The sequence below is a fragment of the Manis pentadactyla genome, chromosome 11 (assembly GCF_030020395.1).
Source record: "Manis pentadactyla isolate mManPen7 chromosome 11, mManPen7.hap1, whole genome shotgun sequence".
Taxonomy (NCBI): Eukaryota; Metazoa; Chordata; class Mammalia; order Pholidota; family Manidae; genus Manis; species Manis pentadactyla.
Genome location: NC_080029.1, coordinates 121,838,081 through 121,891,722, shown reverse-complemented (window position 1 = coordinate 121,891,722; position 53,642 = coordinate 121,838,081). Strand labels below are relative to the sequence as shown.

General features: G+C 53.7%; 2 protein-coding genes and 1 long non-coding RNA gene across 4 annotated transcripts; 1 reads left to right on the top strand and 2 right to left on the bottom strand.

Moving 5' to 3' along the window:
- Nucleotides 1-5,142: 5,142 nt before the first annotated feature.
- Nucleotides 5,143-23,218, bottom strand: CSK (C-terminal Src kinase). Its single transcript, XM_036907702.2, has 13 exons — nt 22,570-23,218; nt 10,114-10,193; nt 9,661-9,774; nt 9,428-9,540; nt 8,864-9,083; nt 7,877-7,970; nt 7,624-7,689; nt 7,441-7,540; nt 7,275-7,365; nt 6,745-6,818; nt 6,460-6,655; nt 6,266-6,352; nt 5,143-6,003 (listed from the first exon to the last, which is right to left on the bottom strand). Exons 2-13 carry the CDS (start codon nt 10,126-10,128, stop codon nt 5,821-5,823), a joined length of 1,353 nt encoding a protein of 450 aa, XP_036763597.1. The 5' UTR covers nt 10,129-10,193; nt 22,570-23,218; the 3' UTR covers nt 5,143-5,820.
- Nucleotides 23,219-33,569: 10,351 nt separating this feature from the next.
- Nucleotides 33,570-36,098, top strand: LOC118923667 (uncharacterized). The gene is made up of 3 exons (XR_005029277.2): nt 33,570-33,599; nt 33,802-33,856; nt 35,735-36,098. It is a non-coding gene; the product is annotated as an uncharacterized LOC118923667 (long non-coding RNA).
- Nucleotides 36,099-44,150: 8,052 nt separating this feature from the next.
- Nucleotides 44,151-49,595, bottom strand: LOC118923651 (cytochrome P450 1A2). Of its 2 annotated transcripts, none has more exons than XM_036907693.2 (7): nt 49,460-49,561; nt 47,775-48,614; nt 47,091-47,208; nt 46,544-46,633; nt 46,142-46,265; nt 45,267-45,353; nt 44,151-44,552 (listed from the first exon to the last, which is right to left on the bottom strand). In XM_036907693.2, the coding sequence occupies exons 2-7, from the start codon at nt 48,603-48,605 to the stop codon at nt 44,258-44,260; spliced, it is 1,545 nt and encodes a 514-aa protein (XP_036763588.1). In that variant the 5' UTR covers nt 48,606-48,614; nt 49,460-49,561; the 3' UTR covers nt 44,151-44,257. The 2 variants fall into 2 exon arrangements, with proteins under 2 accessions (XP_036763588.1, XP_036763587.1); XM_036907692.2 differs by having other exon boundaries at nt 44,152-44,552; nt 47,775-48,640; nt 49,460-49,595.
- Between the last annotated feature and the right edge of the window lie 4,047 nt (nt 49,596-53,642).

Sequence of the window (53,642 nt, the reverse complement as noted above, 5' to 3'; positions counted from 1 at the left end):
AATGTACTAACTTTGTGGATGAATAAACATAATGTCTGGATTTGCTTTCAATATCCCAGGGGGAATAGTATTGGCCTTGAGCCGATAAATGTTAACATTGGATGGTTGAAGACATGGGATTCATTATATTCTTCTCTCTACTTTTACGTGTTCAATAATATCCACAATAAAAACATTTTTTAAAAGTAAGAAATCCTATAGTTCAAATACTTTCATCCAACTAAGTGTGGATTTTCTGGAGCAGCTCATTTGCTAAGAATTCTGGAAAACTGAAGTGTCATTGTACTTTGTAAATTCCCAGGATTAAATTACTGAAGCTCTATAAATTAATTAAAATCAAGGCTGTAAATGGAAAATTTTAGGGCATGCTAAAAGAAAACTTCATTTCTCAGATGTGGTACATATACACAATGGAATATTGCGCAGCCATAAGAAAAAAAACAGATCCTACCATTTGCAACAACATGGATGGAGCTGGAGGCCATTATCACTCAGTGAAATAAGCCAGGCGGAGAAAGACAAGTACCAAATGATTTCAGTCACATGTGGAGTATAAGAACAAAGGAAAACTGAAGGAACAAAACAGCAGCAGACTCACAGAACCCAAGAATGGACTAACAGTTACGAAAGGGAAAGGGACTGGGGAGGGTGGGTGGGAAGGGAGGGATAAGGGCGGGGAAATAGAAAGGGGGCCTTACGATTAGCATGTATAGTGTTGGGGGGGGCACGGGGAGGGCTGTGCAACACAGAGAAGACAAGTAGTGATTCCACAACATCTTACTACGCAGATGGACAGTGACTGTGAAGGTGTATGTGGGGGGGACTTGGGGAAGGGGGGAGCCTAGTAAACATAATGTCCTTCATGTAATTGTAGATTAATGATACCAAAATAAAATAAAATAAAATAAAAAAAGAAAACTTCATTTCTCAGCACCAAGCCTTCAGCCACGTCCATCCGCTCTCCCCTCCCCCTCCCCTTCACTGCCAGGCTGTGGAGGGGTGAGCCCCACTGCAGCCCTGCTCACCTGACACTCCATCCGTCTGGTTCTGGTCCCCACAGCCCTGTGAGGTGCTCCAGCACAGCCTGACCGTGACCTCTGTTCTCTGCTCCCCCGTGGACACTTCTCAACCTTGTCTCTGCAACACGAGATGCTGGGGACATCCACCCCCTCATCTCCTCCCCCTGTCCAGGTCCTGAGACCCCGCCCCACGGCACGCCTGCCTCTCCCCTGCCCTGGCTGCCCCGTTAGTGCCACTGCTCCCCCTCCCTGGCCCTTTCGCTGGGGCTCCTGCTCAAGTCTCTTCTCACTCTCCATGCTCTCTGGCCAATCTCACCCAGGCCCACGGCTTCTGTGCCCACACTATGCCCATGATCTCTGCTTCTCTGGAAGCTGCAGGTCCACATGAATGTCAAAGTCTGAAGGGGACATTTCTGCTTGGATGTCACAAAAGCCCCCAGACAACACATGCAAACTGATCTCTTTTTCACCCCCCAGCCCATCCTCCTCCAGGGCTGGGGTTTCACGGATGGTGCCACCTACCTCATCCAGACACAGACTGGGGTGCCCCCAGATCCCTTCTTCTGCCTCATCCCCCCACCCGCCAACAGAAAGCTCTTCAATTTGCTCTTGCCACTCATACTGCCTTACTGATTCTTTGATCTCTCTGAGCCTCAGTCTCCTTGTCTGTAAAATGGGAGCAGTAAGAAGTCCACCTCCAGGGGCTGTCTGGACGGTCACGTGAGAGAACACGTCAGGTCCCGGCAGACAGTGAGCAATCAACTTTGTGAGCTGTCAGCTGTGTTCACCTTCCTCTCCACCGCCACCAGCTTCCCCAGCCCAGGCTGTGACCCGGCAGGGAGTAGGTTGCCAGTACCAGCCTCTGCCCAGGATGAGGCCAAGCCTGGGACAGGCAGTGCCAAGGACCCTGGGACCCCTCGCAGGCTTGTCTCCTGCTCCATCCACCACAACAACCCAACCCCTATCCACCAGCCTCAGTCACCAACTTCCTGGCCAACTTCAGCCTCTCCACCATATCCCTGTCTCCACCCTGGGCTCACTCCCACCCGTGGCCAGAGTGTAGCCAGAATGATATAAACTGCAGATCTGACCGTGTCACTCCTCTGTCCTAAACTCTTCAATTGCTCCTGGTCATCTTTGCATAAAGTCAAGCTCCTCCTGGGGCCTGCAAAGCCAGGTGGGGTCTGGGCCCCACTTCCTCTCCAGCCTTACTTGCTCCCACACCACCCGCCTTGGCACCCTAGCCCCGGCCGCACATGAGCACCTCACCAGGCGTTCGCACTCACCACCTCTGCCCAGGCAGTGCCTCTCTGTTGCCAGGAACACCCTCACTCTTGGTCCCTGCCTGTCCTCTAAGTGTCTGAGCAGCCGCCTGGCGCCTCCTGCCTCCTCCACCTCACTGGCTTGGTGCTGGCAGTGGGCGACACCCACCAGATTTCTGGGTGCCCAGCTGAGTCCTGAATGGGACCCCCATCGGTCCATGAGCTTCTTGAGGGGGAGAGCTAGGGCCTGCTCACCTGTGATATGCCAGTGGCCAGTGAGTAGAAGAGGGGGAAAGCAAAATGCTATGAACCAGGTGAGAGGGGAGGGAATAAGGGAGTGGGGGGCTTGCATGCCACCAGACGGAAAGAATTGCAACATGTGGTTACCTGGCCTGCATTCCCGCAGGTCCCCACCAGCTGTACCCTGCCCCTTCACTCCCGCTTGGCACGCCTGGCCCACCTCTCAGGTGCGTTGCCTGCCTGGCCTCTCTTGCAGCCCCACGGTCATGGCACCACTGCCAGTTCCTGAGCCCTAGCCGAGTCACAATCCCCCACCACTGCCTTCAGCGAGGTCGGGTCGGTAGTGTGAAATAGACTGTGCAGAAGAAGTACACCATCCACGTCGGCCAACTAAGTCAGAGCGCCCCCTGCCCCGCCTGGGACCTCACCGTTACCCATGGAGCCGCGCACCCCCCCTCTGCCCTCCACCAGGCCGGTCCGCTTCCCTGGCGGCCCGTCGCCCGCACGCCCTGGAGTCCAGCTGCCCCTGCTGGCTCCGAGGAGGCCCCACCACGGATCCCTGCCACCTCGTCCCTTCCGTACTCCCCCTCCCTCTCAGTACTGGGCATGGTCCGAAGCTAAATGTCCTTCCCTTCGGCAGGCAGACTTGCTCGAGCTTCTGCTGCCTTGAAATTCCTCCTCCAACTCTCCTCCTCTTTCCTCTTCATCACAGCTAAATTTCTCAAGATTATCAACTTTCCTGCACTGCTCACCCCCTCTTCCAGCCACTGTGTTGTGGAGCCTGCCCCCACCAAATCCAAGTCCTGCTGAAGTCCCCAGGGTCCTTGCGGCCGACTCGGTTTCCCTCTCCCGAGTCTTCCGGGAAGCAGGGACCTGCTGGCTCCCCTCTGGGGGTCTCGTCCCTCCGCCTGTGTGACGGGCCACGGTCCTGTCTCCTCCTCTGCACCTAGCCTTCTTCCTGAGCTCAGTGTTCAGAGGTCCCCCAAGCGCGGTCTCGGGCCCTCTTCTCTCCTGCTCGTCCTACCGGTGACCCCTCCTCGCCACGACTTCAGGGCCAAGCCACACGCCGACTCCGACCTCCCCCTGCAGCCTCTGGTTAGTTCACACCTCTGGGCAGTTTCAGAGGGGCACCCTTTCCCTCGGCATGCCCTTCACAGAATTCATGCTGTTCCGCCTGAGTGTCCTGGGGCTCCTGCTCAGAGGGCGGCCCCTGCCCCGGTCCCCATCCTGCTAAGGCTCTGTCCAGTTTCACCGCTTACATCCCCACCATGTTCACACGGATTAGTTCTCACTACACTCCTGAGACCTTCTCCCCCAGCAGCCAGGGTGTTCTTCAGTGCATGTCTCACACACCACCTGCCTGCTCCCCGAGGCTCTCAGCGTGACGGCAGCCCAGTCCTCGCCCCGGCCTCACCTCTCCAGCTCACACCTCAGCTTCAGGCTGCCAGGGCATCTTCACAGGTCTCCTGAGATCCTGGAACAAGTTGCCCTCCCTCCAGGCCCAGCAGTGCTTCTTGGATTGCTGCTACTCCCCCACCCTCACCTGCTATTCATCCTTCTGATCTCAAGAGTACATGCTGCCTCTTCCAGGAAACCCTCCCTGATACACAGGTAAGATCTGATACCGTTATGCGTGTTTCACAGCACACCTGTTTCTAATTGCCTGATTGTCTTCCCGACTGTGGACTCCACAGGGTCTGTTTTGCTCACTGCTGAATCCTAGCCCTACACACAGCAGGTATTCACATGTTTGTTGTTGGATGGCTTCATTTTTAGAAAAATGAGTTTGGCAGTGTAGACAGGATGGCTTGTGGGGAGTGTGGAGGCGGCTGCTCTGGCCAGGGGGGGAGAATGGCGGCCGGACCACACTGGGCTGAGAAGCCGACACAGTTGCTGTGACAGGAAGGGCCAGAGGCACCGCCAGACGCGCGGACTCCCCAGCCGCCCGTGTGAGTGAGTGCCGCCCCCCACTCCACCCCACCCCAGAGGTCACGCACTGACCACTGCCCCTAAGGAGCCTGAGGAAGGAAAACCCACGGCTGGTCCTCATCCTCCGTTTGTGCCACCGAAGAGCAGGGGGCGAAGGTCCCTCACCTCTGCATCCCCGGGTACAGGGCGGGCTCATGCTGGCGCGGGGCTGCACGGCGCTGCCACCCCTTAGGTGAGCTGGGAGCCGCCAGCAGCTCGGGGCCTCCCTGCCCCTCGCCCGCCAGGGCATCTTCTCTGAAGTAGGTGTTTATCTCATCTGCCAGGGGAACCCCGCCTCCAGGTGGCCGGGCCTGGCTTCCTCCCCGTACTAAGTCCTGGCCCTTCTTGTGCTGCTGGCTTGAACAGGCAGGAGAGGCAGCCGGGACCCCCAGGCGTTACCCCGTGGATGGGACGGCCCCAGAGCCACGCCTAGGCCACAGCTGGACGCTGGGTGGAGGCAGACACAGGACACTCGCTCGTGCAGCTGACACAAAGCGGCGGCTACATCTCCCGGCCGTGCTCCCCACCCCACCCCATTCACAGGGCAAGCACAGCCCCACTCACAGAGACAGGGGGATGGACAAGATGGCATAGGGATGGGGGCCGGGTGGGACAGGCAGGCCTGGTGAGGGAAACGCCGAGGCTAGGCAGCGTTGTCCTCATGGAGTGGTTTATTACGATTCCATCCCACAAGGCAGGTGGGCGGGCGGCAGCGGCACATGAACTCCAAGCCCCTGACAGACGTCTGCCTCGGGCGCATGCAAACAGTGCAACATGGTCAAGCACAAACACAGGGCGACCGAGGCGACACGGGACACGGAACATGGAATAAGGAACAGGGCCGGGACGACGAGTCCCTAGACAGGGTCCTGGTCTCCCCAACCCTTGTGGGCAGCACAGGAGAGGAAAAATAAGATTCGTACTTCTTGTAAAATGCCCATTTGCTGGGTACTTTCTTTCTCCTTATTTTGAAAAATAATAAAAAATAAACACACGGAAAAAATCTCAAAAAGGGAAAGGAATAAAACTCTAAGAAGGGGAGCGATGGGAGGCCAGAGGAAGCCTGGCCATGATAGGGGGCGAATGCCTCCCCCTCGCCAGCCTCCTTCCTGCTTGGCCCTTCGTGGGGCCCCCAAAGCCCACAGACGGGTCCACGAGAGAAGAGACAAGGCCTAGGTGGGATCTCTGGGGGGCCAGAGGGGCGCAGGCTGGGACAGAGGAAAGAGGCCCACGGGGCTCAGTTCAGGTTGGGCCCAGCAAGCGGGGGCACCAGGTCCACAATCCATCCAGGGTGAGTCCCCACAGGCCCGGGGCCTGGTGAAGGCCAGCGGTCACAGGTGCAGCTCATGGGCTTTGATGTGCTCGAGCTGCTCCCGGAGCTGCAGGAAGGAGGGCCGCATGGCGGTGTCCAGGTGCCAGCAGTTCTTCATGACCTCATAGACCGCGGGTGGGCAGCCGTCGGGGGCGTCCATCTTGTAGCCCTTCTCCACCCGAGGGACGACGTCCTTCAGGGGCTGTGGGCAGGGGGGTGGTATGAATCGGTGCGGGGCCTGACCCCCAGGGGACTCCCACTCAGCATCCCTCCTCAGGGCTCCCCTGCAGCTCTTCTTCAGACCTGGGGCTGGGAAGAGGCCTGGAAGGTCCCCAGCGCAGGTGTGCAGCTTCCTGGCCTCCAACCGGGGAGGCAGAGCCCAGTGAGGCCCCTACCTTGCCGACCCGCCCTTGCTTCAAGCCCCACCCTCAGCCTCAGGCCCTGGTTCCAACACACACACTCACAATTCTTGGATAAGGCACTCGCCCAAAGGAGTAGATTTCCCAGAGAAGGATCCCAAAACTCCACACGTCAGACTTGGTGGAGAATTTCTGCCATGTGGATGGGAGAAGCAGTGTCAGATTCTGGGAATTTGGGGGTGGGAGTGACCTGCGACCCCTATCCACCTTTGCTCAGGCCCTGGAGAAGCCCACCCCACCTTCTCTCTCAGGGCCTCAGGGGCTGTCCACTTGACTGGCAGCTTGCCCGTGTCCTGGGTGCAGGAGGCCTCCTTGGTGAGGCCGAAGTCGCTGACCTTGGCCACATTGTCCTCAGACACCAGCACATTGCGGGCAGCCAGGTCCCGGTGCACAAAGTTGTTGCTTTCCAGGTACTCCATGGCTTCACAGACGTCTCTGGGGGGCGAGGCAGCCACATGTCCCCTCAGACAGGGCCCCCACAGCAGGTACCCCCCACCCCCATCACCAGGGAACGCTTCACTCACAGTGAGAACTTGAGGAGACAGTCTCCACCCAGCACTGATCGACCCCGTGACCGCAGATAGTCCACCAGGCTCCCCTGGGGCAGGACAGACAGACCAACCGGCCCCACGGGTCAGACTTGCCCTCCAGCCCTTGGGAACAGTAGACCTGGGGCCGGGTAAAGGGGACACTCAAGGGAGGCGTGAGAAGGAAGGCACGGAGCACCACTTCTGAATGAGCATTATATCCTACGTGCTGGACTACACACAGCAATTTTCAAGCATTATCTCTTAATTCTCATAAATCTCGGGGTAAGCTTTGTTATTATCTCTGCTTCACAGATGAGGAAACTGAGGCCTGGAGAGGGGACACAACTAAGAGCACAGTGAGTGACTGGTGAGCCGGGACGGATGCTGAGCCTGGACCTCAGAGCTCAGCCGGAGAGAGCAGGCCGAGGGGGCGGGCGCCCGAGGCCCAGGGGCCCGAGCAGCCGCACAGCCTAAGGCCTGAGGTGGGCTCCAGGCTGGGGGCTGCTCTCAGGGCTGCCACACACCTTGGCCATGTACTCGGTGACGATGTACAGCCCGCCTTTCTCCTCCAAGATCACGCCCAGAAGCTGCACCAGGTTGCTATGCCGAAGTTGCCTAGGGCAGGAGAGGGTGGTCAGAGCCTGCCGAGCCTTCCCATCACCTCCAGGTGCCCGAGGTGCCCTGACTCACGTCATGACTGAGGCTTCAGCCAGGAAGGCCTGGGCAGTGGCATCATTCTTAATGCACTTGACAGCGACTTTGTTCCCTCGGTAATCGCCCAGCATCACATCTGGGGGAAGAGAGCTGGGGTCGTTCCCAGGACTCCCCACGGTCCCTCAGGCCCTCCCAGGGTTCCCAGCGCCCCCCGCTCACCTCCGAACTCCCCCTTCCCAATGGTCTGCAGCAGCTTCAGGTCCTTCATGTTCAGGGCCCAGCCACCTAGGGCGGGGGGTGGTTAGTGGGGAGCACTGCCGCCAGAGCAGGGAGCACAGCAGAGACGGAGAGGGCCACACAGCGTGTGCAGGTCCCTGGGGGTCCCCGGATTCTCTGGGATGGGGGCAGTGCCGGGAAGTCAGGGTGGGAGGCGGACAGGCAAGCGAGGACTGGGGGTGGAGGCGCCACTCACTGCGGAAGAACTCATCCTGGGCTGCCACCGTGCCCTCCATGACCTTGGGCTTGATCAGGCGCGTGCAGAGCCCGTCTGCATCCGACGTGTAGTGCTGTGGAGGGCGGGGCAGGTGCTCAGGGCGAGCCAGCCCCCTACCCCCGCCCCCCGCGCCCGATGGCTGCCCACATGCACTGCCTACATCTGACCACAAGAGGGTGGCAGAGGCCGGTCCCACCCAGCCAGGAGTGGCTCTGGGTTGGGAGGGCCCCCCATTTCCTGCAGGGGTAGGGCTAGGGAGGCCCCAGACTCAGACATGTGGCGCATTTCCCATGCTACCCCACAGCCAGGTGCTGGAGATACTGCGGTTTTGCTGCGACTCTGGGCCTCACCAGTATCCTGAGGGAGGAGTGCAAGCCCTGGCTCAGTCCAAACACCAGCCTCTCTAGCCAGGACCCTCCGCAGCTGCAGGCCAGGCCAGGCCATCAGGGGGAAGGAGCAGAGAGTGCAGGAGGCCCTGGGAGGCTGCTGGGGACTCCCGGATGCCAGGCTCGGCCTGGCCAGGGCTGGCAGAGCTGGCTCCCGGAGCCGCAGGGACATGTGTCTGGGCACATCCACACAGGTGCAAGAGCCTGGGGAACTGGCCATCAAGGTGTAGCTCGTGAGGATATGCTTGTGCACACACGCTCCTGTGCATGCAGCTCTGTGAGCGGCTGGAGGAAGCGAGTTCTGGATCAGAAAGACTCAGATTCTAGTCCTGGCACCTCCAATTTATAGCTGTGTGACCTGAGGCACCTAGGTCCCCTAACTGCGCTGAACCTTCCTTTCCTGGTCTATGAAATGGGGATAATGCCGCCTTCCCTGTGATGGCATCATGGGATCAGAGATCAGCCCTGGCATGTAGCAGATGCTCTATCGAGGCGTGAGAAAACACGGGCCTGCAGAGGCTACACGCCACGCCAGGGGTCCCCCAGCCAGACTCCAGGCCTGCCGGGTGCTCCGGCTCACCTCCACCAGCTGCATGAGGTTCTCGAAGTACACCTCCTCATCAATGCTGAGTTTACTGGCATGGTACATGATGCGGTAGTGCTCCACCTTGCCGTCGCAGCTCACGCACAGCGTGTAGTCCCCGGGGTAGTTGGTGCTCTCCCGGACCAGGAACAGGCCCGTCTCTGGAGGGCACAGAAGCCGTTCCGCCTGCTCCCGCGTGATCTTGCCATGGAACCAGCTAGTGGGAGGCCAGGCCAGAGGTCACGAGGGCCCAAGGGTACTGACCCCAGAGCCCCCGCCAGCCTCCTCGTCCATCTGCCAGGCTCCACTTCCTGCAGGCCCTCCTTCTGGTCGGGACCCTCCACAGTTCCCACCGGCTCAGGCAGGCACTGGGACCTCATCTCCTGCTCCCCGCCGAGGTCCAGCACCTGTGCTCTTCCCCCATCTCTGGAAGCCCTCACGGACGTTCTAGCTCCTTACTCACACCATCCTGTTTTCCTCCAACCCTCTTCTCAGGAAACTGGGGATCCTCATCCTCCCCACCAGACTGGGAGATCCCGACCCTTCCTCAGTGGTACTCACGGCATGAGGCTGAGTTTCGTGCCTGCTTTCACACCCTCTCGCTTCTGGACATAGTTGGCTGGGATGATGCCCTCACGGCCCACCTTGTTCTTGGCTTTGTACCAGTTGGGGTCCTGAGGAGAGGGCATCCCAGACACAGTCTCAGGTCCACCCTGCTCTGCAGGGGAACCAGGACCCAGAGGGAATGCCCAGAGGTGGGAGAGGGTGAGGGCGCACGCGAGGTCCCCGGTTACCTTGGTGACGGCCACAATGGTGAGCACGTCTCCTTTGCAGAAGGGGAGGTCCTGCTCGGCAGTGCCGTGGAAGTTGTACTTGGCAATGCATTCTGTACCGGATGGCCAGGCGGCCTGCAGGGCAGGTGACAAGTGGGTGGGTGCGGCCTGGGGCTTCTCTCCACACATCTGCCCACACGCCCTCGGTCACAGCCTCTTGGCTGGCCTCAGTGATGTACTTCTCCCCTGAGGATCTGCATCCTTCCAGCTGAGATTCTCCCATTGCCCCCAGACCTGTGCCCCTGTCTTGAGGGCCCTGTACCTGACAGTATACCCTAGAGTTATACCTTGTTGAAAGCCGGGGCTGGGAGAAAGGGGAACAGATCAATCTGAGCCCTCATTGTCTCCCTTCTTTTACCACCTGGAAGTGGTGGGACACCCAACTACTGAGGACCCCTGCCCCCACTGCAGTACCTGTACTGCTGACATCTTCTCAGAAGATCTGGCGTTCCCGGGTCACAGGAAAGCCCACTTATCACCTGGTACCATGAGAGCTACAGGGAGAAGGGGCACATGGAGGAGGGGTGTGAGATGGCTTCCCACTGAGCTCCCACTCCTTCCCCACAGCAATGTGAACAGGTGCCAAAGGCTGCCAGAGCTGGTACTTGGGGCGAAGGCCATCATCTCCAGTCTCGTCACGCTGAGGGCACTGGATGGGAAGGAGGCGGGAGTGTGAGCGCCGCAGAACCCCCAGGGACACAGGGGTCCACCAACCCTAAGCCCATAAGGGCCTTACAGCCTAACAGAACGGCCAACAGAGGCAAAGGAGGCTTGGAGGCTGAGTAGCACCAGTGCCGCCCACCATGCCAGCCCCAAGACCAAGTGTTAGCTACATCGTCTGTGGGGAAAGCGAGCCCAGCTGTTGGCACTGTCCACCTGGGGAAGGTGGTATGTGACTTGGGAAAGTCACTTGTCCTCCAAGGGCCTCTTGGCACCTTTACCTATAAACACTAGCCCAGGTAATTATCTCTAAAGCCAAATGTACACCAACCTAATGGCCCAGTCATCCCAATTCCAGGCACACACCCAAGAGGAAACCAGGCAGGTGCCCACCGAGACAGGCATGAGCGCACGCTGTAGAGCCCAGATGCCCGCCCAGAGGAGGGCGGATGAGCTGCGGTCTGCGCAAGGAATGGAATACATGCACACAGCGAACACGAATGAACTACGGCTATGAAAGAACAATGATGGGTTCTAAACACGTCAACCAAGAAGCCAGACAGAAGAGCATGTGCCATGTGATTCCACATCTAAACTTCAAACTCTGGCCAAACCCATGATGGGCCGCGGTGACGGCCCTTGGAGGGGGCAGTGAGCAGAATGGCCTCGAGGGGGGCCTCCAGGCGCTGGTCACATGGCCTGTCCAAGCCCAGGCGGTGGGAAGGTTCACCCTGGCAATTCACTGAGCTGTATCCACACGATTGCCGTACATTAGGGGCATGTTTACTTCAATAAAGTTGGCCCCTCACGAAAAGGTACTCCAGGCAACCCGACGCCCTAAGAGCGAGTCACCCTGTCCTGTGCACACGTACTCTGTGGCCCCAGCTCAGAACTCCCTGCCACCATCATCCTCCCAAACACACCCCAGAGCCTCTGGGTACCTGTTTTCGGGAGGCAGGGGGTGGGGGCTACGTTTGTTTGTTTGTTTGTTTGTTCTTAACAGATTAGGAAATTGAGACAATCAAGGCTTAGGCAGGGCCAGTGACTTCTCCACGGTCACAGTACATTAGAAGAAAACCTCCAGGCATCTTGTTCCCAGGCTCATCTGACAGGATGGACAAGGTCTGGAAGCTGGGCTGAGTTCACAAACATACTACCTACCCCAGCTAGGCAGGAGGAGGAGACATCTCAGTGCGAGTGCCCGGGGGCGTAAGGAGAGCAAGAGCTGCAGAGCTCAGGTGGGCTTCCTGGAGGAGGGGCGTTGGTGCCGAGCCTTGAATACTGGAGGGCTCAGAAAGGCAGAGGGCAGGCTAGAGGCAGCAGCCCAGGTTGGTGCGACAGTCTGAGCAAAGGCGTCGGGCTGAGACCTACAGCCGTGAGAACCAGGCCTGGCTAGACGCCTGCGGCGAGGGAGGGTAGGAAACAGACCCCGGCTATCTGAGCACCCCGTCCGTCTGCTCCAGGGGACGGTTTGCAGGGAGGCCGCCCAGCATGAACCCTGTTGGGTGGCAGGGGCTTCAAAAGCTAATGTGAGAAACCAAGGTTCGCTTCTGGACATGGAGGCCTTGGCAAGGTAGCCGTGGCCTTGGAGAGCAGAGGAACCTGGGAGACCAGAGCCAGAAAGCAGCACCATTTTCCAGACCTTACGCTGGTTCGAGTCAGGCAGACCCAGCTCTTCTGAGCGTAGGACTTGGGGAATGGGGCTCAACCCTTCTGAGGCTTAGAATTCTCAGCCTAAAAAGCAGGGACAGGACTCCCCTGCAGCAGGCTGTGGAGGGAGTAAAATGAGACCCTGGACTTGGCAGTTTCTGGCACAGGGCCTTGGCATGCCCTCCTCCTCTCCTTGGACTACAGGGCCTCCCCTCCTCCCAGAACACACAGTGTTTCCTGTCTGCAGAGGGCAGCTCGTCAACCTCTGCCATCTAGGCAGGGAGACTGGGCCCAAGGAGGAGGAGCCAGGACTCCCCCAACCCCTGGCAGATTCACTCAACTAAGCCAAGTACAGGAACTGCCCCCCCTCCCCGCCCCGGGCCCCCGTGGGCCACGTGCTGTGTACAGAGCTCTTCCTACCCTCATTTTTTACAAGCAGAAACTGAGGCTCATGAGGCTCAATGACTTGTGCGAAGTCACACATCTAGTTAAGAACTTGAATTAGGGTCCCACTGAGGCTGGCTAGACCCCCAACTTCAGGCCCTTCTCAACAGGGGCTCTGCTGGCTCTCCACATGCCCAAGCTCCCCCCTCCCTCCCAGACCTCGCAGCCACTGCGGGCGGGTGTGGAGGCCGCGGCACCATTAGTCACCCTCCCCACTGTCAGTCTGCAAACGCTCCCTTCCTGGCTGCAGCTGCTGCGGCCGCCTCTCCAACGGACTTGATGATAATAATAAAAATAATAACAGGCCCTGTTTTCTGAGCACTTATTCTGTGTCAGGCCCTGTACTGGGCACACACGGCTCATCAAGCCCTTCCACTGAGAGGCTGTAATTATCCCTGTTTTACAGATGAGGACCCTGAGTGAGGCCAAGAGGCAAGGTGGCCTTGTCTAAGGTTTACACGTCAGTGAGCATCCTGCCTGGCTCAGGTGTCACACGCCCGAGCACCCATGGCCTTACATGCCTGCACTGTGCCCCAGGAGCTGCCGGTGGGCTGGGACCACACTTGCATGCAAGGGAGTAGAGAGTAAGTGCTCGGACAAAGGGGCAAGGAAGGCAGGAGGGCTCTGGGTGGGCCTCAAGGGGCTGGGCTGGCTGTGACCACCAAAGGCAGCGAATCTGCAAACAGGAGGGAGGAGCTAACCTCTCCTTTTTCTACTGGCAGACTTTGGGGACCGGTTTCCCACCCGTACAATGGGTTGGTGATAACCCCACAGCTCCCAGAGCTGCTCTGGGGACTGGAGTTGCATGTCCCTCCATTCCTGTTCCTTTCTCTACCCAAGGAACTCCCACTCAGTCTTTGGGGTGCAGCTAAGCAATCATTCTGTTGCATACATGCCTAAAAACATGCAGTGGGACAGTCTCTTTATAGTAGCAAGACACTATAGAGGCATAAAACCTTCATCCTAAAAAGTGGGGACAGGGCTCCCCTGCAAGCAGGCTGTGGAGAGAGTAGAATGAGACCCTGGACTTGGAAGTTTCTGGCATGGGGCCTGGCATGTTCCCCCTTCTCTTCCTGGACTAAAGGGCTTCCCCTCCTCCCAGAACACACAAGTGTTTTCTGTCCACAGATGGCATCTTGTCAACGTTCATGTCCATCAATAAGGGACAAAGTAAATTAATGGCCAGATAGCCCTAAAAGGGTACAACACAGCTCCAGATAAAAGACCTCTGCACCAATATGGAGCAACCCTCCACCTCCCCATGATAGAGAATGAATAAATGGCAAAAAGCCAGCTCAAGTTGCTGAAGGAAAAGCTGCTGGGGGAATGAGACAGTGACACGGCTTCCAAGTATTCCCATAGCTTCATCAGAGAGAAGAAAAAGCACCTCCACAATACAGAGACCTGGCAGAAGCGCCATTAACCAAGTGATCGAATCAAGCATCACCAATAGTGAGAGAAGTGGCATGGAGGGTCTCCTGCTATGATGCTGAGGACGGCACAGCACCCTCCGGGCAGTATTCCTGCAGGACTGTTTGACCTGACTCCAGTCAGAAAGCTGCCATCAGATAGGCCCAAACAACCGGCCTGGACCCTGCAGGTCAATCGTAAGAGACAAAACCAACAAACACAAGGCCGGGGAATGTTCTAGGTTAAACAGGATAGTAAAGTAACACGACACAGCAACAAAATGGTCAAGACGTGAGGTGGAGGATGTGCTAACTAACCTTATTGTGGTAATCATTTTGCAATACACATGTACCCCATAATCATGTTGTACATCTTAAACTCACAGGTTATTTGTCAATTATAAAGCTGCAGGGAGCAGGGGAAGGGGGTGAGAAACACGACAAGATTTAATGAGAGAACAGGATTCTGGATCTGAGGGGAAAAACAGTGGCTATGAAAATCATTTGGGGACAACTGGGCAAACAGAAATGTTAGATAGTATCATGGAATTAATGTTCATACATGTGATCATGTTACTGTGATCATGTAAGAAATCTGTGAAGTATTAGGGGTGAAAGATTTGAGGCCTGCAACTACCACACCAATGACTACACGCACATATTTATGTCTGTATATATAAAAGAAGATGTAAAGCAAATGTGGCAAAATGCTAAGAACTGGTAAATCTGGGTAAAAGATATGAGTGTTCGTTACTATTATTTCAGCTTTTTGGTAGGGTTGAAATACTCAAAGTGAAAGGCTAGGAAAACAAACAGGGCAGGGGGCATCATCTATGGTCTATTACAAGTTGTGTGTTTTCAGAGGACAGACAATTCATCACCTCTTCAGATATACACATCATCTTTGAAAGACAGAGGAAACTGGTAACAGAGGTTGCCTCTGGGATGGGAAGTGAGTACTAGATTCACGGGAAATTTAGTTCTCACTGTTTATTTGCTGTTTTATTTATTTATTTTTTAAAGCCACATGCATCTATTTATTACCTTCCCTCTAAAAATAAGATTGAAAAATAACTTTCTGAAAATCACCTCTGCCAGGAGCCCTCCTTGGCTGCTCAGCTGCCGTGGCTGCCCCTGGCCTCTCCATCACCCCTGAGCTCCAGGGAGGGCCCACTGACCCTGGCCTGGGAGCTCTGCAGGGGACCTGGGGGCTGACTCATGTCCCCAGCACTGGCTTGGGCCCAGAGTGGTGCTCAGTAAATGAGTGCTGAATGAATGAATGAAGCCACAAAGGAAAGGGGAAGCCAGGCTGGCTGTACAACACCAAGGTCCCACAACCGATGGGACTGTATTTAACCCCAAAGGGACAGCAGCTGTCACCACACCACTGGGGCAAGGGGACAGGAGAACTTTGTGAAGTCAGTGCCTCACTTTGACTTCTTGCTCCCAGCAGTCCTTGTGCTGGGGTCCCAGGAACAAGCCCGGCATTGTGCCCAAGTACTGAGGTCAGCGGCGGCAGCCTCAGGGAGGCCTTTCTTGGTAGCCCAGGCTGGCAGAGAGGCGGGAGGGAGAACTGGGAGCCCAGACACTCGGGGCTCTTTTCCCTGCCCTGGGGGCAGCTGTAGACCCCCAAAGCTGAGCACATGCTGAGAGTCAGAGTAGGTCAAGGGGCTCCCACCCTGCCCCCTCACTAAAACTCCACTGCCTAATGGGGCATGGGAGCCTTCAGTAACTGTTTATACCCAGCTAAAAATACCCACTGAAGAGGGAAGTGCACAAGAGACCTGGGGGAACTCAGAGCCGTGGCCCCCAGGGACTCAGGCCCTGCTACAGGACCCAGCCAGAGCCTCAGGGGCAGGGGCAGCCACCAGGGACAATAGGAAGGCCCACCTTACTTCTCATTCTTGGAGCCAGTGTTTCAGTAGCCTCCCTGTGTGCCCAGCCCCATGCATGGGCAGCCGGGATGGACACGAGGAAAGAGCCCACAAGGTCCTGCCCTTGGGGCCCTAAGAACTCCATTCATCCAAAGTAGGCCGCTTCTGTCCTGCTGGCTACCAGGTGGTCAATCACGGCCAGGTGTGCTTAATGCCGCACCAGACACGAGAAAGGGCCAACCCAGGAAGGCTTCCAGGGAAAAGAAGACAGGAGCTGGAACTGGGAGGATTTCAGGTGGCAGCGACTGGGAGGGAGGCTGCTCGGTGTGCTGGACCGGCCATGATTCAGACTCCCAACTGTGATTTGGAGGGAGTTAATTAAGGCTGAGGAAGGCTTGGGATGAGGGCCAGAGAGGCTTTGAAACCAGCGGAAGTTCTGACAGGTCACAGAACAGATAGAACTGAGTTTCTGATTTGGAACACACCCCTCTGAAAGGGCAGTGCACCTGAGGAGGGTGGGGCACCACCAGCGGCTGGGCTGGTTTGGCAGCAGTAAAATCAGCCCCACCTCTGGTTCTGCGAAGGGCATCCCGTCTGACAGCATCACAGAGTCCTGGCCACACACCAGGCCAGGGGACTGGAGGGCTCCCACTCACCCAGGCAGGTGGCCCCAGAGCCCTAAGCATCCCCGCTGCACAGAAGTCTCAGGGTCAGGCTGCCGAAGAATTGGGCACAAGACCCTTGGAGATGCCTGAACCTCCCTGAGGGTTGGGAAAGGGCTCACAGGATGGCCCCACACTGTGGCTCCAGCATGTGCTGCCCAACACCCACCCCGGAGCTCCCTTGGCCTTCAGCACCGCTGCCATAAGGGTAGGGGCAAGTTTAATAGCTGAAAAATATTAAAAACCAAATTACTGCAGCTCACTGCCTTTTTCCTGTGCCCAGTGGCTCAACGGGACCAGAAATCTCACCTAGTGGTTTGGGAAAGTGGGGCCTGGTGTCAGAGGAGGCTAGTGGGGAGTCTCTTGCCCCAGGCACTGCTGCGGCTTGAGGCTGACACTCCTGGCCCAGAAAGGTTTTTAATTACTGCTCAGGAGCCTAATTATCTACATACACTGGCCAGTGGGGACTCTGAGCTCCCTAGGGCCCTAACACAGGCCTCGGTTCTCCCCACCCCTCTGAGCAGGGGCTTTGGTCTTTGCATCTTTATTTGCCTATATTTGCATATAGCCTCTTGGCACTGACCTAAAACAAACCCTTAAAAATCATGGCGTGTCCTTGTCCCTCACCCCAAAGTTTTCTAGCCATGATATGGATGGGGAGACTAAGGCCCTGAGGCCCATAAGCTATCTAGAATTTTGCCCCCCAGGTTCCTGGTCTCTCCATGTCAGAACTGGGGCCCACAGAATACACAGCTCAGTAAGTAAAGCTATGGGGGTGCCTAACGCAAAGGGCAGACAGCCTTCCTAAACACCTGAGGGAGAAGGGGGTTACCAACACCCTCCCCGAGCAGGACGGACTACAGAAATGAAAGCAGTGAAATGAGAGAGCCTACTGACCCAAGACTGCATTAATCCTCAAAAAAACCCCATGAGGTTTTACTGCTGAGCTCTGCTTGACAGAGAAGGAACCAGGCTGACAAGGGTTAGAGTAGGGATTTGAGCTCTGATTTGTTTAAACGTGATCAGAGAAAAACCTCCAACCTTTCATTAGGCAGGACAGATGACACTGAAAATGGAGAGATGGGTAAGAGAGGGGGCCGAGGGGCCGTCTGCCCAGAGCCTGGCCCTCCTGCTCTAGGAAGCAGAGATTACATCTGTGCCCATCTCCACTCATCTGCAATACCCTGCCTTGCACAGAGAGGCCAAAAGTTTTTCCAGGGCCACACAGCAGCTAGGCAAGCCAGCAGCCCTACAGAGGGCAGACGCTCCCAGCAAGGGCCTCAGCTGCTACCCTGACTCTTCCTCAAATGTGTTTTGATTTTCATGGCCCGTCTCCTCCAGGAAGACCTCCTGGCTATTCCAGCCTCTGCAGAACCCTAGTTTCTAAGCTCCCACCAGCCCTGCCAGGAAACTGGAACCACAGGCCTCCCCTGCTTGACTCCCTTCTGCGTCTGGTCTCCTCTACTGGCCAACAGGGAGCTCTCAGGGTTCCTTCTTCATTCTCCCCTCCGACCTCCCTGGAGGGTGGGCAGCATAGCATAGGCTGAAGGTCCTGGGGCCTGGGTAAGACCAGGTGCTGGGCTAGGAGGTGCTGAGAAGCAGCAGCCAGGGTGGGCAGGAGTCGGGTGACACCCACATCTTCACGCATCCGCGAGGCTTCCAAGTGCAGAGAGCAGGATAGGCAGGGGACACCAGGCAGCCTCTCTTCTGCTGGCTGCTGCGACCATGGGCCCAGACCACAGAAGGGGCGGGGGAGGGAAGCTGTGGTTGGAGGCTCGGCCCCACTGAGGCACACACAGCTAGTGTGTGACGAGAAGCTAACCTCATCACAGTACCTCAAAACCAGGAAGAGAAACTGAGCTGGCAGAAAGGGTGAGCTGGGCTGTGTGGGGCCCTCAGTTCCTTGGAGGCCTGCCAAGGGGAGCTTCCGGGCAGTCACTGGACAAAGCACTTCTCCCTTCAGGGCCTCAGTTTCCCCATGGGAAAAATGGGACTCTCTCCCTGGTCCTGCCAGTCTGCCTCCAATGGGTGCAGGCTGCATGATGCCTGAAAAACAAGACACCCCCCCACGACCGAGTACTCCCGATCCCCTGGCGGGCTTCAGCCTCTCGGGGGAGCAGTGGCCATCCCCCTGAGGTGAGCCTCGCCCTGCTCACGTCTCCCCTCAGCCACGCAGGGAGCACACCAGCTCTTCCTTCACCAGCTCTTTATTTTTAGGTCTGAATTTGACTTTAATCATTACTTAGCGGGTTCTATTTCCAGCACTTGGATGAAGGGACCCGGAGGAGAGGAGGGAGGGAGGCAGTGCTCCCGGCCTGGCATGGGGAGCAGCCTGCTCCTCCACCCATCCTGTCCCCAACCAAGCAGGGGGACTGAGAGACACCCAAAGAGCTTGCCCCAGCCAGGCCAGCATCTTGGAGGGGACCCCACCCTATGACCTCATCCCGGCCCAAGCTGTGGGACAGGAGGGCAGCGGTCATGCCCACTTCCCCTGCACCAAGGCCAGGGCGGAGGGAGGCGCTGCACCAGCAAAGGTCTGGCAGCCAGAGGCTGAGGTCATGTGCCTGAGGGACCTCTGCTTTGAACGGGCCACCAGGGGGAGGACCCCCACCTCAGTCCTGGGCCACCCTAAGGTCATCTGGGGCTGTGGTCCCTTAGGCCCTGGGAGTGCCAAGTTGAGACTGGTTTGGTGGCCCCAGGAAGGCACCCCCAGTTACTCTGGTCTCCACAGAAGCAAGCAGTACAAGAGGAAGCAAGGGCTGTTCTACCACATACTCAGGACTTAGGTGAGGCCTGGGGGACACCTGCTGAAGAGGAGGGTGCTAACACAAGACTCCCCCAGTGATCTGTGAGCCATCTATGTTCCCTTCCTATGCCCAGTTAGGAGGCTGTAGAATCCAGCCCTCAAGCCCAGCCCTCTGCTTTCTTCTCTCCCTGCCACTGGGAAAGGGCGGTAAGATGAGGCTGGCATGTGGTCCTGGGGCCAAGTCTCAATTTTCCCAGATAAAATAAACTCTTATCTCCACCAGGGAAATGCAGAGCTGGCCTAAGAAGTGGCTGAAGATGGGTGGCAGGAGGCAGCCAGGATCTCAGGGAAGAGTCCCTGTGTACTTGGCTCTGGTGCAGGGAGAAGAGAAAGGGGATGGGTGCTGTCAGGTTCTGGGGGTGGGGGGTACAGGAAGGAAGTCAGGACAGAGCACTGGCCAGCACAGCCTAGAACCTCAGGGACAGAGGGTTCCAGAAGGGCTCACTGGGTAGAGACTAGTCCTTCCTCTGCTGGGGGAGCTGTCAGTCAGCCCAGCCAGGCATCCTCCAAATGCTAAGGCAGCCAGGGCTAGGAACTCCGTCAACAATGCCACCCTCTCCTTACAAGATGCCTGCTGGAAGCCAGGGGGTGTGCCAGGCACATTCTAACACCTTGTTTGGTTGGTTCACACTGTTCTTACACCCCCCTCTGAAACAGGTATCACTGTCCCCATTGTGCACCTAAAGGAACTCTGGCTCAGAGGGTGACCTGTCCGTGGTTCCTCCATGGTGGCCTAAATGGCATAGCTGGGCCTTGGAACCATGTCGGTTGGGTGCCCCCTGGCTGCTTTGGGGGCCTACAGTAACAACAACTACAACAGCGACAGGTGGGAAACAGCAATGTACACACTCAGTAAGAGGGTTTGAGTGACACTGCTGTGGCAGAGCTATTTCGAGTATTTTGTAGCTTTTTAGAGGCAAAGTTACACAGACCTTGTAGTAACATGAGAAAATGCCCATAGGCATAGTATTAAATGAAAAAGAAGTGTCATGGCATATATACTCAAATGACAGCAGTGAGGAAGGAAAAAATCGGGAAAAGACTGGCAGAAAACTCCAAAATGCTGACAGTCACTGTGCCAGCAGAGCAATAATGGGTGATTTTTGTTTTGTTTTCTAAATATTCTGTAGTGCTGTTTTGTTATTTCCACACTAAAAGAACAAATACATATGTAGTTTTCTTATAAGCTCAGGTCTGCTTCCCTGGGACCGACCTGCCCCTTGGCTCCGGCCCTGCTGTTTTGGACACCTTCTACCTGGGACGGCCTTTTCGATACGGGGCAGCCGTGTGGAACATGTGAGGATCTCTCTCTACCTTCCCTTTCCCAGGGGACTGGTGCCAAGGCTCCAAAGTACCTCAAAAGACAGAGCCCGGAACTGGACCCAGGCCATCCTGGCCTGTCAGGACACGTGGTGGCTTGCTGGGTCAGCTGTGCCATCCTGTGGGTCCAGGGCCTCAGTGCCTGCCTGTGCTCGGGGCTGCTCCATGCGGCTCAGCCTCTTGGGGGCCTGGCAAGCCCTGTAGGGCGCTGGGGCCCGTCTTTGGTCCTTCCTTGCCCCCAACCCAACAACGATTAGCCACTTCAGAGAGGGAGGAAGGCACCAACCTTGCCAGATAAAATATATCCCTGCACACACGCTAGCCTGAAGCCCAGGCACATTCTCACAAAGGCCTGGGGACCCCGGGCTGCACCTGAATAGCTCACAGTTGGCATAAAAGCACCTAACCACGTTAGGCCTCAGCCCCGGCAGCTCAGGCTGGAAAGGAAGTCAGGGCTGGGTGGGGGCGGGGTAGGGGAGCCTTACGGGCCTGCTGCATCTGGGTCCCCTTCACTGTGCATGTCAAGGCAACCGGAAAAAACTCAAATTCAAGGGCAGAAGCCTGAGCAGGACAAAACTGCCAGCAGCCCCGAGGGGGCCCAGACCAGCTCAGCATCCTCTAGGGAGCTCCCACCCTCCAGGAAGGAAAATCACCCTGCCACACTCCAGCCTCCCCCCATTGCCTTCACCCTGCTCTTGCTGGGGCCCCACCAAGAAAGACACTGGGCCACTGTGGTGTGGTGAGCTTGGAACAGGCCCACTGGGTGTCCCCACTCTGACAATGCTCCTAGGCCAAGGCAGTAGGATGCTCCCTGTAGAAACAGGGCTCTCATCTTCCTCATCTGGATCCCATTCATGTTCTGAACTTGGCTGCTCCTATGTCAGCTGGTCCAAAAGTACGGAGGGCTGGATCAGGACTGAGCACCAGGCTGTATCAACTCAGTGCCACGGCCACACCACAGGAGTGCCCCCCCCGCCCACTCACCACATCTCCTATCAGTGGGACCCAGCCTCAGGCACCCGGGGAAACCCCACGGGCAGGCTGATGCTGCCTGCGCCCTGGTGCAGGCAGAGCTGGACCCGGAAGCCCTCTTCCTCGTCTCCAGCCCTCTGTAGGGGAGCACATGCTCACCCCACAAGGTCCCTTGGGCCAGGCTGGTGGTCCGTGTCCCTGGTGGGTGAAGATGCCTTCCTGGTTTCTCTCTCTACCCACAGCAGTGCAGTTCTGCAGAGTGGGGGATGAAGGATAGATAGGCCTAACTGCCAGCGGCAGCAGCTTCCCCCTCTGAGCCTCAGTTCCCTGGTCTACAAAATGGGAGGGGAGGCGAAGCCCTAGCTGAGCTCCAAGGATCTCAGTGGCTGGACACGCCCCTTCCTGACACCTGGCCTGGGCCCCGAGGAGCCTGGGAGAATGGGCTGACCCAGCTGCCAGGAGATGGGGGGCACGGTCCTAATGCCCAGTGTCACCTCCAACCACCCAGGAGAGAGGCCCTGCCCAGTTTCTCCACCCCAGGGTCAGAGGTTCCTTGGCTTAGCCTGGTATCCTGGGAGGCTCAGGGTGACAAGCTCAATCTCTGGCAGGCTCAAGTGAGGCGGTTGGGCCCCGGGCTTCCTGGAGCCAGCAAGGCCTTGGTGGGGAATGAGGGAGGGGTCAGAACCAAGCAGGCCGGGGAACCTGCAGGGAGGCCCTGGGCAGGGAATGGCAAGCTGCCCATTTTCAGAGCCCTGGCCCATGCTGACCCCCTTCCTCCAGGCTCCAACCAGATCCCACACAGGGGTAAAATGGAAATGGGGTAGGGGTGGCCTGAGACAAGTCTGTGGGGTTCACAGGGCAGTACCGCCCTCCTGCACTCCCCTCCTAGTCGGGCTGACAGTGACTCCCGGGAGAATTCGAACCCAGGAAGGACGGGGTAAGGACGGTGGGGGATGGAAGTGGACCGACGGCAGCTGCAACGGAAGCAACAACAGAAGCGGGACTTGCGACCTCCGCCCGAGGCAAGCACTCGCACACCCCGCCGCCCCCTGGCCTGCTGAGCAGGCACTCACCTCTCTCGGGGTACTGCCGTCCGGGCCACCTCGACGTGGGCAGCATCAGCGGCCTGCAGGACGGTCCATGCAGCCAGGGGGGAGGGGAGGGGCGCAGGGGTCCCCGGAGGGTGCAGTACAAAGAGGTACTGGTGTGAAGAGGGGGAGGGGGGACGGCCGGGCAGAGGCGGGGGGCTGGCCGCGCGGCCTGGGTCGGGGAGGGAAGAAAGGCCGGGGACGGGGGGCGGGAGGGGGCGGGGGGAGGAAACAATGTAGCCGGCGCGGCCCCGGCGGAGTTCCGCTTCCGAACGCCTTCACCCAGGTCCGATTCAGGAACGTCGCGCCGGCTGCCGGCGGCTGCCCCGGACGCTGGATCGGGGGCCGCGGGGACTCCCCGAGCTCCACGCCCCGGAGGCTCCGGCGGTCACAGGCTGGCTGCGGCGGGAGGCACTGCTGGCCGGGGCACGGCCCCGACGGCGGAGCGGCCGGGCGGTCGCCCCGCTCGGACCCCACCCCGGCGGGACCCCCGGGCAGGGAACGGGGCGGGGCGGGAGCCGGAGGGCGGCGGCGGTCTCGGCGGCGGCAGCCAAGCTCCGCTCGCCCGAGGCTCCGCTGGGAGGAAGCTCGCAGGCCTGGCGAGAGGAAGCGGGGCCCGGATCCTCCGCCCGCGGCAGCGCGCCTGCGCGAGGGAGCCTGCCCGGAGCGCGGCGGGGCGTGGGCCAGCGGGGCGGCGCCCCCTGCCGGGCGCCGGGGAGGGTGCGGGGGGTGTGTCCGCGCCCGCGCCCTGCCCCCACCCGCCCGCCCGCTGCCGAAAGCCCCCGAGGGCCCCTGCCGGAGCGCAGGTCGCCTACGAGCGACCTCCGAGCGTTCTCGGAGCGTAGCTCCCGGGTGGTAGAAGCGATTGAAGCCGGGCCCTGTCTCCTCCACTTGCATCTGTTTGTGGAGAGTGGTCCTCACTCACAGCAGTAAGCGTTCACTCATTCACATTTTCTGGAGCCGACAGAGTGCCGGACCCTGTTCTGGAGTTCCCTAGCAGGATCACTTCATTACTGTCAAGGAGTTCTCAGCAGAACCGGCAGGCCAGTAGACAAGTGCAAAAAAATAACTGATGAAGGTGGAGAGGTGTGTACCATGTTCATAGGAAGAAGAAAAGGGAGAAGGCTAGTGGGCAAAGCTGGGACTCCGGGCAGAGAGAACAGCACGAGCAATAGCAGGAAGAGGTCAGAGAGCGTGAGGACTCTGGAACCGTAAACAGCTCAGTATGGCTGCAGTTTGCAGCGTGGGTCCAAGGGAGTAGTGGGAGATGGGGTCCCTGCAAGCGGCAGAGACAAAAAGAGATCTGAAGAGACTTACGAGACGTTCTCGGACTTTGTTTTCAGCCTGGAGACAATGAGGACGTTATCAGTAGCTGTGCGACCTTGGGAAAGTTACTTAACCTCTCTGTGCTATCGTTTCCCCAGTTGGGAAAATAGTACCAACTTCTTAAGGTTTTGTGGGGAGGAAATGAGTTAATACACGTAAAGTGCTTAGTGTGCAGTGGCTGGCGCACGGTTAGCCCTCAGTTTGGTATCCCCTGTTTTTATATGTCATTGTTAACAAGGAACAGGGAGATGATCTGCTCTGAGCTACAGGAGAGAGAGGGTCTGGGGAGGCAAGGTAGGGGGTAGTGATGGGGGAGAGGCCAGAAATTACAGTGTAGTAGGAGGTGTTAGGGTACTTCCTAGGAGCTAGACCCTGAAGGAAGGGTCAGGGTTGGGTCGGCAGAGAAGAGGGTCATTCTCCTGTCAGGGAAATGACTATACCAGCAAAGTCTTGAAATTTAAAATAAGTGAAGGGCTGAGGGAATGAGACGGACAGTAAAGGGCCCTGTGGTAGAGTGAGCCGGGGAGACAGTGTGGCTTCAGATTGCAAAGAGCCTCGACGCCAGGAGCAGGGGTTGGGTGTGCTTTTCTTGACAAACCACTGGTTGGCCCTCTGACCCAATGCACCCCTGGGCCAGCTTCCCAGTAAGGGCCAGCTCTTCAAGGAAGAAAGTAGTCACAGCCCTGAACCTTTGAGGAGACATCTAGTAAGTCTCAAAGATAACTATGATGTAATGGAAAAATGCACAAATTGTGGGTTCAAATCTCAAAATTAAATCTCAGCTGGGCCACTTACTAGCTGTGTGACCTTGGACTGTAACTTAAATTCTCTGAGCTCAGTTTCCTCTTTTATAAGATCAGGCAAGATCAGGCTCAAAATACACCTCTCTCAGGAGACAGAGTGCAGATGCAGCAAGATAACGGCCTGGGGGTGGGGGTGGGGGTGGGGGAAAGGCGCTCATCTCAATTGGTTTCCCTTTCTTTCCTCTGAGGTCAAGATGGGATGATAAACTGGGGCCGGATGGGGCCACCTCTCAGCCTCAAGGAAAAGCACCTCAGCAGCTCTGCAAAGGCTTCTGGGAGGGAGACATTGACATCTACCCTCCCTGATCGAATCAGCTAGCGAAGTAGGAGAGGACTGTGGGGATTTGGGGAAATACTGTAATCCCTGTCCCAGTTTTATTACCAGCCCATCTTCCTTTACCCCAAACAAATTTGACTTTTTCTCCTGGGTTTGCTGTTTCCTGCAGTGTGAACTTTGGAGTCAAATAGACTTGCATGTGAATCCCGGCTCCACCTCCTCACGGCAGAGTAATATACATTTTTAACTTCCCTAAACCCAAGACACAGGGGACAGATCAATAAAGGGCCGTGCCCCACACAGCTGTCCTTTAGTGAAGGTCGGTTAACTTCCAGCTGCCCCATCTATTCATTCACTCACTCACTAAACAGATAACTGTGGACTGTGGAGTATGTGTTAAGTGCGTTACACTGGATGCTGGAGATGAGCAAGAAGACCTCCACAGTTCTTCCCCAATAGGGTAAATCAATAAACAGGGCAAGTAGATACTGGGGGTTGAAGGCCAGGAATGCTTGATGGAGGAGAGAAGACTGGGGAGACAGAAGGGCCCAGAAGGCTCAGCAGTTTCAGAGACAGCCCGAGGGCCAAGGTGACAAGGCCAGCAGGCCTGGGAGAGCGGTATAGAGGAAGGGGCCTGATCCTGCGGGGCATTGTGGGCCAGGGATTCCACTATATGGGTTTGGATTTTATTACACGAGCGACAAGGAGCAGTTAAAGGACGTAAAGCAGAGGAGTGACATGACTGAGTGAAGATCCCTCAGAGGAGGCTTTGCAGGGTCCAGCCAGTGGTGATGGATGTGGGCCTGGTGGATAAAGGAGAGGCATGTGGCAACCCTTGGTAAGGGGCTGTTTGTGGGGACTCAGGCCACGGGACAAGCAGGCCTGACTCTCCAGTGTGGCCAGAGCCCCTGGAGACATGGCGGTGCTGTAGCTGGGGCAGGGAGAGCCAAGGAAATGGGCAGGCTGGGGGTAATGCTTAAGAGGTGGATTTGGGACAAACTGAGTCAGACTCCTGTGACACATGGAGATGTCAAGTTGGGTATAGGGCCATGGTTTTACAGACAAGGCCACTGAGGCTCAAATGCCAAGTTCCACATTCCACCCCCAGGATTGGGGTTCAGGTATGAGGAAATGCAAGGCCTGGAGCACCAAACAGCAGATCTTAGGAAAGGAAGTTATCAGAGAAGCACCCTTAGATTTTAGAATCGGGGAGCAAATTTAAGAAGAGCCCTGTGCCAGCCAGGTAGGCTCCAGCATTAGTTGTCTCAGGCTGGGCTACTTGTCTGGGGTCTGGAGGAACTGAGACTTCGAGGAGGGGCTAGAGACCCTGGATGTGAGTGACAGGGCTCCAGACTTCTGACTGCGTTTTGATGATACGGAACAACGGGCTAGCTCGGTGCAAGGCTTGGTTGGCTGTTGGTCGCCACAAGTCCAGAGCTTAAATGCCCTTATGGGTGGACTGTGCTCTGCTCCCAGGGTCCCAAGGCCTCTCCTCCCTCCCCCCTGCCTCCTCCCCTCCCCCAGCCTCTTTGCTCTGAGATGACAGTTTAGAGAAGCTGGTGTGAAATAGTTTGAAACTCAGGCTGTCTGGGCGGTCCCCCAGGGCAGAAAACAGGAAGCCAAGATTAAAGGCAGATTTCCAGCAAAGTCCCCTTCTACTTCCTGCAGAGCAGGTGCTCAGGCTGAGCTGTGAGCAGTTTCCCCTGCTGATGGCACCTCGGGGTGGCCCTAGGCTGGCTGGCCCTCCTGCTTTGGGAACTGCTCTTTGGTCTTGCCATCATCCTCCCCACTGGAGAACTCCCACCAGGCCCCTGGGGAATAAGCCTCCTCCAGAAAGAGGCTGTGGATGGTAGAACAGTCACTGGGAAAGAGGCTTGGCAGTGGCCCTGGCAGGAAGCAGCACCGGGATGCCTGGCCAAGAAGCTGCCCCTGTCTCAGGCAGCAGCAGAGCCCCGGCCCTTCGGCTAAGCCCTCGCCCTCTCCGCACACGGCCTCAGCTCCAGCCTTACAAAGCTCTCCTTGGGCGTGAGCACTGCCTACCTAAATCTAGAGGCGCCACACACTGAACAATCTGTCCAGGGCTGACTGAGTTTATCATGAGGGTGAGGAGTTGGTCTGGAAGACCCAGCTTCTAGGGACACACCTTGCTTTTCTGACTTTGGGCAAGTCCTCCCTGTCTAGGCCTCCGTATCCCCACCTGTGTAGCAGGTCTGTATTTCGTGATTTCCTGAGGCTGACTCTTGTGCACAAGTGGAAGCCCTAGGGATGGGGGGATGGCTGCCAACTCCCTCCCTTCTATCCCCCTGTGACCAGGGAACTTCATTTACCGAGCATCTATTAAGTGTCAGGTATATTACTATTATTATTACTGATGATGATAGCTAATATTTACTGAGGAGTTACTATGTACGTGCATTTTCTAAACGTCAGATTCAGGTCTGTTCTCTTCACTGCATCAGTTTTCTCCAAAGGGATTTTCTAAGAAGTTAGTCTTTGTTTCTGACGTGATGATGGTAGAAGTCTTGGTGGTGGTGGTTTGGTGGCTTCGTGGCTGTAGTGGTGTTAGCAGTGGTGGTGACCCAACTGAGAAGCCATTGGGAGCTGGAGGAAGCCACTCCTGTGGCCTGAGGCAGCCCGTACGTAGGGCCTCCCCTACCACACCACAGAAGGTAACTGGCTGGGCCCCTGACCTTGAAGGGGGTAGACCCAGAGCCAGGTCCGTGACATGAATCGGTCAAGGTAGCTGGGATCCTGTGCGCTGTCTTGGTGCCTCCCTCATGGTGCATCCTTGTCTTGGCTCCATCCCTGTCTTCTTGGGATGTGTGTCCAGTGGGGGCACAGATGTTCAGCAGGGTGATGAGAGCCACAGGAGGGATGTGCCGCTGGCATGTGGGTGTGGTGCAGGGAAGGCCTCCCCATCTGGGTGTCAGGGCCGGCAGCGGGAGAGATGCCTGGCAGGCAGGCAGAAGGGACGACAGGAGCAGCGGCCTGGAGTGGAGGGGGTTGAGCTTTGGGAGAAGAAGAAAGAGGCCAGGATGTGCGAGGTGTGAGGTGCAGGGCACGGGGAGGGAACTTCGGGAGCAGAGGCCGAGCAGCCAGCGCCTGCAGAGCCTCCTACGGACCACGGAGTCTTTGGACCTCCGCCTCAGGCCCTGCTCCTTGAGGATTTTACCACAGCCTCAACTGGGCATTTGCTCTTGCTCATGGGTGGAGAATTGATTGGCTTTTCGTCCTCCAGGAAGCTGCAATGACTTTTCCCAAAGCCCACGGCTAGATCACTCCCCTTTGCTGGGGCCCTCAGTGGGGCCCACTTCTCAGCATTGTAGCACTGACCACCCTCTTTGTGTGGGTTTCCTGATCTGCTTGTGGAGGCTGAAATGTGGTGCTCAGATGTTGGTTGAATGAATGAGTGACATGAATTTCAGTTAATAACAACAATATTAATAAGTAACATTAAATAGGGCTTACATTGTGCCATATACTGTCCTCAGCACTTTACATGTCTTCAGTGTGATTTAATCCTTGCATTATGTTCTTGAGATAAGCATCACTATCATCTCCATTTTGCAGCTAAGGAAACTGAGAGGGGTTCCAGGAGGGCGCTCACTCACCAGAGGGTGTGCGGGGCAGGAAGGACTAGGACACCATCACGTTATTCTCACCCAATTTATTTTAATAGTTTCTGAGTTAGAATTCTGGTCTCCTGCCCAGCTGTGTGACCTTAAGCACAAGTCACTTAATCTTTTTTTTTTTTTTTCTTTTTATTGAAGGGTAGTTGACACACAATATTACATTAGTTTCAGGTGTACAACACAGTGATTCAACATTTATATACATGATAATTCTAGGTACCAGCTATCACCATACCAAGTTGTTACAATATTTTGACTATATTCCTTATGCTATACATTACTTCCCAGTTACTTATTTATTTTACAATTGGAAGTGCGTGTATATATATATATATTTTGTGTGTGTGTGTGTGAGGGCATCTCTCATATTTATTGATCAAATGGTTGTTGACAACAATAAAATTCTCTATAGGGGAGTCAATGCTCAATGCACAATCATTAATCCACCCCAAGCCTAATTTTCGTCAGTCTCCAATCTTTTGAAGCTTAACGAACAAGTTCTTACATGGAGAACAAATTCTTACATAGTGAATAAGTTACATGGTGAACAGTACAAGGGCAGTCATCACAGAAACTTTCGGTTTTGCTCATGCATTATAAACTATAAACAGTCAGTTCAAATATGAATATTCATTTGATTTTTATATGGTCACTTAATCTTTTGAGCCTCAGTGTCCTCACCTCTAAGCTGGGATTTGGAGGCCCACCTCATGGATTACATGGGACTCTAAAGGGAGATGATGTGAAGTTCATTGCCTAGTGCAGAGCTCTGGCCCAGGTGCGCATTCACTTACTGGCGGTTAGATGAATGTTTTTTCTCTGACTTCTTAAACAGACTTTATAGTCCCGGCTCTCCCCTGCTGTCCTCTGAGCATTCAGTCCAGCTCCGAGGCTTTTGTCTGCTCTTGACCCTGCAGGTTCATAGTGGGATGAGTTGAAACGCTACTGAGGGCATGTTTACTACTTTCCAGGCACCAGGGCCCCTGGGATGGCGCAGGGCCAGAGCTTCCTTAGTTCTCACTGGAGTCCTGGGCTCACAGAGCCTCTTGCAGGTTGATGCTTCCCCTGCAGTGCTGCGCAGAGACCTTCACCTGCTAGGTGTCCTCTTCAGCTGGACCCTCCTCCACCCAGAAGTCCCCAGGGTCTGTCTTGAAGGTTCAAAGCCTCAGTTGGTTCAGTTCCTGCTTCTTCATGGGAACTGTTTGGGGAAAGAAGAAAAGAGGTCCTGGGTTCCCTGTGGTGTGAAGGTTGGAAAGTTGGCCAGGGTGGGGGCAGGCAAGGAGAAGGAGCAGGGGGTTTGCCAGGTTTGGGCTGCAAAGGGGAGGAGGTGGGTGCTGGGGAGCTTCAGGCTGAGCTTTTGAAATCACATGTAAATCCTCTTGTTACCTGTGAATAAACTTGTGTATGCCAACATCTGCCCCTGTCAGAGATTGGGGAGTTTTCCGAAGGCCCCTCCCTTGGTCGGGAGTGGGGTGCAGCTGGGTAGGGAAGGGACCCTTCCTCAGCCAGAGGGGGTTGCAGGAGACGCCATTCAGGGATGAAGCCTGGAGGGCCCTTCTTCAGTGGGCTGCAGGGGACCTGGAGGGGAGCATCCCTTCCCCCGGGCTGTTAAGCCCCCAGAGTTTAGTTCTGGAGTGTGGGTGTCTGGGTGGGGTAAGCTTTCTGAGGACTGGGGCTGGTTCCTTTTCCTGTCACTCTGTGGAGTAGCACAGAACCTGTAGTAGTAAATGTGTGTTGAGTAAGAGTGACAAATTCCTCCTTCTGGGATCCCCAGTTGTCACTCCTGCCGCCGGACTCGGGGCTCCTGTTCCATGGAGAATGTCCTTGCCTACCTCTCTTTTGTCCTCCCCCAGCCCATCTTCGTGGACCTCTGGGTCTCCAGCAGTCCCTTGGACGTCCAGGTCACCGTTCCTCCCAGCCAATGCCAGTTTTGGTTGGAGAAATGACCCTTTAATCACCCAAAGGGTGCTTCCCCAACCTGGGGGCCATGCAACGCCAGTTCCTCTGAAGAGGTGTGCCAGCCCTCACCCCGGAGCTCCACCGCACGGCCCGTCAGCAGTGAGTGTGCCAGCCTCACAGGAGAAGGGCCCCTCCGGTGTGGGAGCCTGGGTCCTACGTGCCTGATGTAGACAGGGATCTAGCATTGGCTGAATGAGTGAAGGACTGAGTCTGACGTGGGGTGGCTGGGGATGTGTGACAGGACCGAAGCAAGGGAAGAGCTGGTTGCTTCACCGAGTCGGTGTGCGGAAGGAACATGAGGCTGCAGGTCAGCTCGGGAGAGGGCATGCGACAGAGGGAAGCCCGGCCACCAACACCAGGGACCCTTGGAGGTGATTTTCAGTGGCCACTGGGAGTGAGAGCCCGGGGGCAGCATCCTGTTCAAACCGCACTGGAGATCTGATCTTAGCCGTGTCCCTGTGCCTGCCTTTCTTGCGTGCCTGCCATTTCCCCAGCTCAGTTCTGTCTTTTCTGCCTCCTCTCTGAGCAGTACGTTTATTTTTTGCTTAGGTTAGCGGGAGGTCGGTTTCTGTTTGTGACTGAGAACCTTGCAGCGCGCCCCCTGTCCCCACGCCCATCGGGGCAGCGGGAGAGTGAGGTAAGGTCGTGCGTGGGAAGTGCCAGATTCATAGCAGCGATCAGACAAAGGCCGTTGTCTTCGTCCTGCCCGCGCCGCGACTTGTCTCCTTTCAGGAGTTTGGTCTCATCCGCGCTTAGGGGGAACCGCGCCCCCTGGTGGCCAGAGAGCAGGTCCCAAGAGGGAGGGAAGGCGACGGGGCTGGAGGCGGGGCAGTCACGCCGCTCGGGCCCACAGCTCCGGGGACGTGTCTGGAGGGCAGGCGCGTGTCTGTTCTGGAAAAAGTTGGCTGCTGTGAGCCTAGAGATGACCCTGTCCCGGACTCGGCTAGAGCAGAAGCCGAGGCCGGCCCCCTCCAACGGGGCGGGCTGCAGGGGTAGATGCGAGCAGGGAAATGAGGGCAGCTGGAAGAGGAGGAGAGCAGGTCACTTCCGGAGAGCATGGGCGGGTTGGCCATCTCCAGAGAGAGGCAGAAGCTAGCCCCTCCAGAAACCACCCACAGTGGCTGTGGAAGGGCTTTTCTAGCCGCGGTGCTGGCTGGGGCCCGCCAGATCAGCACCTCGCTGCTGGGATTCCCCAGGGGTCCCCACCTTGGGACCTCTGTGATTCCAGGAACACCTCCACGCTGGCTCCCAGGGCGCCTGCTGGCCTCCCACTGCTGAACCCTGCGGTTCTCCTGAGCAGCAGGAGGAAGACGACGGTGAGAATGGGGGCACATTTTGTTGACTACTGCGTGCTGGGTGTTTGTACATTTGCTCCCATCTGATCATCATCCTTCAAGAGCAAACAGTAGATCTTACCCGTATGGAAGGGGTGCGCACAGCAGGTGACCTGCCCATCTGAAAGCCTGGGCTCTCTCTCCTGCCCCACGAGGGGTCTCTCAGACAGCAGTTCCGGAGGCCTCAGGCTCCTGGTAGTGACGGAGCAGTGAGCCGGGGGAGATGCTTACATCCTGCTTGCCAGTCCCCTGCGGGGGCAGAGAGGAGCTTCTGGGGCTGGAAACAGTTTGGGCAGGACACTGGACCCCACGGCGGGAGAGCTGGTTAGGAAGGATATGAGGGGGCAGGCTGGGATCAAACTTCGGGCGTCACAGCCTGACCGAACCTTCTTAGCAGGCCTGGCTTAGGCCCAGGTGTCATGCTTTGGTACAGGGACTTCTAGGTCCTGGCCTGAGAACTGAGAACACTGGCTGAGGCAGGAAGAGTGGCACAGAAAGAGGGGTGCAGAATTGGACAGCTACGGGTGGGGTTGGAGGAAGGGCCATTCTCCTTCCTGCAGATCATGAGCCTGGCTTTTTTCAAGAGCCACCAGCAAGGCTGAGGTCAAGTCCGACTCTGCAAATGACTAGTGGTGTCATCCTGGGCCAGTGACCTCTGTCTCTGTCCCCATCTTCCTGGTGGGCACAGGAACACTGCCCTCACAGAGTGTTGTGAGGACTTACTGGGCCAAAGCCCCAGGAGGGGCCTGGCAGTGAGCAAGTGCTCAGAAACTTTGCCTGATTCTTAGGCAGAATCAAGGGGGCGGCTAGACTCAAGATGTCTCCAAGATTCTAGGATTTAATTTCTTTGAATAGAAGATTCCTGAGAAGAGGTAGGTGGGGGTGTAGAACAGGCCATTTCCAGGGTCTACCCCATCAGTGTTCCTGTTGCCCCTAGCTCAGAATGGATGATGGCTCAGCCCCGCGGGAAGTTAATTCCCTGTCAGTGGAGGTCAGAGAACAGAAGTTGAATTCCTGGTAGGGAGGTGGACAAGGAATTTCTACTTGGTGTTAGCCTATGAAGACCAGGCCAAGGAATGATGGGAGAGGGGAGGCGGGGGCAGTCTCTGGCCCTTCTGAGTGTCTTCTCCAGAATTTCTCAGTAGGAAGGACTTGAGACTTGTCTTGAAGTTGCATTTGCGAAATAAACGTACTTTTCCTTTGATTATCTATTTGGGATGGGGTCCCCAGGGCTGGGGCTGACCGTCCTTCATGTGCTTCTCGGCATGGCCACGAGGGGGCGGCCTAGACTGCATTCTTCCTGCGCCCGCTGGAGGATGGGGGCCGGTCCTGGCCTGAGAACTAACACTGGCTGGGGCAGGAAGAGCGGCACAGAAAGAGGCGTGCAGAATTGGCCAGCTACGGGTGGGGTCGGAGGAAGGGCCGTTCTCCTTCCCGCAGATCATGAGCCTGGCTTTTTTGGCGGTGGGGGTGGGGGCAGTAGGCAGGTTTCCTTTTCCAATCCTGCTACTGGAAAAAGGTAGAATCTGAAGACTGTAGTTGCAGCAAGCATATGGGAAGCTTCCCAGCCGGGCGTTTAGGGACAAACTACCCCTGCTGTGCGCGCACAGGAGGAGAGGAGGCTCGTGAGGGCTGTGGCATGCCCAGTGGGGAAGGACGCAGGAGGGGAACTTAAGGCACGGTGGTGAGCTGGTGGGCTTTGGGCCCTCCTGGAGTCTCCTGTCACCCGATGGGTGGCCAGACCACGGTGCGGGCTTTCCAATACCCGGGGCTTGCACACCGCTCTGAAGAAATAGACCCTGCGGAGAAGGGAGGCTCAAAGTGGGCACTGGTGTGCAGGGGAGCAGGCCTGTGTGTAGTGAGTGTGCTTCCCGGTCTCTTCCCAGGTCAGCTGCCTTCCTGGGCTCTGCACTGGCTTACTTAGCACAAGCACAGCTGTGGGTAAGACCCCAGGATTTCCACCCCTCCCTCAGAGTGAGGCCTGGGACCCCCTCTGGGTGAGGAGATGGGGGTCAGGCAATAGCTTGGGTAGAAGTCAGCTCTTGTCAGACTCATCGGGAGCAGGGCAGAAATGCCAGGAGCCCCTTGGGCTTCAACTTGTGGCTGCAGGGCGGGGGCCAGAGAGTTTAGCCTGACCCCAGATGGAGGAGAGGAGATCCTGCCCAGTCCCACCTTCTGCCTGTTTGCCCAGCTGTGTGGGAGCCTGGTAGAGGCAGGACAGGATCCTGTGGCTCCGGGGAGTGATGGCAGCTGGGAGGGGGCCTGGCTGGGCAGAATAAAGGCTGGGGTTTTGGCCTTGCCCATACACAAATTCATAGGTTCCTATCTAGACCTCAGTTTCCTCACCTGTGCTGTGGGAATCACTTATTTACTTATTCATTGCACATTTATCTTAATGTTCAGCTAAGGGCAGGGCTTCTGCCATCCCACCCGTGGGTTTGAGTCTGTCCTCTGCCACTTGTTGGGCAATTTATGTGTGGTCTCCTGAGCCTAGGTTCCTCATCTGTGAAAATGGCTGAATATAGTGTGCACCCCGTAGGACTGTTGTGAGGATTAAAGCATTATTATGCGATGAAGAAAATGGGTACTGACTGCCTGAGGATGCCTTTGGAGGGAGCAGTTACAAGAGCTCCAGGCAGAGAGCTGTCCCCCTGAGAGGACACGTCCCCATCTCCCATCAGAGCTCCCATCCCATGAATCCACCTAGAAAGCAGCGGGCCAGGGGGCCTGTGGATAAAACTCCTGCAGGTCAGCTTCCCATAGAGAGAGCAGGGTAGGGAAGGGGAGAGAGGGAATCTGGAGGGAAATGGAAGATAGACAGTACACATTTGTTGTATGTGTCTCTTTTGACTTTGTTTATGATTCTTTTCAATGCAGAATGATTTATTTTTATGTAGTAGAATCAGTCTTTTCTTTTATAGCTTTCGGACTTGTGTCAAATTTAGAAAGGTTTTTTCCACTCTCAGATTATTTTAAAAAATCAATTCCATGTTTTCTTCTGGCCTTTTATGATTTGATTACCAACATTTAAATTTTTGATCCATCTGAATTTATTTCAGTGTTAGGAGGGAGGGAGGTATCCAATTTTTTCAAAATTATTTATTCAATAATATATCTTTCCCACATTAGTTTGAAATGTCACCTTCTAATAAAACTTGTATGAATGAATGAATGAATTGGTAGGATTGCTGAGAACAGAAACTCACTGTTGTTATCATCTGCTACACAGCACTAGACTTCACTGCTACTCCTTGGTCCTGCTTGGGGTTCATCCCCTCGTGTCCCCTGGTGCACATACCCCTCCTGTACTCTGAGCCTCCAAAGTGGACATGGGGTCCACAGGAAGATGTAGTTCCGGGAGTGGCCCAGCCAAGAGTACCAGTGGGCTGGTGGGGAGAGGGGTTAGGAGTGGGCATGGATATCACATGCTAGTTCTAGGAGGGTGTATAAGGCTGCAAATGTGGGGGTGCTCACTCTCTGTGGGTGCATGTGCATGGGCAAGTGTGGACCTGGAGTGGTCAGGTGTACACGTGTGCGTGAGTCCGCCAGGTGTGTGTTCGGGTGGATCAGCATACCAGCCAAGTATGTGCGTGCTTGCAGCCAGACATGCGTTTGCAGGTGTGCCTGTCATCTCCTGTGCCCTCAGGGCCACAGGAGCCTCCTGTTCGCGTGCCTGAGAGTCATTCTTGCCGTGAGAATTGAGGAATCTCTCAGTCCCCAGATAAGTGCTTCCTTTAAGGTGGGGGTGGATGTTGGGTGGTGGCTGGCAGGGTACATAGACAGGTTTGCAAAGTGTGTTTCTGCTCCTCTTGCTTGCAGGCAATGGTCCCACCTGAGAACTTAGACACCTGGGTCTGGTGATGTCACCTCCCTGGACAGGGGTTGTGTAACCCTGCCCAGAGCTCTGGGGGGCCATGGTGTGGAAAACAAGTAGCTGGGGCAAGATCCAGGCAGACCTCGGCTTCCACCTGCTTACCAAACAGGGCTGTGCTGTGGCCCTGCAGCGTCGGTCGCACAGCCCAGCTAGGAGGGTCTGGCCGCACGGATCTCTCTCCCAACTGTCCGCCCGCCCACTGCCCCGAACCAACACACGCTGCTTCCAGGTGGGGAAACTTGCCCGGACTGTGTCTCTTGCGCAGAGCCTCTGGTTGCAGCCCATCTGGTGTGAACCCTCTGGACACAGGGCTGGGTGCAGAGAGGTGCAGAGGCACGACAGCCCTCTCCCCCTCCGCCCTCCCTCCCCCAGGAGAGGGCCCTAGACTGATGGTGGAGGCCCCGACTCAGCTGGACTGAGGGTGAGAAAGTTGGGGTGTGGGTGAAGGTGCTGCTACACAAATGAAACTGAGGGTTGGAAGGACTCTTGGAGGAGAGCAGGGGCCTCATCAGCACCCCCGCAGTGTGCCCTGTGCTCTCTGGAGGGACTTTTGGGGCCCCGACCTCATCCCTCTCTACAGTGTGGTTCCGGCTAAGCCGGTGCTGGACTCTTGTCTCTCATCTCTCCTGGCTCAGCCCTGGGGCCCAGGACCATCCCTGCACTGGCTTCCTGCACTCAGTTACTCACTTGGGCAACACTCACAGAGACTGCTCAAGCCAAGCCACGTACTGGGGACAGAGAGGTGAATGAGGCCAGGCACTGGGGTCTTGCAAGAGGACCCAAACCAGCCCCCGGGGAGGGGGTCAGGGTTGCCTTTGAAAGAAGGGGTGAGGAAGCCAGTCCAGGTGGTAGGGAGAGACACACAAAGAATGATAAGGCAGAGGGTGCAGACGCCCTTCCCTGAGCAGCCTGGGGGGTCTCTGGGCTTCCCTGGGGCAGGCGTCACCGGGTGGGGTGGGGGAGGGGGCCTATCCCGCTGGGAGGTGAGTTTCCTTCCGGCAGCTCCTTCTCATGCAATGGGCCGGAAGGGGCTGGGGGCCCATTGTTCCCTGGCACGCCAGCACCCCCCAGCCTCCCCAGCTTCTGGTGGGGGGAGCAGTGGAAGGAAGTGGGCTGAGCCCAGGCCCTGGCAAGACCCCAGTGAGAGGGCGCAGGGTCCTGGGAATGCCAGCTCACACATGTATCTGGTGCACACATGGCCGCAGTGCAAACCCACCCACTTGTCCCGGGTTCACGTCCATGGGCTCAGTCCTGCCCCGAAACTACGCTTTCCAGCGTTCCTGGTGTGTGCGCATGTGTGTATGCGTGTTTTTTGAGCACTGACCTAATACCCGGTGCCTTTACTCTCTCTTAAAGCCTCCCTCAGACCCTGTGGGGTAGGGTTATTGTCTCCAGCTGCAAGATGAGAAGAGCTAGACTCAGAAGGTTTATGTAACTGGCCCAGCGTTAGTGGGTAAGCAAGAATCTGCACCTCTCTCCGTGAGCCAGCCTCCTGCCCTGTCCCCTCTCCCTCCCCCAGGCCCTGTGGGATCGGACTCCTATTAATTACCCACCAGGGATGGAGTGGGTGGGGCAGAGGTGAAGGGGTGGCTTAGGGAACTGCATCAAGTATCACCGTGTTATTCTAAAATCAGAAGAATCTGCTGGCCAGAGCGCAGGTGGCCTCAGTGAAGCCCAGAGGCTGCCTCTCCGCCTGGCCTGGCGTGAGGCGAGGGGCACCTGGGCAGGCTCCTTATGCCAAGTATCCTCTCCCCTCCCCACCGCACAGCCTGAGAGCCCACCACTACAGCAACGCGACTCCAGAGGGCTCCTGTGAGCCTGGTGTGTGCCATTGCAGAGGGGACCCGGAGTGCAAAGTCTTGGGGGCCTAATTTTGAGGGAGAGATCATTGAGGGATGGGGCTTCATGATTGGGGTCCTAATCTTCAGATCCTTAGTGTGATGACCTCTGGCGGCAGCCTCCTCCCAGAGACAGAAGCCAAAGGCAGGGATAAGGTGAAGGGCAGACTCATGGACTGGTTTTCTGAACCATATAAACCTTGGACTATAAACCTATAAATCCAGCCTCTGCTTGGTTTCCCCCACCCAACGGTGCCCTCACTACTCTTCTTTCAGACAGTCTGCTCCCTCCTCAGATATCCTTGTCAATTGGAAAAATCCCTCTTGGGGAACCAGTTGCCTTAGGACTGAGACTTATCTGGGACGATCTGGTAGGTCCCCAATGACTAGGTTCATTTGCATAAGGACTGAGGGGATCCTTGGAGAAAGGTCACCCTGAGGGAAAAAGGACCCAGGCAGGACGACCTGGTCTACTGTCATAGCCCCCTTCAGAGAAGGGCTGAGGTGGTTTGGAGTAAAATCAGTGGTGGTTCTTTCTTTAAATTGTCAGGAGGTCCAGTCTTAGAGTATCAGAGAGGGCCGAGGGTATGATTGGGGCAGGAAAATTATAAATGGAGATTCTCAGGTGGCTCTGTTAGCTTTTCTGTGTTATTATTTCTTCTGGGCCTGATATGCAGGACCATCTACCAAGGTAGCCAGAGTGCTTTCACTGTTTGGACCAGAGGTGGACAGTGTTCCAAGGGGACCCAATTACTAACCTCTCACCTCTGACCTACATGACCCAGCTCAAAAAATGACCTGAGCCCATCAAATTATTTTCTCAAGAACCAGAACTAAGTTATAGAAAGGTTGGTGGTGATGCTTGAGATACAAGGAGTTGAGGAACTGAACTGGACATGATGGGAGAATTGGAGAAGCATTTCATGTTCCCTTTGAGGCAGAGGTGGGATTTCCAGGCCGGGACTTTTCCCACCATTTTGTCTTCACCAAAATGACCCCTCCCCAGTGCACTGCCCCTCAAAGTTTCCAAGACCTTCACGGATTTGTCCCACAGCCTTAAGTGAGGCTGGAGCAGGGGTCAGGGTTAGTGGCCCATCCTTCAGGTCTGTGGTGCTGGAGAAGGCAGTAACGGGTGGCTGGAGATGGGGGTCTGAGGCCCAAAGAAGAGGATGGCCTTGCCCAAGGTCACCTACACCTAAAACCTGTGCTCAGGGCTCCTAACCCTCCAGCCAAGTGCCCTTTCCAATTCTCCATCTGGTTCATTGATCATGTTTTTCTGAACTGCCTTGTCCTATCCAGACAGTCCTGGCTAAGGAAGTGAGGCATATGCAGACCACAAACTCTGTCCATGGTGTAGGCGACACAGCTCTGAGACCCTCCCGCTCATGCTTTGTGAGACCTGGGCTCCTTATCTCTAAGGGGAGTATAATGGTGCCCAACGCCTAGAGTTGTTGTGAGAACAGCCTGCAATAAAGTATGTTCGGGGCCTGCCAGGAAGTTGCAGGACAGAACAGTTTCAGTCTGCCTCCAGCCTGCTGTGGGGGGTAGGATTGGCAAGTGGGGGTGCAAAGTCTCTACGTCCAGTTGCTTCTACTTTGGCCCTGGCCAGATGGAAGCTCTAGGTCAGTCAGAGAGTTAAAGATTGGCCAGGTATGCGTGAGAAGCTCAGGCCACCTCCTGACTGCAGTTAGGGCAGTGACCGTTGGGTGACTACTGGGCCTGAAACTCCCCAGGGACCCAGGAGCTGGGCCTTGGCTAAATCTTGGATTGACAGAGTATGGCCATGTCTGCTTTTTGCTTATTGGTGCACCAGTGGAGTTTCCCACTAGTTAGGAGTTCTGAAGGTTAGCACCATGCTCCCCTGCACTGGAGCTCACAGAGCAAGGCCGTGTCTCCTTCCTCCGACAAGGCCATGCTTCCTGAGTTCTGGGGCCGGGCTAAATCCCCTCTTCAGGCTTTGACTTTCTGAGCAGGCTCGTTTCCCCCTGGGCCTGGAGCCCCCAGTTGGGCCTGCATCCCTTGGTCTGTAATGTCCAGGACAGGATCACGCCCTACTCCTGTTCTCAGGGCAGGATTCGGTCTCCCCTCTCCGACTGGGGTTCCCTGGAGCAGAGCCGGGCTGCCGCCACCTGGCAGCTGAGCTGAAATGGAAGTTCCGTGGAGGCTGCCTTGGGTTTGAGGGCCGGCGGAGAGACGGACGGATGGAGCTCAGGCGAAGTGCTGCCTCCCTCCGGGATCTCAACTCAGAACACCAGCCGTCTTTACTTCTTATATAATTTTTTCAAAGTCATTCACAACCATAATTATTTCCAGAATGTTGGGGGGCAATTATGCCACTGAACAAACACTTTGGAAATGAAGGTCTGGCTCATTTTCATCTCATCTCAGAGAATTATAATTTGTAGGACAGATAAGGCTGAGGCTTGATTAGTGATAAAGAAAAAATAAACTGAAGGAATGTAACAGCCAGAGTTCAGTGAGGTAGGCGCCCCAAGGGGGGCACTGCAGCTTAGCCCTATTAGTCTTTGTGGTCACTGCTCGGAAGGGGCGGGCTGTGGGGTCCAGCAGCTGTGTGCTGGCTACTTGAAAAGGGGGTGTTGGCAGCGTCAAAACTCTCCAAACTCACTCCTAGGACTGTAGCACCTATGGTTGGGTCACCATTTGAACCACCTTCTTATTAAGTTTTCAGTTTGAACTGTCAGGGACTGTTTTTTCCCACGGAACACATCTCTAAATGCAGTGATAAAAGGTAATTAGGAAAGAAGGATTCACTTTGCAAAAAACCAGTCTACCGCCCATGCGGCTAGATGAGTCTATTCCAGAAAGTTGGGGTCATGACCGATGAGTAGGCCCAGCCATTCTTCCTGTGTTATTCTCTCCTGCTTCTGCCTGGGATCCTCCCTGAGGATTCCTCCCGCAGGTTCCTTGCTTGATCCCCACACCTGGGTGGGTACTCCGGCATAGCACTGTAGCCACCTGGTCCCTCCAAACATACAGGGTGTCCTTGAAAAGAGCCTTGGGCTGCAGGGGCATTAGGGAGGCAGGATCAGTTTAGGTACGTGTGGGGAGGAAAGAAGCTCACATCTCAGCATGTTCAACCTGTTTTTCTGTCTCTGTTTTTCAGTGGGGAGGAGCCTTGCTCACAAACAGGAGCTAAAACATGATGAACAGTCTTCTCCTTTTGTAAAGAACAAAGCAAACCTGTTACACACTTAGAACCTACGGCTCTCAGGAGGTCAGCGGATCCAACTCTGCCTCCATTTGGCAGGTGGAAACACTGGAGGTGGAAAAGGGGGGCTCTGCCACTGCAGAAGGGTGCATGGAGAGTGCTCCACCCCAGGAGAGGGGAGAGAGGGGAAGGCCTGGGCCTTTTGAAACTGTTTTGGCAATAGTTCATTGTGTTGCTTGCCTTCTTGCATTTTTCACTGATAGACATTTTTTTGAGCAGCTTTAGGTTATAGAAAACTATGAGTGGAAAGTACAGAGATTTCTCCTCTATCTGCCCTGCCTGCTCCCAGTTTCCCCTAGAATTAACACCTTGCTTTAGCAGGTACATATTTTACAATTGGTGAACCAGTGTTGATACATGTTTATTAACTAAAGTGCAAAGTTTACATTAGGGTTCACTCTCTATGTTGTATGTTCAGTGGGTTTTGACAAATGTACATGCTGTGTATCCACTGTTACAATATCATACATGAAAGTCTTGCTACCCTAAAAATCCTCTATGCTCCACGTGCTGTCTCTCTCCTCCCATCCCCACTGCTCTGAACTCCTGGCAGCCACCAATACTTTTACTGCCTCTATAGTTTTGTCTTTTCCAGGATGTCACATAGTTGGAATTATAAAGTAGGTAACCTTTTCAGATTGGCTTCTTTCCCTTATCAATATGTATCTAAAGTTCCTCTATGTCTTTTTGTGACTTTGGTAATAAATAATCATTTATTTTAATGCATGGACATTTCACTGTGTTAATCACCTTGTTTAAAAAATATGGTAAAATATACATAACAAATTGACCATTTGGGCCATTTTAAAGCATGTAATTCAGTGGCATTAAGGATATTCACACTGTCAAACCATCACTAGTATCCATTTCTAGAACTTCTTTTTCATTCCAAGCAGAAGCCCTGTACTCATTAACCAATACTTCTCCATTCTTCCCTCCTTCCCAGCCCCTGGTAACCTCTGTTACATGTTCTGTCTCTATGAACTTGCCTATTCTAGGTACCTCATATAAGTGGAATCAAACAATATTTGACCTTTTCTTATCTGGCTTATTTCACTTAACATAATGTTTTCAAGTTTTATTCATGTCACAGTATGCATCAGAATGTCATTCTTGTTCGTAGCTGAATAATATTCCATTGCATGTCTATGCCACATTTTGTTAATCCATTCATCGGTTCCTAGGCACCACCATTGCTTCCATGTCTTAACTATTGTGAGTAACACTGCTATCAACATTCCTGTATAGACATTTGAGCACCTGTTTTCAATTCTTTTGGGTATATGCCTAAGAGTGGAATTTCTGGGTCACATGGTAATTCTATGTTTAACTTTTTGAGGGACCACCAGACCATTTTCCGCAGTGACTGCATCATTTTATATTCCCACTAGTAATGCATAACGCACAGGTGTTAAAATTTCTCCACTATATTTCTTTTTTTTTTTTAATTGAGATACATTTGGCTTATAGTATTTTATTAGTGCCAGGTATACAACCAAATGATTTGATACTTGCATTATTAGGAAATAATCACCACAAGTCTAGCTAACATTTATCACCATACATAGTTACAGTTTTTTTTCTTGGGGTGAGAACTTTTAAGATTCACTCTTTTTTTTTTACTGAACCAGGAGAAGATCTAATCTTTAGCAACTTTCAAATATGCAATATAGTATTATTAATTATAGTCACCATTCTGTACTTTATATCCCAGGATGTATTTATTTTAAAGCTGGAAGCATGTACTTTTAACCCACTTCACCCATTTCACCTTCCCCACAACCCACTGGCAACTACCAATCTGTTCTCTGTACCCATGAGCACACTTTGTTTAGGGGTTTTATTTTTTTTAGATTCCACATATACCTGAGATAATTTAGTACTTGTCTTTGTCTATCTGACTTATTTCACTTAGCATAATGCTCATAGGCCCATCTATGTTGCAAATGGCAAGATTTCCTTCTTCTTTTATGACCAAATAATATTCCATTGTGTATATTTATCACATTTTCTTTACCCATTCATCTGTTGTTGGACAGTTAGATTGCTCCCATTTCTTGACTATTGTAAATAATGCTGCAATAAACATAAGAATGTATATATGTTTTTGAATTTGTAGTTTTGTTTTCTTCAAATAAATTCCCAGAAGTGATATTATTGGGTCTTACAGTTTTTCAATTTCTAGTTTTTTGAGAAACCTCCATATTGCTTTCCATAGTGGCTGCACCAATTTATATTCCCACCAACAGTAGGAATGGGGAAAAGGGTTTCCTTTCCACCACATCTTTGCCAACATTTGTTATTTCTTGCCTTTTTGGTAATAGCCATTCTGACAAGTGTGAGGTGATATCCTACTTTGGTTCTGATATGCATTTCCAATGATTGAACAACATTCCTTGTTGAACACCTTTTCATGTGACTATTGGCCATCAGAATGTTTTATCTGGAAAATGTCTATTCAGATCCTCTGCCCATTTTTACATCAGTTTGTTTAATTTTTGCTATTGAGTTGTATGGGTTCTTTATATACATTGGATTTTAACCCTTTATCAGATGTATGATTTGCAAATATTTTCTCCCATTTAGTAGGCGGGCGTCTCATTTTGTTGATTGTTTCTTTTGCTGTGCAGAAGCTTTTTAGTTTGAAGTGGTCTCATTTGTTTATTTTTGCTTTTGTTACCTTTGTTTTTGAGGACAGATCCAAAAATCATCTGTAAGACCATCGATGAGCCTACTACCTATGTTTTCCTCTAAGAGTTTTATAGTTTCAGCTCTTATATTCAAATCTTCGGTCCGTTTTGCATTAAGTTTTGTGTATAGCATGATAGTAGTACAGTTTCATTCTTTTGCATGTGGCTGTCCAGTTTCCCAACACCATTTATTGAAATGACTGTCCTTTCCCCATTGTGTATTCTTGGCTCCTTAGTTGCAAATTAATTGACCATACATGCATAGGTTTGTTTCTGGGCTCTCTATTCTGTTTCTTTAATCCATGTGTCTGTTTTTATGCTGATACCATGCTGTTTGATTATTATAACCTTGCAATATAGTCCAAAATCAAGGAGTGTGATGCCTCTAGCTTTGTTCTTCTTTCTCAAGATTGCTTTGGTTAGGGTTTTTCATGGGGCAGGGAGGTGAGTTAGGGAGAGATGAGGAATGGCTGCTAATGGGTATGGGTTTCTTTTTTGGGTGATGAAAAATTCTAAAATTGATTGAGGTGTGGTAGCACAACTCTGAGTGTATGAAGAGACATTGGATTATACACTTTAAGGAGGTGAATTGCACGGTATGCAAATTATATCTCAATAAAGCTTTTATTTTAAAAAAAAGGAAGAAACAGGGGCTGTGGCCCCATGGCTGATCCCCATCTTCCCCTTTGCCTCAGCATGCTGATGCATCTTTCACTTGATGGGGAAGCGTCGCCGTGCCTGGACATGCTCACAGCGTGCATGCTTCATGGTCAGCCCAAAAGTGGACGTTAGGTCTACTTTTATGCCTGGCGGCACACTGAACTCCATCTGCTGCAGCAAGATGGCCAGAAAGAGGAAGACCTCCCACTTGGCCAGGACCTCTCCTATGCACCGGCGCTTGCCCATGCCAAACATCACCACCTTCTCACTCATGGTCTTGTTGATGGTGCCGTCAGCATTGAGAAATCGCTCCGGCCGGAGCTTGTCAGGGTCCCCCCACTGCTTCCTGCAAGGGGAATAGAGGAGATGGGATTTCTGGGTTGGGGAGGCCCTGGAGGAAAGGTCTGGAGAAGACTTCTGTTGATACTACAAATGTTAGAATAAGTTGAGAGCAACAAAAGGGGAATGGGGAAAAGGCACCAAACTGTATTTTGATATTTATTTTACAAAGTCTTTCTAAAATGATCAGCCTTGAAAATAGTGTTTTTTAATTTTAAGTTCTTAAAGAAATGCCTTAATTAAGATAAATGAAAAGAAGGAAAACATGTTTATCTCCATCCTACTCAAGACACAAGGCGAATCAACAGTATATCCTGGCTTATGTTTATTGTTTTGGAATAATTATTGATAGCATCCCTTTTTCAAACTCAGAAGTACCTCTGTTTGGATGGTAAATTATATGTTTTCCCTACCTATAGACTCAAGTGGGTTTTCCAAAGAGAGTTCCCTAGGGTGTTCACACTAGAATTCCCTGAAATACTCCACCTTACCTATTAAAGTGGGATCTCGGGGGATGGAGGATGTAATCTGTGACCAACTTCCTGGCCAATTCTTTTGTTCACTAATGTTTGAGAAACATAGACCTAAATTTTGTTACTTAGAGCAGGCTATATAGCAATTGAGGCACCATTCCTTTATTATATGACCAGCTCCTAGGGGGACAAACAGTGTTCCTGCCTGAAGAACTTTACACATTGTTTAGCGGGGGATGTATACTCACTGGTCATGATTGACCTGCCACTGGTTTATGAAGACACAGCATTTCTTGGGGATGTAGTAGTCATTCAGGGTCGTGTCCCTTGTTGTGCTGAGGAGGGAAGAGGTCTGTCAGTCTCAGGGGCATGTCTTTGAGAGCTATCTCTACCCACCCCAATAGCCTGCCCACCACAGTCTCCATGTCATGAGGGAATGTCAGGAGCAGGGAAGCAGTGAAATCACCCTTCCCCTTCCTCAGCTCCTATTCTTCAACTTGAACTTCTGTTTGTGCCCAGCTGTGCCCTTGGCCATTCTCTGGAGCCAAGAAGCAGCAGTCTGGGCCAGTCTGGGGAGTTCCCAACCTGACTGAGAAGTCAGGTCTCTTACTCCGGGAATAACTAGGTCAATACATGGGCACAAGTAGATGCTCGCTAACTCTCTTGACATTGTTAAAATCCCAGGACATAATCAAGGACATATGGCGGTAAGTTCCTACAAGATATATCAGAGAATGAAGTTGTGCCAACTGGATGAGTCAAGAGAATCTAGGGTAGGGGAAGTTTGTGTCAGAACTGACCTTGGGAAAGATAGGATGCCAGTAGCCAGAGTGGAGGGTAGAAGGCATTCCAGGTAGAAGGTCCAACATAAACAAAATTGGAGGCTGGCTGAAACATGCTTATGGGGTATGGTGAATCCAGCCTGACTGGACTGAGAGTATTTGTAGGATGGGAATGTGAGCAGAGGTCAGGAGCATGACCATCTCTTGAGATCTGCATGGTTTGATCATGTTTGGACAGGATAGGGCAGACTAGACTAGAGGCTCAAGTTACGTAAGGAACCTGGTGTCACAGCTAGGAAGGAAATGGCAAGAGGTAGGAAGGCAGAATAGGCAGGCCTCACCAGTGAGGAATAGTGAAGGGGACAAAGGAGGAGTGTCGGAAGGTCTCCAGGATGAAGGCCTCCAGATAGGGCAGCTGGGGTCTGTCTGAGAGCCGGGGCCGCCGCTCCTTGCCAATCACTGCATCTGCAGAACACAAAGGACCAGATAGGGCTTAGGGCTGCCCTGATTGCTCCATGATGTCTGTGCCCCCTACTATACCAGGTGTCACTCTTTGTGGTACTATGTCTGTTTATATGCTTGAAACACGCTGTCTCCACCCCCAAATCCTTTAGGCAAGGATGGGCATTATTGTATGCCTGGGGCTTACACATGCTAGGCACATAACAGCTGTCTATAAATTGAATAAATGACCTGGGACCCGAAGTCTTCTCTCTGCCAGAGGGTTGAGGGACACCACCTACCTAGTTCCTCCTGGATCTTCTTCTGTATCTCAGGATTTGTCACAAGGTACATAAGGCTCCAGGAGATGGCTGTTGTGACTGTGTCAAACCCTGGGCAGCATGGGGTAGATGAGGAAGGAAGAAAGACAGTTACTAGGAACCAGCATCGCCAACCACCCACCATGTATGTTCTAAGCATTGTTTTTCTCTGCCTCCCACCCATGATGCCATAAGTTTTCTGATGGCAGAGACCAGGTCTCCACAACATAAACTTGAGCGACTGCTTTTATAACTAGCTGCTAGAATGACAGGTGCCTAGACTTACAGTGCAGAGAAAACTTTATTCTTTAATGGGGAAACTGAAGCTTGGAGGAGGAAGGGACTTGGTTGAGTTTCCACTGGGAGTCGTTCACATGGCCTGAGCTCAAACCCAGAAGTGGGCCAGATCTCTGTGTCCTGCACCACTTGGCATGTGGTTGGCAAGTTGTGTGATGGACTTGGGGGCTGGGAAAGGCTGTGGGAGAAGAGCAGGCCCTGATGGATGGAGGGGCAGGGGTTTGGCTCCTACCAGCACCAAAAATATCATTGACAAGGTTGATAATCTTCTCATGGGGGATGAGGCCACCGCTGGCTCTGGAGTCCTTGCTGTGCTTGAACAGGGCGCCTGTGATGTCCTGGACGTTGTTCTGTGGAGGTACATGCTCAGAAGAACCCTGGAACCTCCAGGGCCAAAGACTGCCCCATGCCCCACCCCATCTAGCATTGCCCTGGCCTCTGGGCAGTGGGTTGGACTCACAGGGGGAGCTGGTAGCAGCCTTGGGTAGGGCTTAAAGTGTCATTTCATGCCCCATTGGCTCTTCCCCCCAATCACCCCTGGTGTCGAATTTCAAAGGAGGAGGTTGTTGTGAGTACAGGGAAGCAAAGTGACATCTGAGCTGGGCATTAGTCTGTCGGGGCTCAGGTTCCTCCGGAACAAAGGCTTTCCTCCTCGTGATGACAGCCCTGCACAGGCAGAGCTCGGCTAAGGCCCCATTCGCTGCCTTATCTCTCTGGGATCTGAGCAGCCCTGAGAGGGAAGCTATAGGCTACAGGGAACTGAGGCCGCAGAGGGAGAGGGATCGGCTCCAAGGTGCACGGCCAGCCTGAGGCATCCCAGAGCCCGCCAAGGCCGTGCGGGTACCCCGGACTCGGGTGAGGGGGCCCATGCACAGCCCCTGCAGCTGTGCCCTCGTCACCTGCACCCCGGGCTCACCTTGTCAAAGTCCTGATAATGCTGCTGGACTATTTTCTGCAGGAACTGCGTGAACCTCCTGTTGAAGTCCTTGAACCTCTGTTGGGAGGCACTGGGCATGTATCGAAGGAAAGGGAAGAAGTCTAGGAGGTTCCCAGAGGTGGCATTCTCCACGAACTCATGGCTGTTGTTCACGAGGCTGAGCATTTCCTCACTTTGCTGGGGGAAGTGCTGCCCGAAGCACATAGCTCCAATGACACGGGCCACTGACACCACCACTTGGCTGTAGGGTTCAAAGCGCCCGGCCCCTGCCATCAGCGCCTGGAACCTGCCAAGGAGGGCCTCGGCCTCCTTGCTGACATGCTCCTCCAGGTAGGAGGAAGACAAGGAAGCTGGATTTGAGGCAATGGAGAAGGTGTTGAGGGCACTCTGTGCCAGGCGCCGGCGGGCGGCCCACACCGGCCCAGAGTCTGGGTTGAAGGTCAGGCTCTGGCCATCAGTAACCAAGGTGAAGCTGTAGAGGTCGGGCCGGCCCTTGAAATCATCACCTTGCCGCACCAGGGCCTGCCGGATGGTGTCCAGGCCACTGAGCACCACCACGGGCGTGCAGCCGATGCGGATCTGCAGCACGTCCCCGTAACGCTGGCTCAGCCTCGACAGCGCCAGGTGTGGGTTCTTCCCCAAGGTCAGCACGTGCCCGAGCAGAGGCCAGCCCCAGGGCCCTGGTGGACTCTTCAGGCCTTTGGGGACCTGAGGCTGCCAGGCCCTGACCACCCAGAATACCAGGCAGCAGATGGCGGAGGCCAGGAGAAGCTCTGTGGCTGAGAAGGGACTGAGCTGGGACAATGCCATCCGTCCCGACTACCAGGGAAGAAGGAGAGGACAGGCTGCGGTTGAGATGAAACCAGTGATTCAGTCATTCATCTACTCACTCAGTCAATAAACACTGGTAAATGTTCTGTGCATGGCTGGACACCAGAAAGACTAGGATACATCCACTCTGGGTCCTGTGTCCCAGGAGCTCACCCTGAGCACATCACAGGGTCTGAGATGCTTGACACATATCCCTGCTAAGGAGCCTTGAGATTCCCACCCTGAATGTCTGAACTCCCAGCCCTGGCCTCCCTCTCTGCACATCAGGTCAGTTTCCAATTCTGAGACTGAAACAGAGGCAAGTGACCAGTACAAAGCAGACAGTCCCTCCTGTCAGCCCTCAGTGCAGGGTTATGCTGGGTGCTCTGCCAGAGTCCCTGCCCATGCTGGTTTCCTGCCGATTCCTCCTCATACCCAGGAAACAGGGGGCACCCAGCAACACTGAGGGGCCAAGGTCCCAGGACTGACGCGAATGGCTCGTGATGCCCCCTTCCCCAGGGTGTTCTTTATCAAGACCAAGAAGGGCATCTCCTCTGGGGACGAGTGTCTGTCCCCTCAAGGTCTTGGAACCTGAGGTCTTGGGCTGCAGCCAGGGTCAGGGTTGCCCTCTTGCCTGGTGAAAACCCCTCCCATCTCTCCACTACAGTCATACAAAGGTCCTTAGAGGTGGCCCAGTCCAAAGTGCTCCTTTACAAATGAAGAAACTGAGGTCCGGAGCTGGGCAGCAAGGACTAGAATTCAGGTTTCCTACACCTAACCCAGGGTCCCCCAACCCCTCCATCTCCACTGACTCCCAGAATAGATGTAGAGATGCCAGGGCCTGAGAAAGGTACCTGGAGGCAGGTGCTGGAGATCAGCTGTGTTGTGGAGGCTGGCACGGAGCTCCTGGTTCTGGGTGAGGGGATCTTTTATAAACACCAGCTCCTATCAGATTGGCCCAGATATCTGGTCACCTGAGATCAAAGACACTGAATAAAGTTGGAAGGATTGGTGCTTGGCCTCGGACCATGATCCTTCAGCTCCACCAATGACCCAGGGCCCAGGAGCAAGGGGCAACCTTTCAGGGATGGGGGCTGTCCCTGGGGAGGAATGTCCAGCTCCTTTCAGGGTTCAGAGCTTACTGGGGGGCTTATTTCTCTTGTGGGCAGGATGCTGGGGAAGCAGAAGGCCTCTGGGCTGGTCCAGCCTTCTTCCCTACCATGCCCATGAGGAGTGCCCCTGTCTGAATGCCCAGTCTGGGCCAATCTGGTGAGGAGGCTCACTGCCCCTCCTGAGAAGGGTGCCTGTGGTGTCCCTCCAACAGCCTGCAAAACCAGGTGAGGAATGGGCATGCTCTGGCCACGGCTGTATTTCAGCCCAAGTCCTCAATCTGAAAACAGCAGTTAATGAGGATCCTGCTTTCGGAGGAGTGCCACCTCACCCTCCTCCCTCCTGTTAAGAGATGTTGAGACATTGAAAATCTGAAGAAAATCCATGCTGTGGGCTGTGCTTCATGGCAACTGGCTTGGGCTCTTCAAAATGGTCAATTTAAAAAAACAAAACAAAACCAGGGCCTTTTCTAGAACAAACAACTAGAGAGACATAACAACAAAATGCAATAGGTAAACCTTGATTGGACCCTGGATTCAAAAAAATTTTTTTAAAGCTACAAGACTTTCTTGGGACAACTGGAGATACATGAACATGGACTGGAGATAAGATGATATTATGGAATCAATGTTAATTTTCTTGGGTGTGAATATAGCATCATGGTTATGTGGGAGCATATTTTAGGAAATATTCTTAGGAAGTTAATTTTGTAGTGTTTAGGAGTGAAGTGTCATGATTTCTGCAACTTAATTTTAAATTGTTCTCTTTAAAGTATATATCTACCTGGTATCTATATAAAGGAGAGAGAGTAGCTATGACAAATGTCAGCTCTCTGTTAGGCTAGGTGAGGGTATGTGGGTGTTCATGGAATGAAAGGGAGCCTAAAGTAGAGGGCTGTGGCTCGCTAAGGAGTCATATTGGTTCTCTGTCCCCCTGGGGAAGGAAGGAGGAATCCCCCATCTCCCAAAGCCAAGTGAGGGGAGTCCAGGAGATACAGGCTTTGAGAGAGAGATATCTGCAAGGGGAAAAGGGCAATTCCTTCCCCAGCCAAGAGTCCAGGTGGGTTGGAGAATGGTGCGGGAGACTGAGGCATTTGTGCAGTTAGCATACACTTTGGAGCCCTCCGTACTTATGGGCCCAGCGTTGTTCTCAGGGCTTTATACATATCAACAAAAACCATCCTCAGTAATCCTATGGGATAGAAATTAACACTACTCTCATATTACAATGGATAATAGAAGCACAAAGAAGTTGTGCAATTTATTCTAGGTCACATAGCAGTGTGTTAGAGCTGGGATTTAAACCTTTAGAAGATTGTGCTCTGGGCCTCACTACACTCTGCACCTGCTTGACCTGTATCCCTTGATTTGGGGGAAATACGTGGACACAGAGACAAAGTGGAGCAGCCGGTGGCAGGGGAGGCAGCAGAGGGTAGCCGCATGGCCAGAGCTGGGTACTGGTGCCAGGGCGTGAGTCTCCTGAGAGCTGTGTGGCTGTGCCGAAGGGAGCTGGACTCGAGCTGATGCACGGCACTGCAGTGCAGAGGGGAGGGGACCCCAGCAGTGACCGGCCTCAGGGCATTCACTGCAGGGATGAACTGGGGGTGGGGGCGGGAGGCCAGCCAGAGACTCTATCAGCTATGTCAGGAAAAACATTCTCCGGGCGACCCTGATGGGACTCAGAAGCTCTCGAAGAAAAGCTGGCAGTGCAATGTCTACTACACACACGAGCGTCCTTAGCCAAGAGGGAAGACAAATAGCAGCAGCCAAACAAAAAAAGATAGGCTCCTCTTCCTGTATCCTGCCTTCCCACTTCCTGGTGCAGAGGCCGGAAAAGGGGAGCAGAAACAGCACACGGCTCCCCTTCCCACAGGGTCAGATGTGAGAGGAGGCCGGGGACAGACCTTAAGCTGGATGTGAGGAGCGAAGTTCGATTTAGACTGGACTGAACTTTTTTCATTAAACAAAATTGAAGTATGGTTGATGTACAACGTTACATTGGTTTCAGTTGTGCAACATAGTGATTTGACAATTACATACGTTATGAAATGCTCAGCATTGTAAGTGTAGTTACCATGTCACCATACAAAGTCATTATAGCTTCACCGACTAGAGTCCTTAGTGGTTTTCATCCATGTGGCTCTTTTATAACTGGAAGCTTGTACCTCTTTGTCCCCTTCACTGATCTCACCCATCTCCCCACTCCCCTCTCCTGTGGCAGCCAACAGTTTGTTCTCTGTATTTATGAGCTTATTTTTGTTTGTTTTTTAGATTCCACATATAAGTGAAATCATATGGTATTTGTCTTTGACTGACTCATTTCACTTAGTATAATATCCTCTGGGTCCTCCATGTTGTTGCAAATGGCAAGATTTCTCTTTTTGTGGCTGGATAATATCCCGTTGGGTGTATATATATATATATATATATACACCACATCTTCTTTATCCATTCTTCCTTCCTCCCTTCCTCCCTTCCCTCTCCCTCTCTCCCCCTTTAATTCACTAAAGTCACACTTTATTCAGATTTCCTTAGTTTTTTACCTAATGTCCTTTTCTGTTCTGGGATCCCACCAAGGAGGACTCCGCATCACACTGAGGCGTCATATCTTTATGCTTCCCTTGGCTGTGACATTTCTCAGATTATGTTTGTTTTTGATGTCAAGGTCAAGTTTTTAGGTGTACTCACCAGGCATTTTATAGAATGTCCCACTATTAGAATTTGTCTGATGTTTCTCTCATGGTTAGGCTAGAGTTATGGTTATTGGTAGGAAGACACAGAAGTAAAATGTCATTTTCATCACATCAAATCCAGTGTATATATGATCAATCTGCTTTAGGATGATCGATGGTGGCCCCCATCAGCTGGCTGGAGTGGAGTTCATCAAGTTTCTCTACCATCAATGACTCCCCCTGTCTTTCCATACTATGCTCTTTGGAAAGAAATCACTGTTGTACAGTCCACATAGAAGGAGCCTAGTGTTCTTCCCCTCCTTGAGGATGGGGTATCTATATAAATTATTTGGACTTCTCCATGAGACACTATCTTTTCATTTTTGGTATTTTCTTAAAACTTTTTATTAAATTACAAGATACATACAGAAAAGTGCAGATATCATATATGGCTCAATGAGTTTTACAGACTTAACAAAGCCACGTAACCAGCCCTCAGGTCAGGAGATAGAACATTACCAGCACCCTAGAAGCCCCCTGTACTCCTCCTCAAAGCTAACCACAACCTCATCTTCGAATAGTATAGATTCCCTCTGTCTTGTTTTTATTCTTTACATTAGTGAAATCATGCCATGTGTAGTCTTTTAAATTTTTTTTGCATGGAATACTTTTTTAATTAATATATTTTATTTTTTATAGCAGTTTTAGGCTTACAGAAAAATTGAGTGGGAAGTACAGAAAGCTCCCATATACATCCTCTCCCCACTTACAGTTTCCTCTATTAATAACATGTTACATTGTTGTGATGACGACTGATACATTATTATTGACTAAAGTCCATAGTTTACCTTCATGTGCACTCTGTGTTATACAGTTCCAGGAATTATTTTCACTTTTATATCATGGTAAAATATAAAATATAAAACATACAATTTACCATTTCAACAGTTTTTAAGTGTACAGTTCAGTGAGCAATATGTATTCGTTTGTATCTAACATTCATTTTTTATGAGATTCATTCACAATGTCAGGGGTAGTTGCAGTTCATTCTCATTGCCATATGTTATTCTTATTATAGTGTGAATATAGAGGAATTTATTAATCTAGTCAACATTGACTGACATGTGAGATGTCTTTCATATTGAGCTCAGGTGAGCCCCTGTTGCTGCGAGCTCTCGAACGTGTTTTTGCATGAGTTTCTACCATGTAGAAGCCTATGAGAGAAAAGCTAGGTCATAGGCTGGACATATGCTCAG

Coding starts and splice junctions, on each gene's coding strand:
- CSK (XM_036907702.2), bottom strand. Junction 7,971..8,863: donor ACCTCATGCAGCTGGTGGAG/GTGAGCCGGAGC, acceptor CGCCCTCCACAG/CACTACACGTCGGATGCAGA. Junction 6,656..6,744: donor TGTCTCCTCAAGTTCTCACT/GTGAGTGAAGCG, acceptor CTCGCCCCCCAG/AGACGTCTGTGAAGCCATGG.
- LOC118923651 (XM_036907692.2), bottom strand. CDS start 48,605: ATGGCATTGTCCCAGCTCAGTCCCTTCTCAGCCACAGAGCTTCTCCTG. Junction 45,354..46,141: donor CCCTTCACTATTCCTCACTG/GTGAGGCCTGCC, acceptor TTCCCTCCTCAG/CACAACAAGGGACACGACCC. Junction 44,553..45,266: donor TGGCAGGTCAATCATGACCA/GTGAGTATACAT, acceptor TTCCCCTTGCAG/GAAGCAGTGGGGGGACCCTG.